The following is a 72,089-nucleotide window of genomic DNA, read 5'->3' on the forward strand; positions in this document are numbered from 1 at the left end:
GGAAGCTCTACTATGTGGAAATTTTGCCAAAATACAAGCAAAAATCAGAGTGCTAAATAGTAATTTCAAAGAGACGCTAAGCAGTAATGAAAATGAGAGGGTGCTAAGCAGCCAAATGACATGAAAATTGTCATCAAATTACTGAAAACAAGTAACAGAACAAATTTCCTTACAGAGAAACTGATATACTAAATACTCAAGTCTGACATTGCTATATTAAAAGTTGCCTCAGAACGAAGATTTATATACAACACATTTTAGCAGGAGATGCTGCTACACAAAAATACTGCACTGCTGGTTTTTAATACCATAAATATGGTACTGAAATAATATAATTCTGTACTTACTTGGAAGTAAAATGCTATGCACTAAGTATTTTTAACCTTCAGTACAACTTCCCACTATTTTTAATTTTAAAATGCAACCAAGTTACATGAGATGAAGGCACAACTGAAAAAAAAAATACTAATGTGGGCTTAAAACTCTAGATGGCACACTCATACAGTCAAAGACTACAACAGAAATACACAGGACCAACTATGATATGTTTCAACTAGGATATGTCCACACAAAGCATAGATAATCTAGCCACATGTACTATTCTGAGGCCAGTTTGTGAATTATTATTATAAAAGGATATGTACTCTTTCCCCAAGTTAGAATTGGATGATTTAATGTAACACTACACAGTATTTGCAGTTTTGTATTTCAACAGCAGTGAATTAAGCTACTTTATGATTCCATATACAATTAATTCTCATGGCATGGCATCCATTCTGTCACACTCCAACCTACTTCATGGATAAGAGTCAGATCCCACTTGTTTCTTGAAGCCCCAGTCTCATGCAAAAATCAGCTCAGTTTCAAGCTCTGAAGGAAGTTTTTGTTGCTGGTTTGTTTTTAAGAAGGAACTCAGCTGTGTTTTATTACATCAAGTCCACAATCATAATAAAGACAGTTTAATATACAGCCTTTAACCTACTCATCTATACAGATTAGGCAGTATAAAATCAGAAAGTCTAACCATCTTGGATGGTTGTAACAGCTATGAAAACAACTATTGCAATATGAAAAAACTATTGCAATATTGGTGTTAGAATTTGCCAAGGGTATGTTGCTGCTGTTACGCAATCTCACTGAAGCCGTAGTAAATGAAATGATAGCTGTGCAACTGAATTGCCACAGAACACATCTGAACAACACCCAGAATGATCAGAGGTGCAAAATGCTTGAATTAGGGTGTTTGACTCATTATCTGAGTAAACGAACAAGTGCCTAAAGACAAACAGAACACAGTTTTACGTCTTGGCCATAAGCCAGAACAACAGCACCTCTGAAGTGAAGCCCAGGAGTAAGTTTTCTCCATTTCTGCAGTACTACATACCAACTCATTAAGAAAATCCTTAACAAACTTTCCTGTCTAATACAGTGTACTCATAATCATTCCTTGATGTATTTTCCAGAAAGGGTACCTTTGTAGTATGTTTTTACTCTTAAATATGCAAATAGGAAAAATATTTAGCATATGTTATTAACACATATATATAAATTTGTGATTTCCATTTGCAAGTTCAATAAGTCGCTGTATTTTTTTAATCATTTAATAAGTTTATTTCTACAAATTATGGCTTAGAAGCAGATACTGTACATACAAAAATCTGAGGAGACTGATGTGCAGCACGTCATTTCTTTACGTTGTTTATGTGGATAAGTTAATTAATTTCAGGGGTATTCATCACATTTCTTATAGCAGCAATAAATAGGCGTTTTACTTTCCATAAAATGTTATTTTATATAGCACATAATCAATACAAAATTAATTTTTAACAGCACTAGAGTGACATAACCCACAGATCATTACAGGTTGAGTGTGGTATTGGAAAATTTTATATTAGATCTCTGTGCCAAGCTAAGACTGAGTGATTTGTAGGGTCTCCAACATGTCTTCCACTGCCTTCAAGGAGTATTTAGTTTCTTTCTTACTGCGACCTGCAAACTAAACAGGAAAGAAAGGATTGTTATAAATATATAAATTCCAACAATTAACTGTATTTACTACAAACTTAAAAACACAAAAGCAAACTTCAGAATTTTTACTAAGATACAAGCTGTATCACCTTCTTCTATGAAGCAAAGAAAAAATACTTTCTGTTAAAGAAAGACAGAAAAAATTCTACTTATCAAAATTTACTATAAAATAATTCAGACAGCATATGATTATATTTTATGGTTCAAAGTAACTATAAGGGAGGATGTTGTACTTGATTGTAGCCTATTACTAAAACAGCTATTTCGGAGAACATTTGAAATAAAGTCTCTCTTGATAAGAAAGAAAAATACAGCTTAATAAATACTAGTAATGGCTTATAGAAAGAAAGGGATAGAAGGATAGGAGATGTTGACCATCCCATGTTGAACTCAACAGCTTTTTTTAAATGTTACTGACAATTCCCATCACTCATCAGCCATATCTAACAGAGGGGATTCATTGAACAGGTTGGTCTTTAGTTAAATGAAACTCTTAACCATTTTTAATATACCTGCACTAAAAAGTTTTGCATTTCAGGTTGGGAGGGGTGGTAAAGAAATTACAGAAACAGTAACTAAAACTTGCTTCTAGTAAAACAGCCTATTCTCTACTTAAATGTTAACATCTAAACACTCAATAAATTTTCAATTTGAAGTTTTTTATTTCAAATACTACTGGTGTCTCGCATAGTTAGTCCTTGATTTATAATGTGTCCTCTCTCTCTTGTAATTAACTTAATTTAGCAAACTCTTCATGACCTGTTAAGAAAGATTAAGTCATCAAACTCAGGTAATATCACACCAGCAACAAGCTGCAGGACCTGTTAACCTGCTTTTGACCCCCAGGCTACAATCTAGCATTGTGATTCCCAATCAGCACTGAGTTTTTTAAAAAGCAGATTTGGCACAGGAAATGATAAGCTATTTCAAATCAAATGGGAAATTTTGTTACTGTGGCAACACTTTACAGCTTAGAGATTTACTGAAAACACGGTATTTTCATGTTTTATATCTCCAGGTGATTAACTGGTGTACCAGGTTTTGATTCTAGTAGTACATATAAACCCATTCTTCAGGTTGTGCAGTTTCCATAGTGACATGCAATAGTCAATTTCAGAGAAAAATTCAAAATATCTTAACACAGTCCAAGGTAAAAGCAGCAACTTCTGCTTATATTTGATTGAATAAAATAGCCTCGCTTTGTTCACATTAAACAGGCACTTGGAAATTCCAAATCCTTTCACAAAAACAAGCAAATTTAAAAAATACAAGTCAAAAGTTTCAAGTGAAAAAATGTTTGAAACTCAAAGCATTCAGAAATGTAAATAAAATGCACAGAAGCCTAAATATACTGTGGTCAAAAAGCACACTTGGCAAGACACACAGAAAGCACACAGAGAAAAGTTTCAAAACAAGAAAAATTTTACTTATTCTCGTCATGGACACTGGAAGCAAAACTGACATATGACATTAGTTTAAAAAAACGCTACTTGCTAATTTCAAGAGTGGTTGCCTTCATGATACTGACATGTAGTTTAAGCTGAACAAATAAAACCAAACTCTGCGTCATAACAACCAGAAGCACACTTGGAAATGCAATCACTTCAAATTTGCCCTGACGAACAATTATTTTGTCTATTCAGCCATTACACAGCAATTTGACTGATTGAGCTGGAATCCATTTCTTAAATCATGATTTAATTTTCTGTTTCCCAAATGGTTAGTAACAAAATCACCTCTCTCCAGCCATAAATAACATGTAGATTGCTAACACAGAAGAGTTGAGCAAAGGACCCAAGAAGCATGTATCTGGAAAATTACTATGAGTAGGATCACATTAAAGATTTTTGTGAGCATTAATCAAACTTGCCTGCCTCTGCTGAAATGCTTCTACCAGAGGACATGCTAAACCAATTACCTAATTGAAGAGCTCCAGGTAGCCTCATTTTGTTTTGGTGTTGAAGTAACTGTGACTCATGTCCTCAGTTAGAACAGACAGAAGTTTTTCTCAGGGTCTGCACATAAGGAATGTTCTAGTTTTCCAGTCACAGGGCAAAAGTAAGTTTATAATAATAATAAAACTAATTCTCTGAATAAGGAGTACTTCACTAACTTCTAAAATAAAAGATTAAAATTAAATTTTATTTCAGTCTTTTTTCCACCCAGTCAATTAAATTTAAGAAGCCTGGAGCATAATGACTTTTTTTTTTTCAGGGGATGTGTTAGCAGCCAGGAATTCCAGCTCCCTACAGCAGCCCTAGCTACAAAACCTTTCTGTCTTGCTGAAGAAGTTTACATTTCTCCTAGATTAGACACAGATGAGAAGTACTAATCAGGACAGATGGTTACATACATAACATCAAAATAAGTATATTAACTAGCTGGAGTGTCAAATATCTGTGCATTTCAGAACTTCTTTAAACTATTCTTTATCACCATGTTTTCCTGTAAAGACAGAGCTGCACAGTCTAAGCAACACTGGTGAAATAAGGTTTTCTGTCTATACCCAAACACTGCTTTCTTTAGATGACAATAAATTAAGAAGTTCCTCTGATTTCACAGAGGAATGCACAGGAAAAGCAAAAATCAAGTGCCAAAGCACCCTGCTTGAATGACAGAATAACTTGAAAGAAGGAGACCAGGAAAAATATTTCAAGTAAATTGCATATAATTTTTTTTTAAAAATCAAATCATTAAAAAGCAACTATAGCAAGTCATTTGAAAAAATAAAGGCAGTTTTCCAAAATGACTGAAAAAACTGCTGGTAATTCAAGTTCAAATCCAAACTGGAAATGGGGAAAGATCTCACTGCAAGGCAATTGCTCAAAAGTAACTTTTTACAGTAATAACTAGGAATTTAAAGTCACAAATTCATATAACTGGTATAGACATTCAAATCAGGATTCTAAATTCATCTTGCTCTCTAGAACATGACCACCAGAAAAATTTCATTTAGCAGTATGAGAATGTCCAACCAATAAAACAAGTCAGTGTCAAACCCAAAAGGTTTTTAAGGCTCTTACTTGCACTTTACAGGTCGATAATGCTTGGAAAGTGGGGAGGATTTATAGAGATCATATAAATATCCAGCTTAAAACCTGTCTAGACATACCCTCCCACTAAGGCAGGAATACTGTAAGGGCCTCCCCTAGCACAAGTGCCCAAGGTTTCATCTTCAGGTCCAAATGGTGACGATTTCCAACTTCTCAGCTCACAGAGGGAGCAACAAATGAAGACTGACTCAGGGAACTGCCACCTCCTGCATCACCCAACGCCACTGGCTGGGTGTTGTGAGTGTCTGACACAGAGACTGGAGCAGCCAAACGCTTCTGCAGCCCTGGAACAAGGACAGCAGGGCTGGGCTGGGGATGTCCTGCCCAGCTGTGCTCACTAGAGCTTCTTGGGGCTCTTCTGGGAAGAGGAATGGGGCTATTCACCCCATTGACTTGCCAGATCCTGCCTTGAGCACTTTCATTTTCTCAAGAGCTGAATTTCGCCTGAGATTCTAATCACACACAGTGTTCTTCACTTTATATCCCAAACAGCTAACAAGAGCAGCTAAAGTAGGCTATATATATATATATGTATGTATATGTATGCACATATGTATGTTAGTTGTGTTAACACGGCCTGTTCTGGTAAGCATCAACCAAAAATGCTTAATGTAGGATCCAAATGAACTCCACAGAAACAGCAACAAAAATTGCAAACTAAAAGAAAAAAAAAACAAACAACAACCTCCCCTAAAACTCCTAAACCCCCTGCACTTAAAAATGCCCCTAGCACCACACCACTTGCAATAAAATTCATGTCTTATTAGAGACATTATGATGTCAACAGAATGCCATGTGGAGAGAAAAGGAAAAAACAAAACAAAACAAACAGGTGTGCTTATCTGGATGTGAATCAGTTAACTAGAAACTGTCATAATTAAACATTCACTATGTTTAGATCCAGGAGATGCCTATTTCCAGGTCTTCTAGGCCATTCCACAGCCAACACTGGTTTTAAATTTCCAATTTCCACCCTGATGCACCCTGAAAGGGGCTGTTTCCCAGAAGTGCTAATAAGTCTCTACCAGTACTTTGAATTCCAGTCACAATATTTACTTAAAATGTGCAAATGCACTCTAATCTAAGCAGTTCACTTTACTAAGATGTAAAACAAGGAATATTGGTTTTCACTAGAAATTCACACATCTTTTAAAAACTCTTATGTTCTGTCAATTATAAATCCATGGTGTATCCCATTCTTTGATGGTTTTTTTAAAGTGTTTGGTTGTTTAGGTAGGATTTGTGTTAGGGGTTTTGGGTTGGTTTTTTTCATTGTTGTTGTTTTTGTGGAGGGGTGGTTGGTTTTTTTGAGTTTGTTTCTTAGTTTGGTTTAAACCCTGCAATATTTGAGTCTTCTATCTGCTCTGTGCTTATAGGAATGTCAGGCGTACTTCAAGTTAAAAGAAGCCCTGGTTATTTACAAAACACCAGACAAAGTAGTTAATTCACACACACCTTACTATCATGAGCAGGTTGGTTTATTAATGAAAAGCAGAGCGACTTAAAGAGCAGAAGAGAAATAAACTTTAGGCACATAAGTATAAAATGCTTCATTATGTCCCCAGCGATACAATATTCTTCACTGTACAGTCAGAAGCTAGAGGGCCAATTAGGAAAAATGGAAAATACCTCTAAGTTGGAATATGTCAAAAACACATCAGCCACTAGAAGCTTCATGCTTGGCAAGGAACTGAAATGCAGTATGTATTAAGAAAACTGCACTGGCTGTAAAAGGAAAATCTAATTTAATTCCGTAATAGATGGTGCTTGTAAAAAGGCCATTTGGTAGTATTAACTTAGAAATAATAGCACAAGAAAAAAAAAATGGGTTCCAATACAGAAATATTGCAGAGAGAAGGAAGTATTACATGTATACAAAGTCTTTGCATTTAATATCAATACTTTTGCTCAAAAAAACCAAAATTGTGGGGAGAATTGGACAGCATGATGTTGATGTCCAAGATTACTTATATATAAACTTTGATTGGCAGATCATTAAGAATAGCTGTAAGGGAGTCAGATATATTTGGGATACACAGACAGCAGAGCCTATGAGCTAAAACATGCTTTCATTCATTGTTATAGAAAGAAAGAGAGGCTTGTATTACAATAGGGAATATAAAAGTTTGCACAATTTTTCAGAAAGTTTGAAAGACCCCCAATGACTTCAGCAAGCTTTGATTACGGCCTACAAAGTCTAAGTTTCACAACTCATTGAGCCTTTTTCTACAAAACTACACAAAACCAATTTCAGTCACAAATACTAAGGCAATTAAATAGGATTTTGAAAGGTTAGAGTAAACTCAAGGAAAACAAAAATTCTAGAACTTTCGTTTGTTTTCTAGTAAAATAAAAGTGGGTTAAAAAGTCATTCTGAGAATTAAGACATACCAAGTTTTACCAAAATAGCTGTAGAACCAAGCCTTGAAGGTCAATATTACAGTAATGTACATTCAGTTAATGTTAGAAGGAAAAATTAGTTTAAAGCTATTAAGCAAATGATAATAATTAATAACAGTAAAATATCAACCTTATATTAATTAAGGTTTCTAGGAAATCAAAGAGAAGCAGAATGTAAAAAATCCAAGCAGATTATGCTGATTTACATGTCATATTTAACCTTTTGAACAGCAGTGGATAAAAGTGCAGAAAAGAACTATAGAACATGTCAAGTATATCATAAAGCAATGAAGTACTAACCTGGTATGCTCTGTTTATTTGGTTTGCTGCCCAGCTGGCATATTTCATATTGTCTTTTTTCATTTTTGCGCTCGCTTTTGGATTGGAAGCAATATGACTGGCAGACTAGGAATACAATAAAATAACAACAAAACCCAGAGTAATTATAACATTTATGTGCATGAAATAAGCTGAGAATTTTCAGCATCCTTACAGCCCAAGTCCCATGTGCAGTGATAGTGAAAAAAGACAAAAAAAAATTTTAGTTACTGGCAAAGAGCATCATCCACATAAGAATTAGCTAGACTTTTTAAACTATTGTTTGTTCTAGTTAAAGCTACATTAGACTTCAGTTCAGTTCTGTACTGAGTTAAGAACCAAACCTGGACATGATCAGCTAATCCAATTTGCTTTTCCTAAAGTGAGAGTTATGAATTAGTTTTCCACAGTTTTCCACATTCCACAATTTGTTCCCATAGACAATACAAAATACATCACTTTTATGTCTGAACTGCCATTAAAAACAAGACATTTTCCCCTGCAGCATCAGAAACACATTTTAAAAGCAGGTAAGATTCTACATAAAATATACCCACTCTCACCTGAAAGCAGAAAAAATATTACTTAGGAGCCAAAGTGAGTTTTTTACTTATATAAATAAATCCACTATGCAAGGAATCGCTGTTACTGTGCTGGTGTTTTTCAGCAGCTCATTATCCTCTAGAAAGGAGCATGTCTTTAGATCCTTTTTCAAGGAGTTACCCTCCTGTGCCAATAACTATAATTCTTTTGAAAATACAGACAAGACTTAATGATTAAGAGCACTTCAGTAAGGAGTAACTAGCACAAAGTTATCCCTACTCCAAATGTATGCAAAATATTCCGTATTTTAAAACAGTGTTAATAATCTGAGCTATTAAGTTAAAAATCAGGGGAAAACAACAAAACAGCAAACGGCAAAGGATAATATACATGCATAAACATATTCAGAATGATAACATGGAAAATCTATAATCAGGCTTACCATGTAAAGTCCAAATAGAGCTCTCATATTTCTGTTGTTAAGCTTTAGTGCTTGTGCAAAATACTTTCTTGACAGCTCAAGGTTTTCAAGCCCCCCCTGAGTGTATTTAACCTGTAAAAATGGTAAACTCCTGAAACTTGCATGTCATTCATACCTCAGGCATTCACTCTGAAGCAATGATACTACAAAAATTCACTCTAAGTTTGTTTCACATGACATTTCAAATCAGGTGATTCCTATCAAAGGCCAAATACCAGCCTGGGAGAAATCCAAGTTCTTCATAATATATACATTTAAGAATACTTAACTATAGAAGAAAAACCTCCAGCACTAATTTAATTAATGCACTGCTACAAGATTAAACAGTGATTATTTTTCATCTATAAATACTTGAAACCTTGGGATTGTCCCTTTTGAAAAGTAGCACAAACTTTTAATCTAAATTCTAAGTACTAGAAATCCATACTGACACCATGTTCCCACAGCATGCATGAGAACAGTTCACAAAACTACAAAATGCCTTTCATTATGTATTCAAAATAGCATACAAAGTTGAGAGGATTACTCCATTGTTTTTCTATTAATTTTTCCATATATTAGATCAACAACAAGAGGGATGAATACCAGAAGATATGCTTTGATGTCTTTCTAGGAGAAAGCTGCTTAGGCTTTCAAGTTTTAATGTCAATTTCATCCATGTTATTTAAACAAATTAAACCCATTCTAAGCAGTTAACAGTAAAATTTAGGAAAAAAAATCTGGAAAAAAAGGATGAACTCAAATGGCTAAAACCTTGAGCTAAAACTTCTAACTTTACCTCTAGTTTTTACCTCTCTTCCATTAGTGCTCTTTCAGGCAGAATTTGGTATGTGGATTCCAAGATCTGACTCCACAGTAACAGGCTATGTATCATAACCTCCTGGGCAGCATTGTTGTAGAAAAGTTTAACTTCTCATGCACTTAATTTGAAAAGTGCATTAAAACTTCAACAAGAGGAGTTCCTTTAAAATTAGATTTTATCTTCAACAATTCCTGCCCTCTTATATTTAGCTTAGTCACACTGTGACTGAGTCACTGAGTAAGAAAACATAGTTTTCAGAACATGTTCAGTTCTATGAGATGTTAGCATCCTCTGTGAACTCTTTTAAATCTCCTAGGGAAAAATTAAAGAAACCATTTTCACCACTTCTGTAACATAAGAACAGAAAATGTAATCAAAATGTAATGTAATTGATTTTTCTGAAATACCTACTTCAGCATATTGTTGACAATATAAGTGGTTGTGAGGGTTAGTCATCATAAGCTCCTCTAAGCAGAAGGCTGCCTTTGCATAGCTGAGGAATACAAAAAACAGTAACAAAATGAAACACGAGTACACAGCTCTTTGCTTCAGTTTCTTTACTGCACAATAAAAGTCTTACTTTCCCCCCCATAAAATCACGATTCAAAATTAATTTTTAAAAAAAAGTTTAATTTTAAGATGATGTTTAGAACCAAGTTACTATTTTTACATCATAGACAGGGAGAAAATACACAAAATCTAATGGTCTAGGTATAAATGGAACAGCTCCTGAAAAGCATTTAATATACTAATTTCTTATTAATAAGAACAAGAGTGATGAGCAGAGATAGGTACGGTAAGTAATGGAACTGAGACTACAAAATAATTTTTTTTCCCCTAAGAAAATTCAGCTACCTGAGGATTCATAAACGCAGCTACTGATCACAGCATTTACACTGCCAATTAACTGTCCCTACCAACAGTCAACCACAGAAGTGATGTTTAAAAAAACAAACATACTAAGAACATTTCTAAAATTCAAACAGTTCAAATCTGTGTATGAAAATAGCATCAGACCTCACCAAATAAGCAAATTCTTATCATTTGAAAAGGCTAGTCCTTGAGTTTTTTTAGTGAAAGCTTTCAGAAAGAAATAAGTCAAGCTCAAAATGCAGGTTTATTGAAAAGAATTTTAGCTTTGTAATCTTTCAAATAATAGAATTGTCTGCAGAATTTGCATTGTCTAGAGATATGTGATAGCACTATTGCACAGTTTACATGATAGGATTCCAAAATTCAGAAATACAAGGCTTATAATGACAGTGTGGGTAGATATTTAATATCACAGTAAAAGCAATTTAGCAATTATGAGACCATATTAAACCCTATTATCTGTAAAATCTTGTATCCTAAAATAAATACATTGTGGTTTTCTCCAGTGCATGTTATGATAGTCATGTATCTATATCATTTATTAATCTGGAGATAAAAGGGCAGCCACCTCACTCTCCAAAAGCAGAAGGCAGCATCCTCATTGCAGAGCAGGGCAGAACTGAGGACTCTGGAAACCTTGCACATGTTTGTGTGTTTATGAACAGTGAGAGCGTGGTGATTTCACAAGCCCTGTGACTTGTGACCCTGATAAAACATATAAGCTGATGAATTGTCTTCTTTTTTAAAACTTTAAGTTGCTTTTAGTCAACTGTTCCCTATTATCAAAATAATAATAATGATGCTCATGGAAGTATAGTAAGGACTGTGAATTCTTTCTATAAACTCAAATTCAACATATTGCTTTTTACTGGAATTAGAGACCAAAACAAATACAAGCAAAAGTAATTTCTTTCTTGAGTTTTATTGCACAATTTCATAATAAAGATTATACCAAAAAAACCCCAACCCTATAATGGAATACGTATGTTTGCACCACCCTATCATTCACTTTTGTACTGACAGATTTGACAGGCTTAAGTATCTCTCTAGCCAATTTTTTTTAGTAGCTATTTTCTTGGACAAGTGACTGGTAGATTTCTCCAAAGAGATGGAAGTCTGGATATCAAAATTTTAAATTTATTCCTAAAGTCATCATTTAAAAGAGGTTAGTAACTATTTTCTTTGAGAAAGATGTGCAAGGAGACATGATTGGGGAACAATTTCTTCCTCACAGTGAGAATGGCTATTTCTTCCTCGACAATTTGATTCTTTTACCACCCTCTGAAAACGAAAGAAGGAAACAATGTGATATAATTCAGGCTGGGCTAAAGAACCAAAGAAAGAGGGAAAAAAGATACGCCTTTGGGCAGAGGTTTGAATTAATGCTGTGATATTAGAAAACTTGCACTAAGGCTTTGAGCTAATCCTCTCCCACTGGGATTTCCTCCTGTCACTACAGCAATAAAAAAAGCTAACAAAAACATTAAATATCCAATAAGCAAGTTACTACAACATTCAGCATTCTTGATCGCTTTGGGTTTTGCACCCAGGCAACCAGATGCCTCCAGCTCTGAATCCATGTTCTGCTTTGTGTGGTTTTTTTTAAAGGTTACTACAAGTTCTGGGAGAGGTAAGCTAAAAGAAAACTGCAATATCAGTTGCTGTGATTAATTGATTTTAGAAGTAAAGAATTTAACATCTCTAACAAGTAAAATACATAACTTGAACAAAAACGATGGGAAGTAAGTGCTGTTCTCTGCTGCACTCCAACCACTTCTTTTAAATATCAGATTTTTAAAAATTACTGAAACATACAGGTAACTCAGTAAACTTTTCTTGTTTGAAAAACAAATGCCTTCTTAAAGTATTTGGCAGCCAAATAAGCTTGGTAATTATTTCCAGTTGAGGCCTAGTATACTGGAAATGAGACAGCAGACTTTGTAATTCTAGTCCTTAAAAAAAAATCACTGAGGTTTTTGACTTACACAGGGTGGGATTCAAATTAACAGTTTTTATGTGGACTTAGTGAACAACTTACTCATGTTCATTGATGTAAAGTTCTGCAAGTTCATGCCAAGCTTCTTGGTCACCAACAAATCTGTACAGAAAATACAAGAGACGGAAAAAGGAAAAAAAAAGAAAGAATGTGCAAAGGATTCTGTAAATGACAAACAACGAAGCAAAAGCGTAAATTAAATGCAAATTCCACTTTAATTAAAAGATTTATCAGAATAGCAAAACACAATCCGTATTCTTGTAAGACACTCACTGTTCCAGATACTCATTCAGCTCTCGGATGGCCTCGAGATTTTTCCCCTGGGCTTTTCGAATGGCAATCTTACGCTTTCTTGCTGCCTATGGGTTGACATTAATAAAGGATTAGGCCTCATAATTCCCTGGGTTTTTGTAAGGAAAGCAATTTGACTGTGCAAATTATTATCTCAATACCAGTGGAATTCCACTGCAGAGACACTGCTAGGTTGAAGTTTATAAACATACCCTATGACATCCCACTGAGAGACTGAAAACCTCTTCTTACAATCACATTATGTATGCTTTTCTTTGGAGGCACAAACTGTATGCATTATTTCATTCAAATAAATGACTGTCCAGATACTGATAATTACAAAACAGCAGGGGATGCTAATCTTCAGCCATTCCAACGACCCCCACCTTGTCATTCACAAGATCCATGACTGTAGAGGAGAAATGGTGACTGAGTCCCAGAGAACCCCACAGATGCAACTTGGCTGTCTCTGTATAAGCAAGGCTTTCAGTCATTATAAAATATTCTTGTTGGAGTGCTGAACAGCACCTTTAACTAATGCTAAATACACACCAATTTCCTAAACAAGTCTCCCATCATTCCTGGAGCACAAAGTAGGCTCTGCAATGTAAAGGGAATACAAAACAGCCATTTCAGTGGCAAAAACTGAGTAGTAGTTTGATATGCGGGTAGAAAATGTATTTCAACTTCAACAATATAGAAATCAGTTATAAGAATTATAATATATTTAAATTTTGGAGTCCATAAAAGTTGACAGAGACCAGAAGGAGGAAAGCTTTATTATTACAGAGGATTGTAATAGCTGATTATTCTGTATTTTAATCCAATATGCCAGCTTCTGAACGATGCTGGTGACAGTTTTCAGGCCTGTAGGTGTTGTCAGTCTTACAGATTATTCTGAGCTGGAAGGGGCCCACAAGGATCTCATTGACTCCAACTTTTAAAAGAATGGTCTGTACAGAGATCGAACGTGTGACCTTGGTGTTCTCAGCACCATGCTCAAACCAGCTGAATATCAACATACACTTGAGGTGTGAGTCAACACAAAGGAACCTTCCCAGATGGGAGCAAACAGCACATCTCAGCCAGCCCTACAGTCATCAGAGCAGAAATCTGACAGAATGGAAGGAAAACACAATTCCAGCATAACAGAACTCAAAAAAGGAATGCAATCAGTCCCCTTCCTTGCCTCTAATCCCTGTGCCCTTGGGTGACCACAACCATTTGTCAGATGTGAGACAACAGACAGTCTGGTGCCCGTGATATCTACAGGTACATGTACTCTCTTGTATGCACTTTCCCCATGAGATGATATTAATGACAAAAATATAAAGCACGCTTCTCTGGTAATTAAGTCCCACTGTTTATCCCCTTCATAGCTCTCATCCTACTTTGTATCTTATACAGTTGGGTTTCACCTTTCAAAAGCCTTGACAGGACAATTCTTCAACAAAATCTTAAACAATTTGAATCTTTTGAGTTTCACATAGCTCTGAAATCAATTTCTTCATGATGTACCCTAAGTTAACAGTCACATATACCTTACAAGAGTTATAGTATATTCACAGCATTTTAAACATAACTACTCTCCTCAGTAATTTTTGATCCTTTAATCCATTTGAACAAATCAACTGCTTCCAAAACAAGAGCAGTAAATTAGTTCAAGCACCAAAACAGAAAAGCTAGAAATGCTTCTGACACTAAATTTATTCTTTCCTTTTAATTCATCCCCTTTATCTTCCTCACAAACACATATTCAATGGAAATTTAGTGAAAACAACTTAAATGAGGAAAAAAAAAAATTTCACCTTTCTGATTAAATGTAAGACACAGAGAGAAGACTCATCAGGGGCCAAATTATAACACAAGCAGTGTGGTTTCCACTGCTTCTTTATCAAATTGCAACCTGTGAAGTTACATACATCATTCTATTTTTACTGAGGAGACATCTGGCTAAAAGCCATAAATGGAGATTTTAACTGCTGACACATTTATCACTGTAACAATAACACTCCTTATTTTATTTTTGCTGCTTTAAAAATAAAGATAACAGCACAATTAAACTTATTTTCTTTAAATTCAAAAAAAATAATCCCACATGCTTATCATGCTGCTATAATAAACAAAACCACAAAATAACAATCAAAAAACCCTCAACCAAACCCACAGTTTGCTGTCACATTTTATGGAGTTCTCAACGTGTTTGTAAACCAGGTCACCCCTCTATGGTGGGAACAGCAGGGCAGTGCTAACCCACCACCCAAAGCTGACATTATCCACAGCCCAGTGAGCTGCCCACTGAGCCTGAAACAGGGAAAGTGGGGACAACAGCGTGCACAGCCACGGGAATGCATCAAGCAGCTACAGAAGGGCTTTTGCAGGTAACAGACTATCCACGTTATACATGTAGCCTTCCAAATGTAGCCCTTGGATTAACAACCAGGGAACTCAGTTATTTTCAATATTTAAAGAAATCAAGAGCCTGATTGAAGTAAACCCTTGAGAACTAGAATAATCTATTAAATATATAAAATCAATCAATACATGTGACAACTTAATTTGCAATGGTAAACAGGAACAGTCTATGTAAGTCACTCTCCTCTCTGTTTCTAATGCAACTCCTTTAACTGCATCCAAGTCAGTCCTCCAAGCATCTGGAAACAGATTTTTTCCTTGGCTGCTTTATTTCTTAACCACAGCACTCTCAAGTAATATAAATCACCGGTGCCTCAAGATATTAATTAATGAAAAGCTACAACTATTTCTAGTCACAAACAGGAGCTTATGTTTACCTACAGCAAGCACATAATCTAATGTAATCAAAAAACAAGGACAAAAGCAATAAACATAATTAACATATTCTGGTGGTAGCACTTAGGAATTACATGAGTTATAAATACATTTGACATAATCTCCCTGCTGCACCAAACCCATGAAATTTCTTCAAAATTATTTTACAACTTTTAGAACTTCCTTTTTTTATCCACCTTCCTCATCACCAAAAATACAGCAGCATCTGGGCTCGGAATCTGCACTCTCTTCACCCTCAAAAATGCTGGGAGTTAAGTTTATTTACAGAGAACTCCCAAGTTTACAAAAGAGAGACTCAGCCACTCAAAATAGTGCTGACATCCTGAGGAAGAACAAAATGTTGTCTAGCAGCACAGAATTTCTGAAAGTCTTTCTAAAAGCACTGGAAAGAATTCAGTGAGGATGCAGAGGGTTTTTTTAAAGCAGATTCTAACTTTTTCCATCACATGAATAAAATCATAAAGCCAAGAGATATGCACAGAGGTGTTCAGTAGATCTGTGATTCATAGGAATGATATGTCAGGTAGAAAAATAAAGACATGAAAACAAACTACTATTGCTTTTAATGGTATTCAAACTACTTTCCTATCTGACTTCCCATTCCTAGTTTTTCCTTGAATCATAAAGTCTATCAGTTTTTAAATAAAAATAAAATCCACTAATTTCGGTAATCAGTACGTTAAGAAAAAAATATATAAAAAGGCCTGCATTACAACCCAAACATGGGCCAGTTTGTGTGCTGTAAACTTCTGATTCTTGCTCTCATTTACATTGCCCCTGAGCTCACTATGTGAGTCATCTTAAGCGCTGCTGTGTGAGCTAGGCTCAGTTTCCTGAGCATCCTGAGAACAGCAGCATAACTAAAAACAATTTATATTCATAGCATCATTTTTTCTTTATTTCATACAAATTAAACAAAATGGTTTACTGCACAGAACCACTGCCAACACTAACAACCATTTTAGCATACAAAACCAGTTACTTGTTAAGCCAGACTCACACCAATTCTATAGAAGCTTTACCTAGCATTTATATTGTATTTCCAATTTACTACCTGCCTTACAATCGGCTGATAAAAGAAAACCAGGCAATTTCATGCTTTATTATTATGTTAAAGGCCTTCTTTACCAAACACCTCACATCTCAAAATACAAACTCATTTTTTGGGAACCTATTACAAGATACTAAAAAACTGCAAAATGCAGAGTACAAATCTGTTCAATTATTAATTTCAAGTCCACCAAGAATATTCTTAAGAATTTATTTTTTAAACACAGGGACTTGAAATTATTTTGAAGTCTAAGAAGCCCACTAAAATAGTCACAAACAATTACATTGATAAATATTTAAAAATACTATTTAAAGGGTACATTTCAGTTCTTTACATCACAACATTCAGACTTTCTAGAACAAGCCTCATACAAAAACTAACCTTCTTTCTCCTTCCACCTTAAATAAAAACGAAAAGGCAAAACCTCCAGTGCTGTAACAAGATCTATAGAATTAGACCACACAGATACTATTACAGAGTTTCCCCTCAATTTCCAGAGTTTAAAGCAAAACATTAGAATGATGATTGGCTACTTCTGTAAATCCATAATTCTTAATGGAAAGATACATGCATCTTAAAGAAATACTTAAAGAATCAGTATCATATGGACAAAGCTACTTCAGTATGTACAAATTCATTAAGGAGTGAACCTTTCTAGGCATTTTTAAAGACTAATAATCCCCAATCTGTCATAAGAACTAATCCTCCAACTGTCGTGATTCTTTTTAATTAACTAGACTCAAAATGAAGTGAGGACTTGAACATTTATCCTGCATTTCATTAGTAAAACATATCAAGAGAGAGTCTAACGCTGTAAATTTTATAGCCATAAAAGAAGTATTAGTAGGAGAATTTTCAAGGAGGTTTAAAAATCTCTAGGAAAGGAAGAATTTCTTATCCGTATAACTACTACAGCATTAAACACATGATACTTTTAATCTTAAAAAGAAATTTTTCTTTCTTTTTAACATATTAGAAAACGTATTTGGTCTAAAAGTTTGATACACAGAAACATTTTCCTTCAAATTGCAATATATAAATCAAAACAGAAGTTTAAATAGCTACAACTAAGATACATGGAAAAAATTACACAGATGTCAAAAACAGCACACAATCAAAAACAACCACAAAAATGAATTTATTCTTACCATAATTCAGACTCTTTTCAAAGTTAGTCATGCAAGACAGTTAAATTTTGCAAACCTATGCAGGCACAGAGCTACTGGATTGAAGATTTAAGGATAACATCAAAGCAAAACATAACTTTTTGTATCCAATAAACAATCTACAAAGCGTAACACCAGCATAGAGCAAATTGGTAGAAGCTGTACAGGCTGAAAAGCTAAAGCCTGGAATTTTACCAACAAAAAGTAAGAGCAGTTTACACAGAGGAAAGGAAGGCTTCCCTTATCTAGTGGAGTTCTTCAAGGAGTCTCTAAAAGATCCATGTAAAAGTCATCTTTGACTTAAAAAATAATTTTAACAAGATGCCTCTAACCATGAAGCTGAAAGCTCTGAAGGAAACTAAAGTTACCACAGACCAATAGGGGCAGGTCTTCACATGGATAAATAAATAAGTCAAGAGATACAAAATAGAGAAAAGAGTTCTCAGCACTGGGAATCCCAGAATCACCTCCATTAAAAAACTACTGCTCAGCACTCTTGATAAGAGATCTAACAGGGAATTAATAGTGATGTAAAGTTAAATGTTGACAAAGACTTATTTAAGTATAAAGAATGAACGACAACAGCAAAGAATAGTATTCACAATAATGAATCATAATGAACACTTTTACCAGCACAATAAAACAATTCATGAAATTTAATCTACGTAAATGGCTGCATATAGGGTCAAACAATACTAATTTAATGTACACAAAAAACCTGTCTGAATCTGTCTGGTTAAGAGGGAGATACTAGACTTGCAATGAACAGTTCTACAAAACATCAATTCAGTGCTCAAAAACTACCTTTAAAAAATCCAAAAAACCCTGCCCCAAAGCCCCAAACTGTGATACAGAAAATACTGTGATACAGGACTTATCAGAAAAGAATACGGAAGAGACACATCTGTGCCATCACTTTGTTATTTTTAAGTCCATAATGCTCTCACATTTTTAATACTGACTGCTGTTCAGTTCTCCCATCTCTCATCCAAATATAGAAAAAAGTACAGAATTTACACAGAGAACAACAGCAGAGTTTTAAGGCACAGAATGGCAACATGAACAGCTTCACAGTAGGACCTCTTAGCTTAGAGAGAAGTAAAAAAGATCCCTAAAGTCGTAAGTATTAATAACGTGAAAACAACTGCTGACAGTGACAGACTAATTCAGAGGCCTTAAATAAAATTGTTAGACTGAAGGTGCGGGAAAAGAAAAAAAAATCACAAATGGGAGATTTTCCCAATTCATTAAAAATTACAACATTTAATGTCTCATTCATGTTGTAGATGTAGGCATGGGAAACTTAAGCAAGTTTAAAAATAAATCTATGCAGAAATTTCATGAAGAGTCATTAAAAACAGAGTTATCACTTCTGGCACAGAAAAACTGCAACATGAAAATGAACAAAAACTGACCACAGCACCCTGTCACTGCCCTGCTCTTACACACTTCTGGTATCTGCAGTAAGTCAAAGCCAGACGCAGGACAAGTAAAATGGACTTTTGCCACAACTGCAGCACAGCTGCTCTTCTGTTCTCCAATACTTAATTTCAAAAGACAAAATCTCCATCAACATTTAGAAGTGCTACATGCACAAAACAGGGAAAAATGGTGGAATGCACTCTGCTCTGTCACTTCACCAGTCATGACTGAACAAGAAGCAAAAAAACCCTGCAATGGTAAATTATGCTCTGTTAAAAGCAAAAACCCCATCTTTTAGGGCCACATAGTGCCCTTCAGTTCTAACTGAAGTGGCAGCTGTCGTTCTTCACAGCTCTCACCAACTCTATCCTGTGTCAGACAGTGCCAAGTTATCTTTTTTGATTCCCTTTAAAACTATCACTGTACACACCTATGTTTAGGTCTAGCTCTGTCTTTCCTGGCAGCATGGCCAATATATTTAAGGAAAAATACATGTCACCTCATTAGTAGATACTTTATCTGGTGAGCAGTTTTCCCTTTTGCAACTCAGAGCATCCTGCAGATAAATGTATAAAGCTGCAAGATCTTCACAGGAGGTCTCTGTTAAAAATTAATTCACAGCTACTGCAGAAGTTTTAAGGAATTATCACAGCTCAGATGATAAACAGATATCCAGTGCTCAAATTCAGTGCTCATTATTCTCATCTTATTTAGTGGAGACAAGGAGGTAGAGAAAGAAAGGTTACCTATACAGTCAAGATGGCAGTAATGCACAGAAAGAGACGAACTCAGCTGTTCATGGTATATAACAGCTGCCTGTTTACATGACACTAAGATTTTGCTCTGATTCCTTCTAGCATTCTGGATTCCCAGGGTTCTTCAACCACCTCCTGTGCCTCTTCTGAAATATGTCCAGCTCATCTACAAAAACAATCTCAAAATAGTAAGAGAAAGGGTAACTTCATGTGACCACATGTATACACTTGTTCCTGCCCACTCCTATAAACAATAGAGTCGATGGGAACCCTGTCTTACTATGAAAATTTTAAATTTTTCATTCACACAATTATATTACTAAACCCATGATGGCAATGAGACTATCCACATGTCCTAAGCTAAGGAAGCATACAGAGTGTCCTGCATGAAAAGCTTGGATGAAAAAGTGTCAAGAAAAACAGCTGAAGAAATATCCTAATGAAGATTCCAGATTTTCTATGGATTAGAATTAAGGCAGAACTTTGTGCCTTATCTCACTTTCCCCTGGTGCTGATCCAAGTGCTCTGCAATCTTCTTGATAGTTATGCCAAATAATCAGGAGAAGCTGCAGGTGCACTAGGATAACAGGGGAGTGGGTTAGACACCAATCTAAGTCTTGAATACATGAACTCAATTTCCTTTCTCATCAACAAGCCTCTCTGCTATGCTGAACAGATTACCTCAAGAAGAGCCTGACTGACGAAAAATATTTAGCTGTCTAACTAAAAGGTTTTCCTCCAAGGCAGAGCAGGATAAGGATTTCTCAATGAAATACATAAAGAGCAAAAACAAACAAAAAAGCCCTTTTTACCAACACTCTCTTTTATTCTGTTTTGAGAATAAGGATTTTATCTGAAGATCTACAAACAAATCAGTCACTGTTCAGCATCACTAAAAACATTATCAATTGGACATTACACAATTTTTTAATTAATAAAAAGAGCCCATTGATAGAAAATACTGTGCAGTCTTAGTAAGAGGAATCTGTCAGCTTGACTTCTAATATGTCATCATTACAACCAAAATAGACAGGAGTGGAAAAGGTTTTAATTCTTACCCTATTAAAATGTATGCAAGTTATGCATTTCGCAAGAGCGACATTTCACTCATTCAAGTATTTAGAAAAAAGACTATGCTTTGAAAAATGAAACAAAATCTCTGAAGTGACATTAACACTGTTCCATTGTCAAATGAGTCATCTTTTTCAGCAAGTAAGTGCAGAGTGAGATAAAACCTAGAGATGATCCTATTTTAAAAATAGACTATTTTGAATTCTATCCCAAGAAATTAAGTAATTACTGTTATCTTAATTTCAGCAACAAAATCTTACACGAAAATATAAATGTCCATTACATAATTTGAGTTCAAACTCTACTTTTTATAATGGAAAATTCTGCTGTGTCTAAAAGAAGTGATTATTGGAAAAAATCTTTTTCCATGCTACTTTTTGATCAGCCAATGCAAGGTATGATTTTTACATGATTTGTGTGAACAAATGTCTACGTTTCACTTAAAGCACTTGCCAAGACATTTAATGTATATAAGCAACTCCATGTGTCAGCAGACCAGAAAAAAATTCTGTAAAGTTAGGTGAATGCCAAGACAAACTCGGCAACAGTTGCTTTTCTAAAATCTTGAAATATTTATTTTCCTACAGCAGCCACATGTGTGCATGGAAATAATTAACAGGTAAATGACAGAAAGAAATCTACACATGACAATTTATCAAAGCTTTTTACTTAACTTTCACTCTTGACATGCAAGCCTTACCCAACCAATTCTAGTGACATAGCAAGGAACTTCCCTTTGCATTTAACATTCTCCAATGCTATTATCAGAATGTAAGAAATCCAACCACACAGCTTTTCTAACATTTACAACTTATGCTTCTAAATATAACAAGTTTATGGATCTTTATGATTCCATTACACAGGAAATCAGAATAAAGAAATGATCATGCATTTTACTTATTTAAATATGTAATTTTTTTTGTAAAGCCATCCAACAAAGGACTCAGATGATGTTAGCTATGCTGAGTTAGCTGAAAGGTAAAACTGCCAAAAATACATACTTGGAAGATCTGTGGTCCATAGAAGTCACTGCAATATGGTGCTCCATTTTCCACTGCTGTCAGCAGAAGGTCATAAAGCATGCATATGGGTCATAAAGGTGACCCATTCTGTGATTTCACTGCAAATGGGTTCCATATTGATTCAACATGACTCTGAAGACTTAGTGTCTCTGAAACTCTTTGGGCCATGCACTGATAAAATCCACAATTTACTGTGGACACCTATGCATCTTGCGCTCAAAACTGCTTGAGCTCAAGCTTCTACTACTCTAGGGAGAGTAAAAAAGAAGAGTGAAGAACTGAAATAGTTCCTTTTACCCTTGCACAAAGTCTGTGAGTTCTATCACTGCTAACAGACAGACTTTAACACTGTTGTCCAAGTACTTAACTTGGTATTGTTCCCAGATGTGTTGCCTCAAAAATAACTTTCTGGTGGCTTGGGGTGTTTCTTACTGTTGTTGCTTTTTAATTTGTTTTGTGGTGTTTTTTTAATGGTTTACTTAGTTTAAAGGATGGCACATAATCTATATCCAGCTCTGGCATACCCTAACCCAGTTATTTGTGTTTCCATGGGTTTTCCCCTCCTGAATAGCAGACCACATCAAATAAGCTGCCGAAGGACAGGCAGATGTTCAACACACACCTAGGAAGATTTATGTGAGATTGCCAAAACATCTGCAATAGCCCAAGTATTACATTTACACAGAAGTTTACCCAATAGACAGTTCCTCAAAACCAAGTAACACTTATACCCTCAATGATTAATAATAGTTTTTTGACTTTCCAATAAATATCTATGTCATACAAAAATCTGAAACTCCATAGTTTCTTCATATTTCAAGTTTTATCCTTGTGGGAAAAAATACCAGTGAAAATATATTGCTACAAGTTTCTCTAGACTTTTATTTTGGCAGCTAATAGCTCACAGTGGCTTCTACAAACAGTATTCAAAAAATGCTTAGAAGAACAGTACAGTCTGTCTCGGACTTTGTCTTATACTACTGGCATGCTTCATGCATTTTGATTCAAGAGCTAGTAGTAAAGTGTCCCAGACATAAATCAAAATAATTGCTATTCAAGCACTACCTTAATGTATTAACAGTTAATCCTTAAGTAAGAATACACATTAGGAACACAGAAGACATATATATTAGTATATATATTTTAAATACTGAATATTCTGGGAAATGAAAGAATTGACAGGCCCAACTCTAAATACTAAGACTTCTGGCAAGATTGCCAGTTATAATCTCTCTCCTAAAATCAGTGTTTAAGCAGGTATCACATCACACCTTCCCATCATGAAATGAAGGTAACATTGGTTATCATAGCAGAAGACTGAAGGAAACAAATACAGTAATATAGGCACATATTTTTCCACATTGAAATAGGAAATATAGTCACTATTTCAAATAATACATCACTGCAGTTTAGAATTATCTTTTAAACTCACCGTATTAGTTGAATCTTCTTGTAAAATTCTGTCATACAGCTGGATAGCATCCTCATACCTGTGCAAAGAAATCATTCACATTTATTTCTGCTAAGACAGAATTTCTGACTTTTTGACTCTCTTTGCAATATTTAATAACCCTCCTGCATTTTTTATATTGAAATATACATATACTAAGCAAACTATATTTATCCAAAACTCTTTTGAGAGAGTGCTAAATATCAACAGCAGTATTTTTTGTCATGAATTTAGAAAAATACATGGGAATTGCTTCATGAAATACTGTTTCAGCAGCAACTCGGATATTTTATACCCCACATCTCACTCTCCTGCCTGTTCTCTAGCTCTACCCAATAGGTTCATCCATCACATCCCTACTCCCCCTTTCACATCTCCCAAGAAACAGAAACTCCAAAATTTGAAAAGCCATCCAAAATAATGACATTCCACTTCATTGTTGTAACTTAAAACTTCATGTGAAGTTCCTTCTGTTGTGACTTTAAAAAGTGTAAGCAGCAGCCTACAGCAAACTGGAAAGATCCATAGAGGAGTCTACCACAGATTATAACATAAATCTTTACAGAAAATGTTTTCCACCATTTCCCACTTTTTTTATTTATCAATTAATTCTGCTATCTGAAGTGTGCTTGAAACCGGTTACTTCAAGTGCTAAGAGCACTTCCAACCTTCTGGGAACCAGCTCTGTGTGTTCAGTCAGCTGTGTACATGGCCCCAACAAATGAGGTAATTCAATTCAAACCACATCTCACTACACAGCTGTGGTACGACTGCCACAGACTAGGGCATGCATTGTGTCCTCATGTGTCCTTTGACAAGCAGTTTGTCACACACTGCTGATTGGTTTCTGATGCTCTGCACTCCTCAGACATCACCTTAGACACTCACTCACACACTTGCACCCTTCGCTAAGCACTGCTGACATTACCACAGCTCAACTGTCCACTCCAGCTACTGTGAGATATAGAAACCGGTGTGAAAGGAAGCACAAAAGCAAAAATGAGCAGAAGGTGACTGCTACAGACTTGAGCAGATGTGCTGGAAAATGCTGTATTAGTGTTCTCTGTTAGTTGCTGCTTTGTCAAATGCATTTTACAAGGCTGAATCTTCTGGCCACAATCCCAGCTTTACATGCTGAAGTTTCAGAACATTATTCTTTTTACCAACAAGTGTCTACAGGGACATCTCAGTCTGTGGGGATGCTCTTCACTGTTTCCTCTTCCTGTTGGGGAAAGCAGGATCCTCCTTAGATCCTACAAGTCACTTAGAATTTATTTAGAAGTTCGCTTCAATTGAAGTGAAACATAATTCCTGCAGCCTAAATCTTGCTAGACTTCTTTTATGGTCAGGGGAGAGAGACAGACTCCTCTAGAGCAAGGCTTAGGGCACCTGCAAATGGGTTCCTGTTCAAAACAACCCCAAGCTGAAGCCTCTTTCTGCTCTGACTTCTAGAGAAGTGGACATGAAACTTCAGGTTTTGTTAATGTCTCTGCTTCCTGATAGTCTAATCTCAAGGATCTGGTCTGACAGACATTTTGTTAAGAGCTTTGCTGATCACTTTCAGAAAACTATGGCTTAATAGTGCTTCACTGCTGAAACCACACATGACGTTTGTAGAGCAGTCATCTCCCACAGAGATTAGTTCCCATGGAATAACATCTTTAATGCAGTCACATAAGAATTATGACCTATTGTATTTCTGAAGAGGTTTCAGGAAGGCATAAAAACTGCTGTCATTCTCTGTCTTCCTACCCTATATAAAATGAAGAAATAAGAGCTAAGTTTAATGGAAACTCCTCATAAATACACATTTTATATAGTGAGTGTGAAACACAGAGCATCTGGTTGCCCTGAGACAGCTCCTGTGAATGGAGTCCATTTATTCATCTTCGTTGATCCAAGCAATGGACATTTATCAATGTTTTATAACAAATACCATTTTCAAAGCTAATTTTTCAAGGACATAATGGATGAAGAACATATGCTAAGTAAGTATCTTTTGAAAAAGCATTTAGGGTGTACTTCCAATTCCTTTTTATCAAGATGGCCCAAAGGCTCCAAATTCACCAACTCTGTATGCAAAATGTGGCATAGGACACACTTCCTATCATTCAAAGGCACGGGCAGTCATTTTTAACATCAAGATAACTGCTATGGAACAGAATGTTGACAACAAAGATGTATCCAAGGAGAAATGTGTACAATAAAGTTCATCCTCAAGTCCTGAGGTCATTCATTTGGAAAGTTGCCAAGTTTTAATCTGTTCATTAGTTTAGTAATTCCTGTTGAACTTAGTATGTTATAATCCTTCTACAAGGTATTTCAAAAAGGTCAGTCTGATTTTTATGTTCTGCCATTCTATTCCATACATTTTTGATTTGTTTCTGTAACAAACTCTATAGATTTAATCCTTTTTAAGTTCATTTACCTACACTCAGGAAGCAAGGGTAAGTAAAGAGCTGCACCCTGAAGTAATCAGGAGTACAGAAGAACAATAAGCAAAAAAACCCACTGGCACTGATTTTCATATGCTGCCCTAGCTCCCTGAGATGAAACTTACACCTCACAGAATTTGTCAAAAAACTGTGCAGTGTTCTACTGCATAATGACTTAAGCTGTGAAGAAAGAGATCCTTCTGATCTATGATATCTGATGGGAAGATAGCAAAAATGAAACACTGCATAGTACCTGCAAAAATGCAATACAGGTATCTAAAAATCTTAAATATGATCATGCACATTGTTATTTCCTATAAAGAAACTGTCCAGCATTATTTTGTCATTTTGTAATGGCTGAATGCTTCTTTACAAAGAGCAACTTTTTTTTCAGACAGAAGGTACATTTTTTAACATTCAGGTTTTACCTTTCCATAGCTTCAAATCGCATTCCAGTTAATCGTTTAACTCTGTGGCTCCCAGGAAACTGCCGCCTCAGTTCCTGAAGACAAAACTATACAAAGAACCAAAAATACCATTGTGAACATAATTATCTTCCCAGAAGCTAGACGAAGACAAAATAGAAAAATAAAAGGTCTTGGCTCATAATTCAACTACCTGCCATGCCAGTTCTGAGTAAAATATCACATTTTGAAACAAGTAATAAAATGCATTGATAAAGAGAAGGTCAGAAACTGAAATTCTGTCTGTTAGATGACTCATTTTAAGAAGTATCTTCCATACAGGACACTAGATTGTCAGACCCCTTTGGAAATAGTTATTTGCCTAGAAAATTACACACACCTACTAAAACAGCTCTAACACTAGTAAAACTTGAATTTTATTTAGTTACCCCACAGTGGCACAAGAGAGTAAAAAAACAAAGACAGTAAGAGCTTAAGGGATACTTCTTTAATAAATGGATATTTCACAATGGAACAAACTATGCTAATATAATGCTCTGTGTTTATTTTTAAAATAAAACTTTGAAATCCAAAGAAAATGTTTGCCACTGGCTTGGGTACAGCCTGCTGGCAGGAGAGGAATAATTTTTAACTCCTGAAATCAATGAGACACCTGGGCTGGATCAAAAGAATTCATCACAGGCAGATTTTGCTGGATTAGCAGAGGATGTTTGGTATAGGGACTGAGTCACAACTTCCCCACAGCAAACTAACTCATAACTGTATCATGAATGTGGCTAAACAGCATTGCAAAGTTTGTAGCTGACTCATGACAGTGCGAGGCAGGGCAGTCCATAGGCTATCAGAATAGACCAGTGGTGTGCATAATGTTAAAAGCTTCACTGAATCCTTCTCTTCCAGGCACTTATTTATGCAACTCAACTTAGAAACTTGTGCTTCAGACCTAAGGTTCTAGCAGAGGCCTAGCTACATAATCTGTTCCATCTCATCAAATCCACTTGTCAAAGGAAAAAGTACAAATCAGTAACAATTAGTAGGATCTGTCTTTGTTTGTGTACATAAACAGGTTGCTACAGCACATCCAAGAGGAATATTCTCATCTCTCCCAGACGCTAAGAAATAGAACAGAGAAAAGGAACAGTGACCAAAGTTGTGACGCTTAGCCTCAAGCAAGAACTGACTATTTTCATCACAATTAACTTAATTTGCAATGAACCAAGATCTTTACAACACAATTTCACATAGAAAGGCTCAGGTTTAGTACAGAAATTGTTTACTGGCACTTACATGACAGAGTGATGTCTAGGTGAACTGCTGTTGCTCTAGTCATAAAAAGCTACATGCACTTAGCAGCATGCTACACATGTCTGAACTAATCTCTGACCATTCTTAAGAGGCAGGAAAATTTACATAACACTCCAGAAAAGTAGATTCACTCCAGCTTTTAAAACTCAGACAACCTTGCAGACTTTAAAAAGAACTTCTGCATACAATAAATCTATCCTGCAGTCCAGTGATCAGTGAACCCTGAAGAACAGTGATTTTCATAAACACAGATACTATTTCTCTCTCAAAAAATGTACAAATAACAAAAACTGTAACATTTACCATACTGAAGTGCAAAATCTGTAGATGGATTTTTACATCTAAAAAATTCTCATTGACAATATGAAAGTAGTGCTTAAGTGCAGGAGCAATTCAAGACCAGAATTGTTCACATTAGATCTCACTACACAGCCATTACTCAACTGAACTCAACATTACTCAACTGCAGTCCAGGGGCCAAAATAAACTCCTGTAGATTAAGCTATCAGACACAATAAAGTGACAAGAAAAGTTGTAAGGAAGTCATGAATAACTCACTATAATGCTGATAAAACCAAAAACACATGAATAAACGACACCAGTCATATCTTCAAAATGTTCTGGACTCAGCAGCACTGGAAGTCCTCTCCCAAATAATTTATTTTATTGACGACTGGTTTTGCACCATGTCAATAATCTACTTGTGAGGAGATTCTTTCAGAATTCCCGTAGTTATAACGGCAAACATAATTTGCATGTGAAACTTCAACTTGCAGTTAATATGCTTTCTGGCTTTTTAAACATCAGACAAAGGCAGAGGAATATAAACCTGGACTTCAGCAGGCAAAACACTGGTAATGCAAGTGCTGCCAACAACAGGTGACTGCGCTAAACCACCTGCATGAACCAACTGGCTGCAGCAGGGGCATGCACTACACATGGGGGTTTTGTGCAGGGCATAAAGGACAAAGTAATAAATAGAGGAAAGAAAAATTTAAAAAAAATCCCCAAAGTCAGAGAAATTACTCTGAAAACTACCTCAGCTTCTCATTTGGAGTAGATGATACTTATCCCCCTAAGCAAAATGCATCCCAGCTGTCAAAGGCTCACTGCTAAAAAAACAGAAGTGTCAAAGCTGTTTGTCTACTTTGGAGCTACAGCTGCAGTAAAATGGCACAGATGATGTTGACTTGCTTGAATTAATGACTTATTTATTATAAATCAATCAAATTAAAAAATAAAAAACCCTCTAAGTTTCCACCTATGCTTTTAATCTGATTTCTGAGCAGCATATACAATGTTGCATTCCCTCATCTCTAGTAATATTACTTAAAGGGCACAGACACTGAAATTTAAACTCCCTGCTAGGGTTAGTAAAAACAAAGAGTGTTTCACAACTGATCTTTCAACACTGGCTCCGTCAACAATTTTGTGAAAGTCTTCTTTAAAAGACTCTGAAAATAAAGATCAAATCTCTTTTACGTATAAATCAGGATACAGAAATGTATTTATTTAAACAGTAAGTCTATTTGTTTTTGTTTAAACGACCAGCTATACTACAACAGTATTTTCTTCTGAGGGACAAAAGACAGGGAAGTGCAGTGGGTTCACAAGTTCAAAGTCTTGGACTATATATTCCAGCATATTCCATTTCACCATATATATATATGGGATGCCAGATAACCCTCTCTAGTTCCGCCTACTTGCAAACTGCCTTTCTCCCAACTTCATCCTCTAGTCTGACCCTTTGCTTTAAGATTTACCCAAATGACATCACATGAACCACAAGGATTTTATGAGGTATTTTGTCATCTGACAGAGAACAAGGCACTGGAAGAGTAATTGCCATGAAAAGACCTGGAGCCCTGAAAATGACTTTCTACTTAGAATAGGCTCAAGCTTGATGACTTTCAGGGCACAAGGTAAGCCTCTGTTTTCTTCTGACTGTTTTGTGAAGGAGGGGTGAAAAGATTATTAAAATTTTCCTGTAAGACAAACTTTTGCCTTTTCCTGTTTTTGCCTTTAAAGGATTAGCTAAGCTGACTGGGTTGTTTGTTTATTTGTTTCAGTGGATTTGTTTCTAATCTAACAAACAGGCTATAGTTCAAAATAATCTAATTCTATCTCAGTTGTTATTTATATCGTTCAAATAAATTTGCATACAAATTGACAAAACTCAAATATCCATTAACAAAATTTTTATCAACAATCACCAAATAACTTGGATTGCAAGGGACTTTTGGAGGTCACCAGCTCCATACAAATCCACACTCAAAACCCAGCCAGTTTCCAAGGGAGTGCACAGCCATACCACAATCTATTTTTAAACATTTCCAAAGGAGATTCCACAGCTTCAATGTGTCATTTGTCATAAAGCATTTACTAAGTTTGTCCCAATGTGTAAGTGGAATTTCCTTTGTTGCAGCTTACGTCCCACACTTGTCCTTTGTTGCACACCTGTGAAAATATGTGCCCACCTTCTTTGTACTTTCCTTCCCATCAGTACACATCCAAAAATCCCTTGGCTTTCCTAAGACTTAACACAGATCTCCCAGCCTTTCCTTAGACATTATGCAGTCCAGCTCCTTATTCATCTTATAGACCTGCTCCAGTATGTCAGTGAGTTTCTTTGATGGTAGCCAACATGACATATAATGTGATATGCAAGATGGGTCATTCTACCTAGCATTCAGAAAACCAACATAATTTGAGAGGTTTTCAATAAACAAACACTCTCTGTACAATATGGAAACTTCAATATTATTCTTGACCTTTAGCCCATACCAGAATAACTGTAAATATTTTCACGGCTAGATTGGAAGAGATGTGATCTGTCTAAACAAAAGTCATGCCTTAGGTGGTGGCAGTTTCTTCATAGCTGTGTATTTCCTGACAGATATTCGTTCTACCAGTCCAAGCTATGGAGTTCAGAATATCCTGTAACTTCCAAAAAACTATCTGGAAGACACATCCACGATGAATACATACAGTGTGAAAGAAAAGTCAGCTTGAAAACTTACCAATGCCAAATCATCTCGACTGCAGTCCAGGGCAGCAATCATCACCTGCTCATAAATTATCCAAACTGGACACAAAGAGACAATAAATGCAGATAATTGGTTTGGGGTTTGCTTAAGATAATAGGAAGCACCTATCATGTAAACAGGATTAATTAATTCGGTCCGTACATTTTTCCCCTTCTACTCCCATGAATCACTGCTGAAACACAAACAAATTAAGAAACTGCTGGAATTAATCAAAAACTTATTTAAGCAATTTAGCGCTTTTAGTGCCAAAGTACTTTCTGACATCTTGAAAGGCAAAAAAGCTCTAATTCTCTATTTTTCCCAACATGTTCTAGACAGATCCCCGTGAGGACTTGCTTCGATTTCTGTCACAGTGTTGAAGAACAGGAAATCAGGCAAATAATATCTCAGTAACAGTTTCTAATGAAGTTTTCACATTGTAGTCTAAATACTATTATAATGAGCTAATAGTTCTATAAGGTAATTTCTATGGCTGTTTTCACTGCAGCCCATATTTCGGAAAGAATTCTGGAATTCTTTCTGAAGAACTCTAGGAATTCTGGAAGTCTATTAGACTAAGAAAGTAATACACACTTCAACATCAGCACGTACTGAAACACAATATAAAGGCTGTTAAATAAAACAGAGACTGAGAAAAGAAAACCAAATCAGACAAGGAAAGTTTTAAAATAATGACTGTTTACTTACTGTCGTCTCCAAGTTTGGATGCATATTCATTAATTAACTCTTCTCCAACATCCACTATCTGTTCACTGTTTCGGTAGTTTTCTTCCCTCCATTTCCTCATTTTATCACGCATATCTGTGGGCAAAGGGGAGAAAAAACATTGAGATTTTCATATAGAAATGAAATTTGAATGTGCACATGATAGATAACATACCCATCTGAAGAATGGGATTAAAGGGCAAGAGAGATAAGAAAGTGACTTCTATCTACTAATACTAAAAACCTACTGGAGAACAGATGTCTGAAACCTTATTACCCAAACTACATTCATGCTCTAACATAATCAACTCAACTTCTAAGTTTGTGTTTGCAGTCTCTCAGGACAATAACATATGCAGTAAAAAAATGTATATCCAGTTATCCAAAAAATAATAAAATTTATCTGTTGCTAGGTAAAATAGTCTATAAGCGATTTCTCCTGAGTAGTTTCACACATTTACAAACAACACTAAAATTGCATTTCTGCTACAGGTGGATAAATTTTCACTTGAAATTTTAGAAAAACCATTAGAACTTTCACTCTGAAAGGAATCTACACACTCCTAGAGAAAGGAGCTTCAGTAAAGGTAGACATGGATGTGAAGGCTTTCTGCACCAGGGAAGTATAAAAAGTATCACTGTTTACCCAGGCAAGATAGAAACAACAGTTTCGTTTAATATTAGGATTTTTGTTTCAAGAGTACCCTTAAGATCTCCAAGAAAGCAGGCATATTCATCAAGTCAGCTGGAGAATTGCTACCTTGCCTGAGCTTTTTTTATCCTCTAGATCAGGAAATTGCTAAGAATGTGATTTTATATAACATATACATTTATATATGTCTAGGTGTTCCACGACACACAAGAACAAATTTTGAGTTAACTTAAGGAGAATAGTTTTTATCACTAGATACTGGCTTTACTATTAAAAAGGTATCAGGATAACTGTTGCTAATATTTTTTTAGAACTTTACAACAGCTGGAAAAACAAATACAGTGATAGATCTAAACACTGTCAGTTTTTCTTGCACTTCAAAACACAGAGTTAATGTAAATGACAGTTAAAAATAAAGCACTGAAGGCTGTTCCATCTACCTGAAGTGATCTCGGATCGCTCATAAGACTGTTATTGTGCTACATTCTGTGTTTTGAAATTCAACCAAAACCACCACAGGGTTACATTTCATATGCATGGGCAAAGTTAAATGGCTCTAGACATATGATGGTCCCTGGAAATTCAACGTTAGACGGCAAGAATGTGAGTGAACACAAACATTCACAAAAGCTGACAAGCTAAACGCCTAAAAATAAATAAGCTGTCTGATTTCCACCCACTCATTTACTTGGAAATTATCAATGCCTTCATTCCAGTCTGATTCCAAATGGAATAGTGTCTGAATTATGTATTAACAGAAGGTACATCTACCATTCATCACACAAGTACAACATTCACAGCAATGGAAAAAACCCCGTAGGACAGAGAGTAGAACATCATCTGATGAATGAAAGATTTATTAATTTTAGAAATACTGAATTTTATGTAAAAGGTAGAAGAAAGAAAACACTAAAAATTGCAGTAAAATTAAACAAGACTTTTCACAATGTTGTCAAACAATGAATTTTTTACTAAGAAATCTATTGAAAGAGTCAGACAATAATAAGTTTTGGAGACATAATACAAGGCTGGGCAGAAGCAATCAGAGATTTTAGAAGAAAAAAATATGTAAGGTAAATATATGCCTTAAGTTTAATTTCAAGTTCTCCTGTGACCTATAGGCTGGTAGTGAGCAATTGATACATTTGTTTTAGTCTTGGGTTTTTCTAAATTGGCAGGCACAGCACATGCAAATCAAAACCTTACAGGTTCTAAGGAACAGAGAGACAATGTTTGCTTTCGCCTAAAACCATGCAAGAAGTCTACCACAAGCCAAGAGACACAACCTGTGTTTCATTTTGGTGTCCAGCAAGGTGTCAGTTCATTTGGCCTGAGCAACCAGATATGAAATAATCCTCCTAAAATCACCTACACTTCCACTGATTAACTGGAACATAATTTTCCAGTCCTTGACATCTGAAAGCACCTGATGAAATGAAGGAAACCAGCACTTTGGGACAGACAGAAATTACAGACTCCAAAATGTCACCTTGGCATATAGCTGCTACCATGGCAGTCACTCAGGGACCCCGCAGCCATTTTATTTCCAGAGCTCATTTGTACATTGATTCTCTGTTACAGACCCCAGCTCTTCACCCACAGCCCACCTCTGAGCACCCCCTCTGGCAGGAGCAGGCACAGGCACAGGTGTCACAGCTGGGTGCTGCAGATGCTGCCTCTGACCCTGGGAACTCTGCTGTCAAAAGGGCTTCAATTAAAAAAAACCCAGCATCTCACCCTTGCCTGCTGTAATCCCATAAATCCATATATAAAACCCAGAGTAAACTAATCTGACCCTTTGATTACAACTGAAAATTAAGAATAGCCAGAAGAAAGCAACGACAGCACAGAACATAACAAAACCACATAAATAACAGTTACTTGCACATAGATTTATTACAGAGATAAAATGTTAGTCTGTTTCCCATTTCCTAGAGACTTTCCATACAAATTAAATATTAATTCAGTTTCTAAGTCACAGAAAGGGAGTTTGTCACCTGAAGTTGACTCTAATGACTAGAGACATTAAAAATAGAAGTCCTCAGTTTTTAAATTGATTTGGAATTTTCTTTTTGTATATAACGTGTTCCCAGATACATACATTTGCAAGAAATATACACACTGGTAAACTTCATCTCATAAAGCATTTTATGGTATTTTCAAAAATAACGAAGGGTTCCTTGAAAAAAGTCTCACATGAACATGGCAATGAAAACTTTTCAAGTGCCACTATTGAAACAGTGCAATTTTTAATACAGAAAATAGCAATACTAATTTAATGTTACAGAGAACTTAAGGAAGAGGCATTTAGAGCTAATAAAAATCTTAAAAAATACTTTTTTCATGTTTTCAATTTATACCAAAAGAAAGCTAATTTAAAGAATATACCATTTCTTTTTCTTTTTTATTTTGATACCCACTGAAGAGAATTATTGACTGAAACAAGATTTGCTGTGATAGCACTCAAAGATCCCCAAAAAGCTCGGTCGTGACAGCCAAAAGTCACTGCTTCCCTTTAGCAGGATGTGATGTGTTTAACAACATTATACTGCTGTGCAAAGTCAAGAAAAGAAAGCCTGGCTTATTCTGTCCAATTCTGACAATATGTCAGATGCATTTTCTGTGAAAATCAATTATTTTAATAGTTCTTGAACTGCTGCCTGTTTGCAGATCGTGCTAATTTTATACATGTGTACTCCAAAACCTCTTCCTAAAATTATGTTACACGGGTATTTGTTTTTTTTTAGTATTTCCATTCATGGGACAAATTCATCTTTAAAGTATCACTGAAAATATGATATTTATTCTGTTAAGTTCTACATGGCTTAAGAGAGTCCTAGTAAGAGGCTGGACATCACCAGGTACCAAGTGATGTGCAAGTCTACTACATCACGCTCCTTGGCTACATCCAGTTTTTGGCTTCCTGTCACTCCACATAGTTTCTAATTCTTGTATTTATGAAGGAAGCAGGAAACATAATTTTCTCTAAAAAAAGAAGCATCATATCACCTTTGTCTCAAGTAAATAAAATATAAAATATAAAATATATTGTATAAAATATTTGTAAAATATATGCCGCATAACAACATATAAGCTTCTCTTTCAATGTCACAGCACTCTGTAGTACGGGATCATCTAAGTCCATTGATCAAGACCATGAAGTTAAACAAGATGTTTTCCTGCTACATAGATTTCCAAATATACTTTAAAGCTTGAGATACAGCAAAAAATAAAGAAAGAACAAATAAAAACAACACCCCCCACACTGGAAAACACAGATGTTTTCAGTTATCTTTCCTAACCACCTGTACCACAAATGTACCTAAAAATTTTAAGCATGGTTAAAATCCTACCTCTGTCTCAAATAATCTGAGTGAAAAGCAAAGCAAGGTACAAACTATTTCATTTGTTACATGTTATTCTTCTTTCCTAATCTTGAACCACAGATTCATCTTTAAGCAATACATAAATATAAATTGTCTTATTTAGAAAGGCCTGGGTATATAAAGGACATATCAAGCATACACCTGGTTTCACATAAATTAGGCATTTTAGAGAGATTAAAAATGAGCTACATAAAATTCCTAAAACTGCGTTCAAGTTGTTTGCTAGGAACTAGGTCACAACACTGCTTGGATCACCTCACCCATGATAAGTTTTGTTGCACCAGGATCTGTTCAAGCTCACACAGAGAAAAGTCATCTTTTTTAAGAGGAGTCCTTGCACGGTCTGTTGCAGGACTCTTTTTCACTTTACTTTTCATCTCTCGCAATAGAGGAAAAAAACCACAGAATTTTTCAAATGTGTGCTTCTGAAGTGGAGACAGTCCCTTGTACCAACACACACCAGCCTTTCATTTTATTGTACACTTGAAGAGACTGAGAACTTGATATTATAAAACTCAACAGCTGCTCCTCCAAAATTTCTCATTCAACCCCACCCACAGCAAAACTCTACACACCTAGCACAATGCCACTACTGTCAATCAGAACTCTCGGAAACAAAATGTGGAGGTTATTTCTAAGAGTAGGAAGCTCACCTCAGTATGAACTGATCAAGTCCAGAAGCAGTAAGCTTGAACATCCCACACCTGGCCTCTACACTAGAGCATAAACATCACTCTGCAATACCCTGGGCCAAAACAATCTAGGACTAAATGTACAGAGACACGTCCACAGTGCGTGTTACCCATCCTGTGAAAAAGCTCATTTCCCTTTTCATCACCGATACCCAAGAACAACAGAAAAAAAACCCCCACAATCCAAACCAAACAACCAAATCCCTGCATTTTCTAACAACATCTGCTCAGGAAAAATAAAAACTGGAAAATTTTTCAACACAAGGTGGTTTAGGGAAACTTCTTTAAAGATCTATCAATAACACCAGTTACTGATCCAGATGATCTCCATCCAAGCTGAGCTTCACAAGTACTATAGCTTCATTCACGAGATAAAAAAAAATGGTCAATCAAGGTTTTCCCAATTAGTCTAATGACATCATGGTGATGACAGCCAAATATGAAAGCAAAATTAACTTTAGACTGATCTCCAGACACACTAACAAGCCAGCTCACTTCTTCATCCTTTTAAATTCAATTACAGCACTATTTTTTTCAATACCAGCTAAAACTTTTTCTGAGATTAATGGAATTTGAGCCAAAGCCTGAATGTTTAAAATTCCATTTTGTTTTGCTTCAATCCTACAGCAAAAGGTGCAGGAAAGACAGCATGGGCACTATTTCAGTGCTAATTCAAGTTACTAGCTAAAATCTGCTAAAATACATCCCATACAGTGTTCCTTCTGTTAGCTACAAAACCAAACTAAGCATTAATTCATGACTATGGAATGATTCTACTGCTCAATTATTTCTTCACAGTTTGGCAGTAAATAAATCAAAACCCAAGATCACACAGCTTCTCTCTGCATTATCTTCTCTACAGTATCATGTTTGCAATGCATGGTACACAACTAAAGGTTCCCCCTTTATGGCCAAAATTATTATAAACCATTCATTTATTCTTGATGGGAGGCTGCAAAAGGCTTGAGTAGTCACATGTGTCTTGAACTCACATGTGAATACCAGTTATGAAAAAGAACCACTGAGAACGTTGAGGAAAGGTCAGACGGTATTGCTATATGAAAAATATATCACCATCATGATCAAATAGACGTGAAAGGCAGAAACACCCGGAGGACGGGAATCTCAATAACTTTTGTCACTTCAGACCTTCTTGGAGTTTTCCCACAAACGCTTATGATAGAGTTTTACGAGAATATCAGGTAATTTTCAGTTCACCAAGAGATGAACTATGACACAACCTGCTGACCCTGCCAAGAGCCCATTTTTGCTGGTAAGCGCTGTACCCAGGGGAGAAGGCCGGTAAGCAGGCCCCGCGGAGCGGAGGCTTGGGGAGGCTTGGGGAGGCTGGCCCGCCGCTCGCCGGGTAGCGCGGGCCGCTCCGGGCCAGGGGCACGGCCCCGGCCGGGGACCTGCGGGCACCGAGGGGACAGCGCAGGGCGCTGCTTTTGCGGCCCTGCCGCCTACAGCCCAAGGAGCCGGGCGGCCGCCAGAGCCTCCGCCCCTCACTGCTGTTCCCCGGGCCTGGGTACGGCCGCCCGGCGCCGGCCCGGGCCCGCCGCGCTCCGGGGCTCCGGGAGCGCCGCCCCTCCCCGCGGCCGGGGGCCGGGCACGGCCCCTGCCCCGGCGGGGCCCGCCGGCTGCGCGGCGTTACCTTCCCAAGTCACGTCGTACATCTCCGACACCTTCGCCATCTTGGCGGCCGCCCCGTGACGCAGCGCCGTGACGGTCCCTGCCGTCATTGGCGGAGGGCGGGAGCGGGGCCGGCCCGGCGGGGCAGAGCCCGCGGATGTTGCGGGCCCGCCTGGTGCCCGCAGCGCCCGCGCAGCGCGGGTGTCCTGCCGTCCCCTCCGTCACGGTCGCGGTGGCCTGAGAGCGCCTCGCCCCGCTGAAGGGGAGCCCCCGAAGGGCCGGAGCGTCAGGCAGCCGGCGCCTCTCCCGCCGGGCCTTAGGACTCTCTCACTCCTTGCTCGCGTCTGGAGCGCAGGGACGGGGACACGCGTGATCCCCAGTCCGCGGCGCTCCGTTCCTGTCCCGCCCGCGGGCACCGCGGTTAAAACCTCAGAGCCCAAACTGCAGGTGGCACTAAGGGCTGCAGGTTAATTTCCTGTGTTACAGTCCGCATAAACTGTCCAGGACCAGTTCGCCTGGCATGAGGTTGTACGCTTCGAACACACACCGGGCGCAGAGGTGCCCCGTGTGGTTTGGGTTCAGCATGAGAATTGCCAGTGTTTTTCCTGGCCTGACATCCTGGAGAGGGGCATGGACCGTCAAGGGTGAACCATCGGTTTCTTCGTATCGTGGTTTGACATTGGCCCATCACCAGGCACCCGCAAGGGTCGCTCGCTCACCCTCCCCTGCCACAGCTGGGCAGCGGAGAGGGGAAAAAGAATTAACGAGCGCTTCATGAGTGACATAAGGACCGGGAGAAACACTTCAGGGGCAAAACAGGCTCAAACTTTAAGGTTGCAAAGTGAGTTTATTACTAGCAGAATTAGAGGAGGATAATAAGAAAACACCCTAAAAAACACCTTTTCCCCCCCAGCCCCTCCCTTCTTCCCACCGACAGTGGAGAGAGACAGGGCGTGGGGGTTTTCGTCAATTTATCACCGAGATTTTCTTCGCCTGCTCCGGGAGAGGAATCCTTCCTCTGTGAGACCGTGGGGTGTCTCCCACAGGAGACACTTCTCCGTGAACTTCTCGCGCGTGGTCCACTCTCAGGGCAGCAACCAAACCACACCTGCTGCAGTGTGAGTCTCCCACAGGCACACAGCCCTCCCCAAACTGCTGCGACGTGCGTCACTCTTCACTTTGGGTGCAGTGCTCCAAGGACAGGCTGCTCCAGCCGGGCACCAGGGCCCTCTCTCACCACCCTACGGGTCTCCTACGGGATCACAGCCTCCTCCAGGCATCCACCCGCTGCAGCACGGGCACCTCCCCACGGGCTGGGGGTGGATCTCTGCATCCCTCATGGATCCCCAGGGGCTGTGGGTGGATCTCTGCATTCCCCATAGATATCCACGGGCTGTGGGTGGATCTCTGCACCCCTCATGGATCCCTGTGGGCTGTGGGTGGATCTCTGCATCCCTCATGGATCCCTGTGGGCTGTGGGTGGATCTCTGCATCCCTCATGGATCCCTGTGGGCTGCAGGGGCACAGCTGCTGTGCCACGGTCTCACCATGGCCTGCAGAGCAATCTCAGCTCCAGTGCCTGGAGCACCTCCTGCCCTCCTTCACCACTGACCTTGGTGTCTCCAGGTTGTTTCCCTCACATGTTCTTACCTCCTCCTCTTCTCTGACCAGGGGAAAAACCTGACTTTGTTTTGATTTTCTTCTTACATGTCACCACAGAGCCGTTACCAGCCTCTCTCACTGGCCCGATTTTGGCCAGCACTGTGTCCACCTTCAGAGCCATCAGGGCCTGGCTCTGCTGGACATGGGGGAAGCTTCCAGCAGCTCCCCACAGGAGCCACCTCTGTGGTGCCCCTGCTACCAAAAACAGACCGTGCAAAACCAGTACACTCTTTTATGTGCCCCCAACACCCCATGGGCAGTGAACCACCACAGTGATAAATTTCTGACCACGGGTCGCAGAAGCCCAGAGGGGCTCTACAGACAGGAGTGGGGCCAGCCGTGCCCACCTCTGCGTCCTCTCCACTGTTTACCTTCGGGCATCACAGCTTCTGCTGTGGAGATGAAGTGTTTCTTAGTAAATAAAGCTCCATATTTCAATACTTTATAGTTGGTAAGAAATAGATGTAGCTCTGCTGAGGACATTGAAAAAAAAAAAAAAGGTGATGGATTTTTAACTTCATGTATACTAAAGAAACTGGATTTTAGAAAATATCACCAGAAACATATTTGTCTGACATTTAATTCTGACAAGATCTTTTATGGGAAATCCCTCAGACTCCATACTCAAAATTAATTCCCTAGCTCCATCAACAAATTCTTAGTATCAGGAATGCTTTCTGAATTTATATTCCTCCTCTGACTAGAATAAACTACTAATTCTTAACACTTTTTACATAGTAATTACAGTGTAATTACATATCACAATTTTGACAGCTAAAAGGCCTCGACTGGAATTCAAATGGTGGTCTAGAAAGATGGAGGGTGCCTGATTTTTCTTCCCTCTAAAGTGGTTTTTGATCTGCTAAGTGACTATATTGTTTAGACCTTGTATAGCATAGTTGTACTTCCATCTAATTTTAAAATGCCAGTGTCTGTATTATCTGAACACTTTACAAAAATATTTATATATTTGTTCTCATAGCATATGAATAGGGAACTGATATTCGTGCTCTACATGTAAAGGAATGAATACAGAATGATTATGATCCAGATGCAAAAAGAATTTAGCACACATGTGCTCCACACATTACGGGTAACACTGAAATAGCTGAGGTAAAAAGAAAAATTAACTTGGAGAGTTCAGTGCTGCTGGAATGCCTAACATGGGACAGACAGAACTTTTAGACAAATAAATCCCAAATTTTGATCCTTTTAAAAACCCTGTCAGCTATCATCTAATGCTGAAGGAGTTGAAAGATCAGAAATGCGTTTGGGAAGCGTTTGCACTTTTGGTTCCCTGCACATCTAGCTCTGTGCTCGTGCACCTGCCCACACGTTTGTCTTGGCAAGAGGCAGGCGATGGTTCACCGCAGGCACGCAGTCCAGTTACTGTTCACACTGATCTCTCTTCTAGCTAGATTTAGACAATTCCCCAGTTGTGCAGTGCTTCACCTGAACTGTAAGAGGAGACCAGGCCCTAAAGTTATGTGCTGTAAGTGTTGCCTGCTGCCTTTCTTGGACGTGGTCTCGAACGACTTGCCTAAAATCACACATGCTGTGTTCTGCCAAGCTCAAAGCTGACCCTTTCACTGCATACCTCTGCTCTTACTGTGGAGCAGAAAGCCATCCACACTCATCAAGAGATGGGAATTACTGTTACAATATCACATTATGCCAAATATTGTTATAATTGGAAACAGAAATGTTTTTGGTATTAAGCTTTTTCTTCTTGGAAACTAAAACAGTGGCTTTCAAAGCTGTTTTCTAATGCCAAGGAGCTTCATCACTTAATTCAAAGTTTAAAGTGTTTAGTTAATAAAGCTTAAAATGCTCTAAAAAGAGAACAGTCATGTGAAATCTCTTTTCTGGATCTGTCATTTTCTGCCACTTCTACAGGAACCAAGTAGGAAGGTAGGGATCCCAATTTCATAAAGTAAGTTGTAAATGCACAGGTTCTTTGAGTGCATTATTTTAAAGTGCAGCAAACTCACCACCTACTTTTTGTAGGTACTACAGCTAGTTGTACATTTAACCAAATGGAAATTTTATAAAAGTAATTTTTTTTTTTTTTACTCAGTATGCTACTAAAAAACCTTTCTTTTTATTGTAAACTAATTTGTCAGTTCAATAATCCAGTCAGAATTGCTGTTCAGATGTGATGCTTGTTAAGGAAGAAAAACATAATAGTTTAATTTGCAGCTTACTAATATAGCAAAGTATGGAAGTCTGTATCCTGTGCCTGAGATATGGGGCATATAGAGACATTTTGGCTCATCAGCTAACAAAGAACCCATCTAGGACCATTTTAGTTTAGTAATGTTGGGGGATTAGTTTAGTAATGTAACAATGGTGGCATCCTTCAAGTAAGTAAGACATAGATGAAAATAACTCAGGACAGGACAGCCATGATGCAAGGAAGAATGCACACATGTAGGATCCGTGTCTGTTAAGAATGAATAAAGTGAGAATTTATCCTCTGTATGAATAAATAAAGTGAGAATTTATCCTCTGTATGTATCAATGACTCATTTGCTTGTTAAGATGCAAGAGATGGACAAACTTCATTTTATGTGAGGAACATTTAAAGATGTTGTCATTCATAGTTGGCATTCATTTATTAATGTTAGAGCTTCAGATATTTTCCTACATCAAATTTAAAACTTACCAAAGTGAAAAAAAATAGGTTAAAAAAAAATTTGCTTTAAGAGAATTATTTTGATGGGTAATATCTGCAGAACATTTTAGCGTACTTTTAGGTCTTATCACAGCATCACCATGGTAAGAAGTGGCAAGTAAAATTTCTCAGTCATTTTGAAAAATCTGAGGCTTTTTCATATAATTTTCATATCATACCAACACAAAATATTATATATTGAAACATACATATCAAAGTGGTATAATTTTGAATTTTTAATCCAACATTAATGTTCACAGTCAATTTAAAATTAATTCCCTGTTTCTGACTCCTAAGCGAAAGAACAAGAAGAGAGCATAGCCAGAGGAATTTTTTAGTCTTAGGCTATAAATCTTCCTGTCTATTGACAATCATAAATGGAAAACATGTCAGAATCACATCATTCAGTGTGCCATGAGAAAAGGCAAAGAGGAGACAATTTTGGAAGGCTGGGGAAAAGAAATATAAATCAACTTGATGAATTGACAATGTTAGTGATTCTTAAGCAAGTCAAACAACACTTCCTCTATGGCTTGATACTCTAAACCTGAGTACCCTGAGAGCCTTCTGAGATGGATTCTAAAATGGCAGTGAGGTGAACAAACACTGCAGATCCAAGTTTCTGATTCCACAGAGTAAAGCAGTGTAAGCTCGCCTTTACTAGCTTAGTGTACGAAAGCTTGAAATTGCTCTCCTAAAGACACCTCTCTGCACAGTTAATTAAGAATTTTTGTGGAGTCTTAACTGTGCCTATGGGCATAAAAGAAGTGTAAGAATTCTTGAATTGTAATATATTGCCGAGGCTTAAATTTGTGCTGGAAGCGGTTTTTTCTTATATCTAAAGTGAGCCGCTTTGTATTTAGGAGAAGGCTTTACCGGGGTCAGGCGGGAGCTGAGGAGGGGGCACCAGGCCAGGGCAGCCCCTTTCCCTGCCGGTGGATGCCGGAGCGGGGCCGGTCCCGCCGGGACGCGGCCGGGGCGCTGACCCGGGGCACGGCGCTGGCCCGGGGCACGGCGCTGGCCCGGGGCACGGCTCTGGCCCGGAGCACGGCGCTGGCCCGGGGCACGGCTCTGGCCCGGGGCACGGCGCTGGCCCGGGGCACGGCGCTGGCCCGGGGCACGGCTCTGGCCCGGGGCACGGCGCTGGCCCGGGGCACGGCGCTGGCCCGGGACACGGCTCTGGCCCGGGGGCACTGCCCGCGGCCGTGCCACGGACCGGTCCGGGCACGCTGCTCGGCCCTGCGGCCGCCGCCCTCCGCCCGCTCCTTGCCACCGCCCGGGCCCTGCCCCGCGCTCCTCACAAGGGCTCGGCAGTCCGTGCCTGCAAGCGGCAGTGCCCCTCTGAGACAGGGCAGAAGAAAGAAATGTGCATGTGTGGCGGCGCGGACGAGTGCTTCTCTCCTCCTCAAGAAAAGAGGACGAGCAGCGGTGGGAGCTGAGAAAGCCCCGCTCCAGGGTCGGCAGACGTGCCAGCTCCCGAGCCGCCAGCGGGGAAAAACAGAGGAGGGGCTCGGATTTGGGGTCTGCAGCTCAGCACGTCCCCTGGATTTCCTTCAGGGAGGGGACACAGCAGGCAGCTGTCAAGGAGGGTCAGATGTTCCGTCTTGCATTCACCTCTACAGCTCCCAGCCCAGTCACTCATCTCCTCATAGCTGCAGTAGTGTGTCATATACATTTGGGATCTTTTTTGACTGACTTGAAATAAATTGTACTGAAGTTAAGGGAATTACAGTACTCTCTCTGGGCTGAAGTCTGCTCTCGGAATGTTTCTTAAACGCCCTCCTGACATCCTGACCATTTAAAAATCTTCTCATTTCTTAACCACCTATCTGTCTCACAAAGAATTCTCCTGTGCTTTCCCCCGTCCTTATTTATTAACTTTGTTCCCTTTCTTAAGTCCTCTCCTTGTGTTCAGCTACATCTCATAATTTTTGTGGTGTTTCTGAGATGATTTTCTCTGGGCAACCACTGGATTTGGAGAGGAAATGATCTCTTTGTAGGGCAGCATGTTTTATTCATGGATAAAGTGATTTGTGTTTTTATCCTTAAAAAGAAAGAGGAATCAGTTATTCTACCTGCCAAGGCAAAATGATGGTGACAGTTTGTCATTGTTAGATAATCAATTCTTGCTTCAGCAGAGGCAGAAATTACTTCCATTCTGTTCCTTGAGCAAGGCATCACCTTATACTGAGGAAAATAACCAGATTCGGTATACATGTCTCTCATCTCAGTATTAGAGCTGAGAAAATAAAAATACGGGGAGCTCATGTGACTTATTTAAACACCTAAAGCAAAACAAAGGACTTACTCCCCATTTATGCATAATGGGGAGTAAGTCCAAACTGAAAGTCCTTAGTCCTGGTTTCAAGCATATTGCTATTTAGTATTCACACACGTTTCTTTTACGTGCTGTTCCCATTGTGACTACCAGGTCATGCTGCAGTTTGGGTAAGTTTGGGAGGTATCAAATTTCAACACTGTTTTGTTTTTTGGGTTTTTTTCCCCCTTGGTATTCCAGCCTTTCTTCTGCTTTGACTTCTTAGAAACTTAGTGACAATCTATACCTCATTATTTGTCATTTAATACCTCATTTTCCGTACAAACTGTTCGAGGCTGCTTGACCAACCTTTGTGAGCTTCCACGCTGCCAGCTAGCTGCTGTTTTACCAGTCCAACCAGTTGCTCTCATACTCAAGTCACAGGTTGGAAAAGTAGTCTGTGTCCTAAGAGTGTGGCATGGCTGGAGGAGCTGCAGTGAGCACAATCATTGCAGTAGTAAAGCCCATCAGTATTAATAGCAGCCGCCTCAGCTGTGTTTTTATTTTACCAGAGCCACAAGCACAACACACATATGAAACAGCTCAGCTGGGAATCAAATGAAATTCATTAAAGGGCCAAGAATGTCTTCACTACTTACCCTGTTACAAAATCCTGAATTTAGACTTTCTGAACTTTCTGGATCTCTCAATGCTCATCTACTCTTTGCTTCGTTCAGTTCTTCAGCTTGGGGCTTCTTTGTGGAGGAAGAAACAGACTAGGAGAGCAGTAGTAGAACACGAACACTGCAATACCAAATATCCCTCAGCAAGTGCAAACCTCTGTGCTCCGAGCCTGCTCCATGAGAGGGTCTGGGAAGTTTCTCCATAGATGCTTTTTGTAGTGCAGCCTAAGTTGCACCCTCTGCTACCAGGAAGTCTCAAATTTGCTCTCTTTACTTGATCTTGGAAGAAAAATTTTGGAGGCGAGGAAGTTTTCTCATGGACTGATAGTGAAAACAGAGGATTTTTACTCTTCTGGGGTGTTACTAGCTTTGATTTGGGATATAAACTTAGTAAATTGTTTACACATCTCCCCCACCTTGCTATGTTCTTGGCTGTGTAGCTGCCAAATGACAGAAATTACATTTAGAAGCTCAAGACGAGCAGAAAATGCCTCATAATAGTCAAAACTGTGATTCTAATGATTGGGACATTGTTACACACTAGAGTTGTTATATAAGATTTAAAAAGAATATACAATATATCATTACAATTTGCGTGAGTGAGTGTTAATGGACTGTAGCTCCAGAAAAACATTAATCAAAACAAGGCTGTGATTTTGCCTGCAAATGAAATGACTGAAAACTGTTCCCTTAGTTTATGTGTACCTTCTTTAGTCACCAGATTTGTAAAAGAATGTCCTTGAATAAAGTTTTTCACAAAAGAGACACCAAGCTTTTCCTGTCAGGGACCTCTGAAATATATATGTCCTGAACAAGATGATCAGCTTAAAAGAAAGCTATGGAGCCCTGACTAGTGAAAGAGATCTTTTGTATCAGTCATAACCATTTTCCATTTGCAGAAAAATTGCAACCCACCAAGTTAAAAAAAGATGATGAAGGTAATTAAGTGTTACAAGAGACTACTTGGGCAAATTATGGAGTCTTTGGCAGTGAAGGGTATTAAGAACAGACGAAATAGGAGTGATTGCATCAGCGGATGGATTTCATGTTTCTATGACTGCCTATATTACTTGGTTGAAAAGACAATAACTTACCTTCTAATATGACAACAGTTGCTTTGCTTTTCACTGTTCACCTCTGCATTAACCATCTTGGATATTTGTAGTCTTGATAAAACCATAAAATGCAAACTGTAGCTTTATAATATTCAAGACAGGATACAAGAGAAAACGAGGAGAAATTATATGTAGTCAATTGAAAACAAAACACTGAATTATTTTTATTTCACACTGAAAGCACATGGGGGCTTGTGGGATGAGCTGCCTGCTGCTCAATACAGATGTGGTAGTGCTGCTCCAGATGGCTGGAACATGAACACTGAGGGTCATTCTGTGGGTGCTGAAGAACCAGCACCTGCAAGGCCATGGCTTCCTCCTCTTCTTACACACTCGTTCATGGGAGAAAAGATGGAAGGGAAAGTAGAAAGCAAAGGGAAAAGATTGCAGAGGGCATCATTTCTAGGGGGACCATACTTATGCCACTTGTAAGATTGGGCAGCAAGGATGGTGTGAAGAGTTGCCTGTCTTGTCTAGCTGTCATCCTGAGAGCACAGTGTATCCTCAGTTGTGCTGGTACAACCAGTCAATATAGACAGGTGAAAATTAACCATTAAAAAAGTTTAACAAAGGACGATCATTTGCTCCAGCTCAGGGATCGTGCCGCAGTTTCTCAGTTATGTTGAAGGAGCAATTCACTGTGGCCATGGATAGGAGAAAATAGCTAAGGATTTCCTTACAGATGGAATGATGAATACCTGCTGTAGTGGAACTGCAGCTGGATAGTGGGACTAGTCTCTTGAACTTTAATTTTATACACACTTCAGTTTTGAAATTTTTCTGCATTTTCGTTTTGTTGAACCTCATTTGTACATTATTTTAACATTTAAAAGAAAGCATTTGTTTATTTTTGGCGCAGCTGACTGTGGGCTTGTTTAGCTTTCTTTATCACATATTTTGCCAGTTTAATAAAGCTCAGTGTTTGTTGAACAGTTTATTGCTGTAAATGCAATTGCAACAAAACAGAAAGCCTCAAGGCATTACTGAAATATTGCAAACCACCAAGCAATATGTACAAGCCTTAGAAATAGTGTTCCATGATCTCAAAATTGGAGGCAGAAGAAGCTCCAATTAAATCAATACTTAATTCAGCAGAAAAATCAATGTTTTATACACTACCAGATTTAGAATTTTTCCAGGGATAACATCTGTCCTACAGATCAGCATCTTCTTCAGTGCAGTATTGTAGCAGTAGGAGCACTTCCAGTTTGCAGAATAGCACAAGTTAGCAGGTGACTTCTTGAAAGGATAACTATGTGTGGCATGAATGTGAGCACATACATACTCAGAGTGCCATATGGGCTATATTTATTTGGTGTATATATGCAGAAGAGAAAGAAGTATATGTGTTACATTTCATATAATAAAACAGGTGGTGTTGCTTTTTGTAAAACACTTTTTGTCCTTCTCGTGCTTTTCTGTGAAGGCAGAAAAAGTAAGCAAAAAGAAAAAAAAAGTAAGGAAAAAAAATGTGAAGAATTTCAATAACAAAAGGTGCTATAAAAATGCTATTGATCATAAAGTGGCCAAAAAAACTTTGTAATTTTTTTACGCTAGAGTTCCAGTGTGACTTTTCTAATTTCCCTGGTCTCTTGAACTGGGACCTCCACTGCCTTTGGGAGTCTTTTCCAGATTTTCAGATCAGCTAATGAGTTTATCAGTATTCAGATATTATTCTGATAATAAACAAAATTACCTCCAGTTTCTCATATGTTGTAAATAGGCAAAGCAGATCATCATCATCAGTATAGTACTGGCATTTGAGTGACTCTGGAAACCATACCTTCTTGCCTCCAGCTTTCCTAGTGAATTATCCACCACCATTCTGCAACTGTTACAAGATGTAATAGTGTGCACTGGGTGGATGCACTTTGTGCATATTTGGCTTCTTAAGTCCTGGCAGTGGAAGCTAGATGGAATTCCTCAAAATAACAGGAGGCACCTGCACCCTATTGAGAATGTTATTAGTGGGAGAGAATAAAGATCTCAGCTTGTCCAAGGGTCTGTGTGTCTTACCTGCTCCAAACACAGATGTTGCATATCTTGCCAATGCCTCCCAGGCTGATGCTCATAAGCTTTTTCCATGGTCCTCAGGGCTCTTAAGGAACCTCTTATGCCTCACTTGCACACTGAATTCTTTGGTGAAAGGACAAATAATGAATACATTTGTGGCATCTATTGCCTTGCTGCCATTTATAAGCCCCATTCTCTGAAAGCCAGACTCTAGTACTTACCACACAGAGGATGAAAACTTTTATACAAGCATCACAAATCTGTACTAAAACATGAAAGGGGTTTTCAAGAACACGATAGTCTTGATTTGAGATCATGATCTTTCATTGGCATAAGCTCTCTAATTTGTGTGATGGGTGGACTTTTCAGGTTGACTAAGGGATAGGAGATCATCTTGGACAATGGATTTTCCAAATGTGTTCCATTTTGTCACTGTGCTGCAGATCTTCTGGCCTGAACATTTTGAAAAAGTCACCAAAGTTATCCAGCTCTCTGATCGTCTGTCTGCCTAACAAACATTTGGTCCACATTCTAAGAAATTATTCTGATGTATCTGTGGTGGTTGCTTCATGCCACATGACTATGTTTATTTATTTTATTTTATTTACAGCATTTCTGTAAATATTTTCTTTAAGTTTATACAATCATTTCACATCCATTGTAACAGGAACATTGTCATGGTGCTCCTAAAGTGATGAATGTGTTGGGGACATTTTGTGGTACCACAGCGATCCTTTTCCCTGCTGGCCTACTCTTCTGAGGCTTGAAACTCACACTTAGTTCCAGTTCTAACTCTTCCAGTTCTATCCTGCTGCCATCTGCCATTGCACATCTCTTCATCTTTAACAAGGACTCCTCTGTAGGGCAGACCTGCTTTCTCCTAGCCTGGATCTGAAGTTCCACTTTTTCCTTTTCTCCCACCTTTCTGAGTATCACTGTACCTTTTGTTCTTTCTGATGATCTCCTAAATATCCTGATAATTTCTACTCAAGATGTGACCATTGACTACACCCACTATATTTCTTCTCTACTTCTACAGAATCTCCTTTTTCTTCCACCTTTTGTTTCATTTGGTCATGTGAGGGTTTACTGTTACTAGTCACAGATCTGGTAATAGTAAATCACAGTCTTTTGGGTCTTCTCTTATCTCTTCACAGCTCTTATCTGTGAACCTGATTTTTTCTCTCCTCTTCCACTGCATGCCTCTCTTGACTTTATGGACTCCAGAAATATTTCTGGGTATTCTTCCTTGGGGCCTATCAGATGACTGGATATGGCATAAACTTCTGTTGAATGCTCAGTGGTTACCTTCAACCCATGACTGTATTGTGCAGATAATCCTTTTTCTCTGCAATATTCTAGATCTCTTCCACTTCTCTAGCAGCTACTGTGTTCTCTGTCTTACCAGTAAAAAGTCCACCACAGCAACCACAAAAACTAGACCCACTGCAACCTTTCCCTCTTTCTTTTGTCTACCTACTGTTGTCCTTAATTAAAGAACTCAAGTATTGACAATTTTGAAGTTTCTGTGCTTCAAATAAATGTTTCACTATGTAAATAAAATATTTGACAATGCAAATCTAAAAGTTGCAGAGCTTTGCTTCCACAAAATCATTAATAGTGATAACCACACTTGTTGAGAATGAAATTGGACCACTGGTAACCTGAATTTCATGCCTGTTCTATGATAAGACCCTGTTACTAAAAGGAAAATACTTTCATCTATCTAGGTCCACTGAAGTTTCTGACAGAGGGTTTCCTGCCTTAAACGTGAAGGCAGTTAGTGAATCCCCTATGCCCCTATGGAGGTGATCCTGTAAGCATCCCAAATGTGTCCTGATTATCTTCTTCATTGCTGACCATGTGTGCACAGCTAGAAATCAAATCTGCCTTCTTTATGCTTCAGACTACACTTTAAGTAGCCCCACTTTATAACAGGCAAGTTTCAATAATAGTAAATTGTACAAGGTGCTGATATAATGCATTTTAGTATATACTTCTTTGGAAGCTACTTTTATAAGAGCGTGTATTACTACATTTTCTATAGAAGCTGGTAAGCATGAGAAAGTTTTCCCTAAATTCTATAACAAGCTACTTTCTATGCTGAAATATATCTGCAAGCATTCTTTAGTCTTTTTTCACATCTCACTAGTTTTTTGGTAAACGCCAATAGCACACTGTTAAAGTTAATATTATACCTTTCCAAAACCATGTAAGCATACATCCAACTTCCTTGGAAATTCAAGGGCATAGTCTAACCAGATATTTTCACACACCCACTACTTTTGTTTTGTGTCCTATGTAATAAAAATTAATTACATTAATATCATTGTGAGAAGATCAAGCAAATATATGACCAAGACCTAACTAGGTTCTAATGGGATTGTGCTGAAAGTATGAGTTTAAGATGCATTATTTTTCCTGTAAAGCCAAAGACTAATTCTATTATCTGTTTTTAACTGAGTATTTTCTCTGCATTTCTTTTTTTATTAGTCATTTGCAATTCTGTGGAATCCCTATTTTTCGAAAAGGCAGCAGTGAATATAAAATGCATAATGTGCCCTTCAAGGTCAGTAAGTAGAACACTGGTGTAGGTTCTGTAATAATTAACACCTTTGAGGGCCACAAAAAGAAATTTATATGGTAATTTTCTAAATTTCTGCTTCAGTTATTTCTAGGTCTTAAATTTTAATCTCTTCAGATGATGTGAGTGGCTATGCATCCAGACTTATCAGGGAATCCAAAAACTTCTCTAAAATAATTGACTGCCATTTATCTAACAGTAACTTTTCTAAAAAGGACCAAAGAATAAGGGAAGTTACAATCTCAAGATGCACTCCAGACCTCCCTCAAACACACCTTGACATCATCAGCCCTTTCTTGCAGGAACTTCTGTCTTAGAGTTTCTGAAAGCAATTTACAGATGCAAGCTTTGACCAGGAAGGAAGACAGCTTACATGCTGAAATTGCCTTGTGTGGAAACCCAAAGAAACTGTGCATATGTCTTTAGGCTAGTTCTGCAGACAAGAGGGGAATATTGTGAATATATTCATTTTAACAGCCCCTCTCCTGTGTAAGAAATCATACTTTTTCATACTGATAACATCTCTTGAAGAACTAGCATCATAGAAATGGAAGTGAGAACTAATGGCTAGATCACCTTTGACTATTAATAACAGCCATCTGGATCTTATGAGATAAATCTCCATGATACTCCTACACTGGAGCTGCCTCTAGTGAATCAATCTCTGGATCCAGATGACAGAGTGCAGGAGCTTTCTGGTAAAAGACCTTTTGGACTGAGAATTAAGAGAGTTATTGAAACTTGATGTACTTCTCTAGTAATGCAAAAAAGCCAATGGTTGTAGGTGATTCTATTCAGACTGTCATATGCTGTATCCTGACATTCTTAGTGAGTGAAAGAACTGCATTTATCCTGGGTCAGGTCTCAGAAGCTGTGGTCTGGTGGGGTCAGACATGGTGGCCACATCCAGTGAGCAATGGTCTTTGGTCTATGTCTCTTCCTGAATTACACCCAGGAATTACTTGGCAGCTTGCTAGCTAGCCTTGGCACAGCCTTCCCAGGGACTATCCTGGCAATTTAGCAGTGGAGGCAGTTACTTTCCTGGGAAATATTTGATTTACTAACCTAGATGCAGTTACTGAATATTCTTTAGAAGAGTGAATGAGACTACTAGCAAATGTGAATTGAAGGATTTGGCAGAGATCAAAGGAATGGAACTCAGATAGTGACCTGTGAATGGCAGAGAATTTATGTTGCTATGGTTTTCGGACGGCACAGAAATAACAACATGACTCTCCATGATGGTAAAGATGAGAGCAAACTTTATTCTTCTACATTCTACTTTTATAGAGTAGTTCGGTACAAAGAACATGATTGGTTATTCAGCGTCTACACTCTTTAGTAAACATTTCTTTCCAGTAAACACGTTGGAAAAACACCACCTGCAGATAGTTTCTCACTTCCCAAGGTTTGTTTGAATTCCTCCTTTAGATTTCTCAGGCTAACATGAGAAAGTTGCTCGTCTGCCTTTCACACAGACACTAGCAGAGCCTGAAGCCTAAATTCAGACCAATGTCAGGCCCACATCTCCCCCTTTTAGTTTTTGCTGAGGGCGGCGTCTGTGTCTGTGTCCTCTCCTGCAGGGCCCTTGCAAGAGAAAAAAAGACAAACATGACACCAGAAGTCCCATTAGTAATCAACCAATTACTAAACAGAACTTTCATTGGGCACCAACTTAAATGGTCAGGGAAGTTCTGTGGCATTTGGTGTTGACCCTTCATAACCATGTCCATGCACCAGCGTCAAGCTTAGCTATTTACTAATTCTAATACAGAAAAAAACAAAACATCATTAGCCTGCTCAAAAATGGCAGTCTAATTTGTCAAGATTCATCACTCTAGGAATCATCCTTTCAGATAACAAGGGCTTTTTCTGCCTTTTAGCAAAGGACAGTGGTCCTTGCATTACACCTGCAACCGCAAACTGATTTAATTTTCCAATTATTTGGACAACCTGAGTTGACCCTTTTTTTTTTTTTTTTTTTTTTTTTTTTTTTTTTTTTTTTTTTTTAAATGCAAAAATGCATGCGATGTTTGAAAGGGCAAAGACCCATTGCAGGATGTGCAGGACTGGACCACTGGTCACTCAATTGGCCCATGATACCTGTAGGATGTCACCTAGAAAGAAAAAATAAGAATAATAAAATTAATAAAAATATCAATAAAAGATATCTGACTCCAAAAAAAATCTACATGATCCCAAAGACCAGAAAGGCAAAAACCACAAAGTGAAATAACAGCCCTTAATAACTACAAAACATACACCGAAGGCACGTGAAATATTACCTAAAATACAACTACATCTATGTAGGAAACTTAAATGAAACAACATCTACTATAAAATTAAAACACATGAAAAGAAAAAGTCCATTGAGACAAGATGTTGATCCTTAGCATCACTGGATGTCTTCTTGAAGTCTGAAGCAGGGAGTGACTCGAGGAAGATCGATGAAAACAGGACCATGCTGCTGACACAGGACTTCTGTTGTCTCCATAACTTCCAACCACATGGTCATCTTTGCAGTCTATGTGACAGCCACTAAGGCTATGCAATGTCCCTTTTCAATCCTCAGAGGTGATGGGTAAAACGACTGCTGAACCTGCTAATGATAAAACACAGGCACATCTTCTCCTTAAGTTAACAAACTTGTCAGGCTCCATTGTCTAAATTCAACATCCAGGTTTCATATTTACTCTTTCTTCAGGTTCATAACATAAATGTTACATTGTTGCAAGTTATCTTTTTAATAATAATTTTGATCAGCCCAGGAACTGCAAAAGCTGAAGTGCTTCTTTACCAGTGAGATCCTGTTCATCCTTCCCGGGCAGGAATTCCAGGTTCACCTCAAAGATCAATTCAGCTATTATATTTAAAGGTCAAATTGTTGAGTCAAATAACTCATATGTAATTTTTTGCTAAAACATCTGGGCAAACAGGCAATTCCCATTCAGAGAGAGCCAAGGCATGGCCAGTGCCCAGCTCTAACTGCAGAGGAATCCCTTACACCAATTTTAAAAACAAACTTCTTAAAAATCTTATAATAAGAAACTAATATGGTAATTGACACCTCCTAAATTTGTCAGGGTAGAGATGCTCTGAGCTCAGCAGGCTCTTGAGATGGTCTGTGACCAGGATTGGAACTGCATCCCAAACCATCAGGACAGAGGAGGCATTCTTACAAACTCAGATAACCTTGTCTGGAAATCTGAAAATATTTAGACAATCATGAATGCAAAGCTAGCATAGACAGCTAGAAAACAAGGAAAAATTTTTGGCTGACACGTGTCTTACAGGCAATTATAGACAAATAGCAAAGTACATGAGAAGAAGAAGCAGAAGCAGCAGCAGTAACAGTAGCAGCAGCCGGCTGTAGAACTGTGATAACTTTATCATATCAGTGAATTCACATCAAATATCTTAAAAACTGAGATAACACTTAAAACATAACTGATGGTTATACTGTAGAATTATTAATAATACTTGTGTTATCTGCAAAAGGCAACAAAGGTTGCTTATTTGTTTTTTGTATTTCTTGTCATATTTCTTCTATTATGAACAGGCATTTAAGGCTCCAATTCTGTTCACAGAGACGCCTCGAGAAGAAATGTTTTGAGGGAGGGGGGGAGGGAAAAAACCCAAACAAAAATCAACTGTCCCTCTAAAGGGAAAAGCTTCTGCTCACCTCAAAGGCAACGAAGCTATTTGGCCCTCCCTCAGTGGGGCTTTGGGGGCTCAAGGGCCCCAGGGCCGCCCCGCGGAGCTGGGGGAAATCCAGACAAACGTGGCCCCCATTTTTCTGTAAAGGAAAAAGCTTCTGCTCACCTCAAAGGCGACGAAGCTATTTGGCCCTGCCCTGAGTGGGGCTTTGGGGGCTCAATGGCCCCAGGGCCGCTCCGCAGAGCTGGGGGAAATCCAACAAACGTGGCCCCCATTTCTATGTAAAAAAAAATCAAGCGAAGCAACTCCCACAGCATTATCCGCTGTCTAGAGGAACGGCAAGTTCCTCGTGCCCTATTCGCAGTCAGCCGCTTGGCCCGCAGGGAAGGAGTGGGGGAGCGAACCCCACCGCTCATGGCGGGGGGAAGGGGGAAAAGGAGCGAGGAGACCGCTCCTCGGTTCCTATGACGACTTGCTGTGCAAATTCACGCGGGAAGGAAATGGAGGGAAAACGGAGAGGGGACAACGGAGCGGTGCTCGGCGGAGCTCAGCCCGCCGCCGCCCTGCCGCCGCCTGTCTCAAGCGGAGAGCCGGTGGCCCCCCTCACCGCCCTGGGGGGAAGGGGGGGGGACGAACCGAGTACGGAAAAACGAGAGAGAGAGATCTTGCAGCCGCTGCAGCGCCCTGGAGCAGGGCGGGAGAAAAACCGAGCGAGAGAGAGAGAAGGCAGAGAGATCGCATCCGTGCTGCCATGCCTCTGTCTCACCGCACCCCCCACCCCCGTACAAGGGAAAGAACAAAGTTAAAACACAGAGACACAAAGAAAGACAAGCCCTAAACTCACACAGGCAATCATAACAACAAGCACAGGTAACGTTAAAAGCATAAAACACTCATAAAGTGAACTTTTCGCCCTGAACACACAGAAGGATACAGAGGGATCAAAGGTTTTCGATCCCGGTCCCGTCCGCAGGCCAGATGCTGGGCCACGCCGAGGAGGAAAGGATCGTTGTGTCACATTCCGGGTCGGAATCTGACCAGCTGTATCTTGGACGGGCTAGCATCTTTTAAAGTCACGGTACAGACTAGTCGCAGTGGATGATAGCGCAGGAACCACTGCCAGCCATCCGTGGTATGAAGAAAGGAGAAGGAAAAGCCAAGGAAGCGCCGTCTCTGCCGGCCGGGAGAGGCTTACAGACGCTCGCTTTGTTCTCGGCCAGACAGAACCGAAAGAGGTCGGGGGAGTGCTGGGCAAGCTGTCGGCAGCGAAGAATTCCAGCTGCTCTTGTCAGAAAAGGCACAAGCTGTCCTCTCTCAGGAGAGGGGTTCCCCAGGTTTTTCTGGAACCTCTGCCCGGCTGTCTTTTCTAGAAATTAAAGTCCAGCTGTGCTGGGTGCCGTCCGACCTGCTGTCTTTTGGCAGGATTGATCTTTTTCCATGGTCAGCAGGACCAGCATTCTTTAGAAAAAACGTGAAGATATTTCGCTTACCTCTCTGAGGAGGCAGGTAGAATTTTCAAGCTTTGCTGCATGAATCAGTCCCGGCTGCGCTGAACTTCTTCGAAACGTCAGGTCACCAGATGTTGCTATGGTTTTCGGACGGCACAGAAATAACAACATGACTCTCCATGATGGTAAAGATGAGAGCAAACTTTATTCTTCTACATTCTACTTTTATAGAGTAGTTCGGTACAAAGAACATGATTGGTTATTCAGCGTCTACACTCTTTAGTAAACATTTCTTTCCAGTAAACACGTTGGAAAAACACCACCTGCAGATAGTTTCTCACTTCCCAAGGTTTGTTTGAATTCCTCCTTTAGATTTCTCAGGCTAACATGAGAAAGTTGCTCGTCTGCCTTTCACACAGACACTAGCAGAGCCTGAAGCCTAAATTCAGACCAATGTCAGGCCCACAGAATTTATGGCATCCTTGCTTTTAGATTATAATGTGGATTTTAATTGCATTGTTTTTTTGAGTTTTCATTATTTTTTCTGCCTGCATGAGCCTGTTATAAATCTAAAGGAAAATTTTTCACTTTCATGAAATGTTTTTTCACTACATGGCTGATCCTACAACTATTATTTCCAGGGTATGCTCATGCTGAATGGCAAGAAAAGTAGAAAAATGTGTACTTAAATGTTTAGGGGAGGGAATTGGCTATGCTTGCACTCTCAGTTTTCCTAGATGCATCAAGTAGAGCTTTGATTGCAAAAGACAAACAGAATCTGGACCACTGCATGTGTAACAATTCATTCAGTCATCAGCACTTTTCTTGTCAAATAGATGGCTGCTAAAAATAATAGTTGTTACTGTCTTCCCCTCAACTACACAGTAGTTCTACAGTGAGTAACAGAGATGCATTAGTAGAGCAATCGAAAGTTTCAGCCACAACGTTCTTCTCAAAGGTATCACTACTTGAAACCTCGAGACATTAAGTGGAAGGAACAAGGACTTATTCCCCTACATGAACTATAAGCTATTTCTGAGCTGAAAATGCACAAATTTTGACAAAAACATAGCTACTGCGAATCTCACCATATATTGTGTTGTCACTGGATCATTTCTGAGACAAATAGTTCAAGTTATTGCTCAAAATATATTTTACTTTTGAAAATCAGTGAAATAAAAAGTCCTAATTAAAGGGAATTTTATCATTAGTTTCAGTATCATCCATTTTATTCCGTATTTACCTACATTTACATTTAACCACAGTTTAGGTAAAATGCTTTGCAATCTCATGACAAACTGGTAAGTAAGATCTCAGAAAGTAGTTGATGTTTACCAGTATATTGAAGAGATCCAAAGGTAATGTATGGGATTGTCCTGTTTAGGGAAAATTTGGGAAGAAACCTCCAAATGGGGTCCCTTTAGAAAGCCAATTGAAGCTGCCTCATCCCCAGCTGGTTCAGGAAAAGATTTCCTTGGAGAAAAGTGGAAAAAACTGTTTATTTAACAAGCAAAGTATTCACAAGCACGAATACTATTAAACAATGAAACCTCTCGCTGTGCTGAAGAGATGGCAAATTCAGAAAGTCCTTTCCTTAGCTCAGCCAGCTCAGTCTCTTTTCAGTCTCTCCTGTATTGGAAAATGCTGCATCCCGGCCCTGTGGGCCACAGGTGTGAGCTCCCGATGCTCTTCTGGGTTTTCAGTTCAGAGCAGGTTTAGACAGTTCCAAGAAAAAGAAAAGCCACAGTCTGAGGAACTTCTCTTCCTCAACCAGCTAAAAACTAAAAGCAAAGGAAAGCTCTCTCCCACTGTCCGTGCTGCAGACAGCACAGTCCAGGAGCAGAATGCAGAGAAGTGAGTGCAATTTCTGAAAACAAACTGTGCACTTCTTCTTCCCTCTTTGTTCTCAGAACCAGTCTTAAAGTGCAGAACTTAATATCCAGCATAAACAGGGCAGAAGACTGGGGATACAAGCATCATAAAGTCACCCTAAGACAGGGATTTATTTGGTCCTGCATTTATTGGACTTGATCCTACTCAATACAATTTAATTTGTATGTCTCTAAATTGCAAGAGTTTGCAACACACTGCAGTATATTTTTCCTGTAAATCAGAAGCAATATGCAATATGCTAATACTGCCCAAATGTTACATTAAGTCATGTGGGTCTATACAGTGTACACTTTTTATGTCTCACAAAATTTTCATTCCATACTTTTGTAATGAAGAGAGAACATGGTCTATTACCAACACAAATAGTTTCCTAGGTGATCGTGTGGGTCACACTGTGTTCTGCTGTGATTATTACGCATAGAACACAGTTTATGTACTGATAAAATGATGGAATATTATATTTAGGCATTTGCAGGAAGTTCAAGTGAAGTGGTTAAACCTATTTTAAAGTGGGCAATGATAAGATAGAATGCATGCTTTAGTACCTCGATTCTTCCTGCTACCAAACAAGACAATTAACATTTTCATAATCGTAAAAATGAAGGAATGCCTGAGTTCCTTAGAAATTACAGTATAGGGTACTAGAGGTGGTTTGTAACTCCTGGTTTGTAATTTGTATGGATTTCCTACTTGTAGTTTTACATATAGTTAATGATATGAGTTCTTAGCAAACATAACTGAAATTTATAATCTAGGTCAAACCTAATATGTGTAGATATATTACAAGTGCCTTACTGTTCTCATTTTCCATCTTCATTCAATAACACAAATGCTTTTTGTTTCTGCAGGAAAGGATCAGCCCCAAATCCTGATGTCCCATGGATGCCAAAAGAAGTTGTACCTCAACGTCTGTAAGAATTCTAATCAAAGTTCTTAGGATTTGTGCCATACATACTTTCATTTTACTTTTCTCTCTTCAGATGATCAAAATATCCTCATTTTTTTTCCCTCTCTGGTTGAGAGGCATCACATTTTACTTTTCTGTAGGTGAAAAAATATTGTGTTCAAGTAATTTTAAGCAGAGGAAAAGAGCTCTTTTGTTCTGTTAGGAAGCTCTAACTGAACCTCTTTAGTCACAGCTATGTGAAAACTTGGCTGAAGTTTGAAAACTGAGATGCCACTGCTAAATTGACTAGATGGCTATAATGGTTACATTTGACTGAAAAAACACTTCTGAAAATACTCACTGGACATCTCTCAAGAAGCAGCTCCTCACTCATGATCTCACATAGGAAATGGGAAGGACATACATTATTTATCTGCCGAGTTTGATAAAGCCAAGTGAGTTTGAAAAAGTGATTGTATAAAGGAGACTGCCAGTGCCTTGTTGCTATGTTCAGAACAAAGTTCTCCCCAAAACTGTTGCCTTATCCCGAGGGCGTGAGGCGAAACTCCTGTATGAGCTAAGTGCAGTCAGTCAGATATTAGACTACTCAGTGTGCATTTAAAAGGTCAGCATGCAGAAGAAGCAGTCTGGTTAGAATGAGGCCTTGGCCTCATTCTGCCTGTGCACTCTGGGAAAGCAGTGTACACAGGACACAAGGAAACAAACACATCCCACAAAATCTACACTGCAGAGAGAGGGAAATGGGCATGCCTTGTTGCAGGTGCAGTTGCTCCATATTTGCAATGCACTTTTGCAATATTTCACTCGAAGGAAACAAATTTACTTGATTTTGTGTGTGTGTGTGACAGTTCATTTACAGGCCACTAACTCACCACAGAAATTCAGTATCACAATTACTCTGTGGATTTAGTAGTTTCAGTTCCCTAAATTAACTAGCCAGTGATGCAACCAGTAGGTCCCAGCCAAAGAAGACACTGTTACTGGTACAACACAGGTGGAAGATTTTACCCAGAGCTTTGAAAAACTTGAAGAGCTATACCAATCTATTTTACAATGAAGAGTTTTTACAAACCTTTGGCCCAGAAAAGCAAAGGTTTCATACGTTATTTTCACTGTTATTTTTTGTTATTTTCATTGGAAATTACCATAAACTTGTGATTGCCCTGTGCTTGATGCATATGTCTTAGCTGAACACAGCAGCCGATCAAAGGAAAAAAGACCACTGTAGTTAGAGCAGCATTCACCATCTTCTAGATGGAGGCAAAGCTCAATTGCTGGCAAACCACAAAGGTAAATCCTCCATGCGTTCCACAGCTGTTGTTCTGCAGGAAATGAGTACATCTCGTGGGTACTACGAATTAGAAAGATAAACTTGGACAGCCACAAAAAAGCATTAATAATGAAAGGCAGCCTGACTCCTGTTTCATTTTCCCTTTTGAAGGTACACAGCTCACTGTCTGTGTCAGTGTTATGTAACCACAAATTGCCTTCTCATCTTCTGCAGGCTGCATTGCTGTCAAACGATGGTGATGACCCAGCCACACTGTCTAAAGATGTCAAGGGAAGAGAAAAACCAGACTACTACAAATGACACAGTGAATACTCCTTTCCTGTTACAAATTCCACATTAAATCTAAGTAATTATTTGGCTGCAGTGATACTTTGTCCACAGGACAATGCATTTACAGGCATTTAGGAACAGCAGTTTACAATAATGCTTGCATATGGGTTTGATATCTTGTGTTGTTAAAACAAATCAGCAAGTCTAGACTGTAATTTGCTGGAGCAATTTATGGTTATTTCATGGGTTTTTTTCTCTAAGTAGAGGTGAATACATTTGACTATCTTAAGAGGAAGGATGGTAGTACACATTCTTTTGATTTTAGCTGTAAGACTGATCTGAAACAGAAGTATTAACATCCTGATTTTCATACCACATTAAAAACTGATCTAAACTATTAATGCTTTCTTCAACTATGATATTCAAATATTTTGGGAACTGCTGATTAATCATGAAAAAACACTACTGCAGCCATTTCTTCACAAATTAGTTAATTGAGACTGTCAACACAGCAAGTCAGTAGCAGAGCAGGGAGCAAGGACCCATGTGAGAAACCCTAAGCTGCCTTAAATTGTTACTGAAGTCATCAAAGTCTAGCAGCTGCCAGCAGTTGAGGGTTCCCCTTAGCTTTTTCACTCCTGAGCTCCTGCTCCACTAGCAAAGTTAAACAAATGGTTTTTGTATTTCTGGGAACATTGCAACATTGCTTTATGCCAGACTTGACAGTACTTTTCTTCTAGGTGAGCAAGTACTTGCAGGTAATTTTCTCACACTGTTTTCCGATCTTATTACAAATTTCACACAGCTTCAAAATCTGTATAACACGAGAAGACACTGTGCTCATTCTGCTTAGATGTGATTGCATTTCTGAAAAATGTAACATAATATACAGATACATTAAAAAAACCAAAAGCAAACCAATAACAAAAAAACACCGAACTCCCCTTAAAAACACCAAAAATTTCCAGGCTCTTGAGAGCTAAGCAATAATTTTGCAGTGAGAGTTTGATTTCCTTGTGCCTTTGAGCCAGAAAAGTGAGTCCCCAGTCCCACATGGCTGGTGCCAGGCTCTCTGCTGTGGTGCACCCAGATACCAAGTTTCCAGACAAAACTGTTCCCAGATAAAAGACTCAAAAGGACTCTGGAATTTGCAGTGAACCTTACAGAGCTGTCTCCCACCTGTTTGTCTTCCAAAAAGAGCCTCCTTAAATGCTGTGGATTATGGCTTCAGGGCTCTCACCAGCAAATGAGCACACTTAGCACTGACAGAACAGAAAATGGATTTATATGGACTAGTCATTAGATGACTATTAAACTGAGAAAAATTTAGGTCTTATCTTTTTTGTAAAGTTTTGTAAAAGAAACCTCCAGGAATTTAGCCAACAGAGACTTTTTCCTTTGCATGCGTGCTTTCCAAAGCTAATGTTAAGAAGCTAGAATGTCCATCAATTGCTGTGAGTACAAAATGGCATAACTCCATTGAAGGAGGTGATTTGCTACAGTACCCTGTTTTCATTAAAAGTAGAGGTATGTTATGAAAGAAACAACTGTATAATGTACTCATTACTTGTTGACTTTAACCAATACCCAAGATCTTACATGTCCCTCTCACCTTTTCCAGTGGTTCCTCATTTCTGTGCTCCAGACAAGCATGATTTTGTGGCAGAGGATGAAAGAGTTGCTGTTTTACAGAGCACTACATGAGGATTTCTCAGCGTTGTGCTGAGCATAACTAATTGAGCCTTGAACCTTCCAGGACTTGGGAGAAAGAAGTCGGACCGGACTTCTGTTCCAAATAGACTGCAGTTTGTAACAAGCCACCTCATTCGGATTATTTCTTTTCTGACATTATTGCACTTTGGGCTATGTTTGGTTTTATTTCGTGTTGCCCATATGGAGTGCAGTTTCTTTGTAACTTAATCCTTAAAACATTGGTTCTAAGAAAGGATCCTCCTTTGTGTAAGAGATGTGCATGTTTCTCAAGGTTATCAAGAAGCAGACTTGAGATTCTACAGGTTGACATTTAAAATCCTCTAAATGGGTAAAAAAACTTGTTTGGATGATCTAAATAGGGTGTAGAAAGAGGCATAAAACTATGTGGTTGTATTGGGGCAACCTACAAGTATTAACTGAATATCTAACCCCTAATTGTTCAGAGACATGTGTCAGGTTATTAAATTGACAATCATAAGTGAAAAATGTCCTGGGGCTCACTCTGGTGGTGTGGTGTTGTGGGCCTCTGCCCATGTAAGATGTTTTTGAAATTTCCATGCACCATTCCAGGATGTGTGTCATGGCCTCTTCTGAGAAGAGTGAAGTCACTTGGCCTTTGGCCTCATGACTTCCAGCACACTCCAGGAAAGAAATCTCACCAGGAGCCATAGCCTGATGTCTTCTTTTGCAGTTACCTTCCTCGCTGTGCCAGGCTGTGTTAATCCTTCCTACGCACAGATACTGCCATGCTCCCTGGGAAGCCTGTGCTAGGGAAATCTTTGGAAGGGCTTATTGCAGTATCAGTGTCAGTATCTACTGTAACAGGGAACCCCAGCAGGAGTGATTTCAGTTTCTCCACTAAATAGCTCATGCACAGAATCTGATTTACTCGTTTGCCTTTCAACATCTTTTCTCTAACACACAGAGCTTTAGAGTGGTATAAAAATCAACAAAATATAAAGTCCCTGCAGTCAAATCATGATGAGATATAATCCTCTCATACTCCTTTTCTCCTATGACTTCTGTCAACAGTTTGCTCTTCAGTGCAGGATGACAGTGTTGGAATGTGACTGTGACACCACAACCACTGACAGTCTGATCGGGCCGAAGCTGTTACTGTCACGGACTGGGTAGGTCTGGGCTCAGCAGGGCTGTGCATTTAACCCCCTTGAGCCCTGGGCCAGATGGGAAAGTTAAATGAGTCTTTTAGATCACCCTAGTGTCCTCTCAGAAAGCACTCACATTGCTGTGTAATTGACGATCACTGTATCTGGCAAGGAGAAATGTATTTAACCAAATATTTCTAACTATACCCCTGACTCTTAGCATTATATTAAAGGGCTAAAGGTATTAGATTTATGAATGTGTTCAGAGAAATATTCTACCTTGCATTTTTTTCCATAATTCTAAACTTTTCTGACAGTATCTTTCATGACCTCCTGTTCAAAGGTTTTTCCAAATTCTTAACATCAAGAAAGTAGGAGAGGTCCCAGGTGTCATCTTTTGCCATTCTCTCTGCTAAACCATGTAGGAGATGAAAAAGAATTTATTTTCTAAGAATTTGAAAAACTAGCTGATACAAACCCAGAAATACAGATGAAAGAGCATCCCCATGTTACACAGGACTTTTTTATTATTTCACTTTTGCTTTTCAGTGTGCAAAATTACTACTGTAAAACAGTGCATTTGTATTTACCTTTACATTCTGCTTTAAGTGTCACTGATGTCAGTGTAGAGCAATGATATTGAATTGAATTTCCTCCTGATTTTCACCAGTGTGAGAACATGATTGGCCTGTCCTTTTTATCCGTCCCCACTTTTCACCTGGATGTTCAGCCATTCCTCCAGATGAAATGACATTTGACTAATGACAGGAAACCAGTGTCAGAAAGCCAGCATATAATGTACCCCATACAATACACATAGTAATCAGTCAAGACTAAGGGATTATGGCAACTCTAGTATTTATTACTGCTTAAAACCCATGTAAAGCTTTTGTCAGGGGAGAAAAAGGTGAAAGAAGTCTACATTTTTCACAGTAGGCCTAACTGAGAAAATAATTCATTGCAAGAAGAAGTTTTAAAGCACTTTTCTGAGTGTATGCTAATTTCATGTGCTGCTGTTGTTCATCCCTGTCCTGAATTTTTGGGATAAGGAGTTTTCTGGCCATGGATCTTGGCTGAGAACAGCCTTCTCTCTCTTATCCCAAATGGCATCATAAGACCATCAACTGCAGCACAACTATCTTAGACACTTTTTTTTCAAAGTAAATGCAACCAGCAATCATAAAGTAACAACTCCCATTTGCAGCTATAACTGAACATTGGATCCTGGAACCAAGTATTTGGTGGGAAAGAACCAGACCTTCCTGGGCACTGCAGCCACATCAGGCTGTACTGAGCCATACACCAGCCTGCCCACTCCAAAGTTCATATCAAGCAATATTGGAAACGGGTCAGTGAGTTATTCTGAACCTGCTGCCGTGGCAGTCACTAGAATATTGCTGGAGAAAAGAACATCTAGCAGAAGAGCTGGAACCCATGATATGACATCTTCATTCCTCCTCTAGGAATATGCTTTTTCATCTGCTCTTAGACTCGATATGAACTGCCTGGTAAGTCAATGGTTGTTTTTTCTGTTGAGAGTCGCATTTTTCTTGTACCTATGAGTTTCATTAGGAAACCTTCACTCGACCCACTGCTGCCCACTGGAGCCACGGTGAGCTGTGCTGGTCCATGGGCAGCTTGTGCACCTCCATCGTAAGGTCTGGCTCCACAAATGGTGTTTCCAGAGCTTGCTTTGACAAATCTTCATTCCTGTCCTCAATTCCTGCCTTATGGAGCATTGGGATTAGCTCAAGTGCATTAAGATGTATTGTGCAATCTTCCCACTGCATGGTGTGCACACAGCAAAGAGACAACAGGGGAAAGAAAAGGAGAGATGGCTGTGCCATGTCTTGCAGACTTTGTACATAAAAACTATCAACAGATCAACTCTGGCATTTGTATTTCATTCTGTGGTTGTCAAACAAGATATGATTTGGATTCTTTGGCAGGTCCTACATGCCTGAAGGGAGAAAGGCAGACACTGGGCCTCTTGGAGGGAGTTCTGTGTTATTCTGGTACTCACCAAAGTAACTTTGAGTTCAAGAAGCGTGGACCAGCCAGCTGGCTTCTGGTTGAAACCAGAAGAGCAGTGAGGGAGAGAGGGACAACAGACTGAAGGCAGACTACACGCAACACATAAGAAAGATGAGGCAGAAGGATAAGAGAGAGCTGTGTGACTGCCTGCTCTCTGGAGGACTTTAAATACTGGTATGATCACCATCAGATTTTTGGTTCATGTTTCCATGACCTCAAAACTAACAAGCAATTTTTAATTTACATAGTACAAGATTTGCAGAGTATTCAGCAGGACTCATCCTACAGAATCTGTCTAAAGATGACAAAAGTGCAGCTCTCCAGCAGTCCCTTTTACCCAGCCAGTGCTGGTAAACTGGCTAATCAGCTTGGCATTGGAGGAGCTAGGCCATACCCAGATGCCAAATAGAAATAAACTCCTCCACAGAGATTGATTTTGCTCCTGTATATGTAGAAGTAACACTGAAATATAACAAACACCCTTCAAATAACCGTCCTGACTCTTTGTCATGGAAGTAACTCCAGCTTAGTAGCAAAAGTGAAATTGGAGTAGATTCCCTTGTTTGCTTCCACTTCTGCTGAGAGGCTGTTTCAGAACTTCACATGGTTAATGATAAATGTTTTCCTTCATATATGCAACAAACAAGCTAGGCTATCACAATGTTCACGTTTTGATCAATGTGGTAAGTTTCTGGGAAGGCAGGAAGAAGCTGATTGCAGTAGATGACTGAAGAAATAATCCTACCTAGGATATAATTTTTGAAATAGGAATTGAAGAAATAAACATAATCTGATACCAGAACCAAGAGAAAAGGAGTATTCTACAATGCCAAAATTATAAGAGGGGGAAGATATTTTTCAGAAAGACGGTCCTTGATGTGAATACTTTAGCTGAACTGGTAAACAGAGAAGAGTTCCACTGATCTGGTTTACTCTTCCACCAATCCATTGGATGTTTCTGCAGTACTGTTTGTTCCTTTAATTTGGTATTGCCAGTTGTATGTCTTGTGAAATACCATTTGAATGCCAAGGCAGCTGAGACTTTGGCACACATTGTTGACAGCTGTTTTGAAACTACAAATATGGTGTATGCTACATCTGGTGAGGTTGGAGTGGAAAAATACCATGGAAAGGCACAAGTCCTCTTTTAGAGCTGCTGGGAAGGGTTTACAATATCTAAGTCCTTTATTCAGTAAAGCAACTCCTTAATGACCTACCCACAAGGATAGTCTTTTATAATCAGAACCAAATTTGAATATTTCTGCTGATTTGTTCATTCTAACTAGGAAAACTGGCACAGAACATGAAAGATGAGAGATGCTTAAATGAGTAAGTTATATCAGTGAACCAATAAATGATCTAAAAATATATTTTTTATTAATTTTCATAACATGGCTATGATTATGCCAAGCAAGGCATCATGTGTACTCAAGTGTAATGAAGTCTCATACCTATGACTCAGTGGCAGAAGTAGCAGCTGGCCTCCTGGAAGCTGCAATGAATAATCAAGGGATTTGCTGGTGTCACTTTAATGTTTTAGATGCTGTGAATTGTCTTCTTTCAAGAGAAGTGGAGATGACTAAGTAGCTTCAATATTTTCTCAATTTTCTTTTCCTAACAGTAGCTTTCACTTTATGTAAAATCACTTTGTGGCTGATATTCAAATTCTTTGAATAGGTAAATTCCACAACTAAAGTCAAGTTTGTTTTGCCATTTCTGTAATACAGATTGATTAGACTGAGTGTAAAGCTCAGTTAAGACCAGCTCATGATGGAGCTTGCTTGGGGAAAATGAGCATTTCAACAGAACACTAATATTTTATTTCAGAGGGAGAAAGTCTTTCTATCAAGGTTGCACATTTCTGTGTACTGCATTGATTTGGGTAGGATTTCACCCCCATAACCTGAACACTTACATTTTGTACTACTATGTGCTACAGGACCTTCAAAATGAGTTGTAGTGCTCTCAGGCTGTCCTAGGTTCTCCTGATTTTTTTAAAATATGACATGAGTGAAAGCTTATTTTGACGACCACTTGTTCTTAGTTGGCTGATTCTGGCAAGGATTTCTGCATTTCTAGGATACAATCCCACTGTCTTCAAATGAAAATACAGCCTTGAAACTGGAAATAAAGCATGAGCAGGATGCTGTGCTTGAACAAGAATATGCTCTGGTGCAGCCACAGAATGAAGCATTCAATAGGAATCACTACTTTAATTACAGTCATGAAGACAAGTCAGGATTTTCTGTAAAAACCACCAGCAAAGGTTCTAAGCACATCCCTAGTGCATCCCTAACTGCCTTTATCGATTGTTCTGTTCTTCCTTCCGGACCTGGTGAAGTCTCACTCTCCTGGGCACTGATGCCCCAGTGCTGCAGAAGAAAGGGCCCTCTCAATGCCTTGCCAGCTCCTCTGCTGAAAGAGGATTTGTGGAACTGGGCAGAGTTGGGGAACATCTGGGCCTTGAGTAATGTAGTACAGTGAGGTCAAACTGTTGTGGTGTGGCACAACACAGCCTTGCAGAAGGACATTAGAGTGGACATGATCCTCAGCTCCCCACTGGCCCCACTTCTGCTCCAGAGACATATCCAGTATTCAAAACTGGCACTCAGTTAATTGGAAGCACTGTCTCTCCAAAAGCCAGAAGGATGAAAGCATTTTGGAAAAAATCAAGCAAACGCCAATAACCAGAGCAGCACCTCCAGAGCTGATCCTTATGCATTATAAAACATACAGATTACTTTCATTTGAGGAGGAACATTCTGGATTAATAAATAGAAGCCAGAAATATTTGGAAAGTGTTACTCCCAGGATTAAGTGTTGCAGGTGGAAGACCTGCGTTTACCAAAATGCATCACTCCTTGAATACTACTTGTGTAGAAGAACTTGGGCCCCTTTAGTTTTTAAATATGTAAATGTACAAAGTGAATTCCTACTTTGCTCTGGAATTAAGCAATATTGATTGTGGTTTTATAATGTCATTAAAATCTGAAGATTTCCTGTAAACATAAGAATATACTGGCTTTATGTGACACAAATGTGTGAATTAAGAGGTTTTGACTGGACAGGACATTAAATCTTTCATAAAGGATCATCCTTTTCCCAAAAAAAAATGGCAACAGATCAAGTTTAGAAAAACAGCTCTCCAAGCCACTTACATGCCACTCCACTTCTTTAAGACACACTGCAACTTAATTAATTAGTCTTGAATTTCTTGAGATTGATAGTATTACCATTTTAGCAATTCTCCAGTCATCCATAAAGTTTCTTATGAAGTCCAGATTCAACTTTACAAATAAAAGTAAACAAAAGCATATCTTAAAAACTAGAGGAAAATGAGACAGAAAACCTATACCTTTTGGCTGCAATTTCAGGATAGTATAGGCAATGCCATGAGTTCCCTGACTCAATATTTAATTTGGTTTTATTTAGCTTATTTTGTAGGATCACAAAATATGCCATAGTGTCTTTGGCTTTGATTTTGCAGCAGAAACTGCCTGAGTAGATCCTTATGGAGTCCCCTTCCTGAATGAGAGCTTAAATATTGTAAATCTATCCCAGTCATCCCTAAAGAGAAATTGGACTTTTTCACTGTCTGCAGTCAAACCTCAGCACCTCCAGATGTAGCACGCATTGCAGCCTGCACTTCAAAACAGCTGTCACGAGTGTGTGCCAGACTTTCAACTGTCCTGCCATACAGTCAGGATCCCACACGACATACAAATGGCAAAGTAGAATTAAATAATGTACATAATATGAGAAGAAAAATGCAAGTTACAAAATGGTCACTGGCTTTGAAAAGTTCAAAATTTCTCTGCTGGAGTGAATTTACTACCAGACAGTTCTGAAAATCATGAGGTCAAGATGTGGCTACATTTGTTGAGAGAAGAAGAGTAACTCTACTTGCTAAAAGTATTTTTAAGAAAGGTGTCTCAAAATTTATCTGGACAAAATAACCCCTTCCATTTAATTTAGCTGTTATTTACTGTGCACATAAAGCTCTTCTGTTCAGGAGTGATGAAATATAGTGTGTAACTTGCAACCTCCACATTGTTGTGTGGAAAACCCTCTGAAACTGCCTTTATATAGAATTTGGAACAATTTCATCAATCGCTAGCACTCTTCCTCAGATAAGTAGATTTTTGTTAGTAGTGTATTTGACAAGGCAGATCAAGCTGACGACTTCCATTAGTCAGACATACAACCATTGTAAACATCTTCCAAACCAGAAGGTTAGGCTTAAGAAACAAGACACTGGTGTTGGCAGGTTCAAAGATAGTTTTTCAACTTCATACAAGTTCATATGTGCCATTATAAATGACTGAGAAGGTAATACACTGAAATACATATTGATGGCCTGAAAGAGGCCAAAGAATAAGGACAATTTACATGATCCTGATAAAGCAGTTTTATTTCCCGAATGCTGTGTCACCAAAAGCAAATCTATTGAACTGAAATTCAGGTAAATACTTCTGCACTGGATTTTGAAATAAACTTCATCATAAAAATGGGTATGCAAGAGATAAGTTGTGAGAATTATTTAATTGAATATCTATATGGAAAAGCATTTCCTTTTGGGTAAAGGCACTATATGTTATTATTTATAGAGTATTAAATGAAGAAAAGCCCTCTCAGAGGACTCTCTAGACATTACTTTTATGTAAGTTCAAGTCAGGCAAGATGATCTAATAATCCATTGTGACAATAACATTTATAAATCTAGGAAAATTTTAAAATAAAATACACATACAAAGATGGTATGTGGTATTTCTAAGATTTCAAGTTTTAACACCCCCTCACACACCACTTTTGTGTTTATCTCAAAGCAATCAAGGTTTTGATTTCAGATCTTCTTGTATATTTAAGCACACTGTGGCACTGGTTGTCTACTATGGCAGTGGTCTAAGTATTTAGGCTTCTCATATACTCTTAGCAAAACTAAATACAATGTTTAAAATAAAGCATCAGACAATCAAAGTCCTCGAGTTTATATTTCATATGAATACTATATAGATTTTTCTCTACCCCCTCATTATAGAACATAACATGCATGTTATCTTAAAAATTTGTCCCATGTCCTCATAGCGCCTTCCAGTACCAGACGAGAGGGTACAAGACAGCCAGAGAGGGACTTTTTACAAGGACATGTGGTGACAAGACAAGAGGGAATGGCTTTAAGCTGGAAAGGAGATTTCGGTTTGACTCTGAAAGTAGATTTTGATTATGTAGTAAGAAGAAATTCCTTACTGTGAGGCACTGGAACAGGTCACCCAGAGAAGTTTTGGTTGCCCCATCCCTGGAATCACTCAAGATCAGACTAGATGGGGCTTTGAGCAACCAGGTCAAAGTTGTCTGCGCCTATGGAAAGGGGGTGGAATTAGATGATTTTTAATATCCCTTCCAACCCAAACCATCCTGTAACTCTATCTTTCTATGAAATAAAATCCCAATTAATTCCTGATGGATATAATGCCCTGCCAGGTTATTTCTAAGCAATGAGATAATTTGATTATTGCAGTATTTTAGGTGTGTCCTACTTACAGAAAATTTAGACACTACCACTCATTATATTAATTGTTCCATGTTAATGTAGCCTTTACTTTTATTCCTGCCAAATAACACTCATCGACTTGATCTAAATGAGGATCTTACATGTCTCAATTAACTACTATTTCTTGCCATCACTTCAGTAATGTTTCACTCTTTCAATATTTAAAGTTTTATTGAGCACTACTCATATTGGTCAAGGAATTATGAATAGGTCTTCCTAACAAAAAGCAACCTTTTTATTATAGGTCACCTAAAACTACCAGTGTAGATGCAGGCTAGGTTTGCCTTTTTTTCTGTTTTTGAAAGATTGTGGTGACTCTGCAGAGCTAATACAAAGTTTGGGCATTTGTGGTTTTTTAATTAATTCAGTGAATATTCTGCAGTATAAGAAAATGTGTGTGTTCAGATGCTACCAATGAATACCTGCTTAAGTATCTACATAAAGAGATGGACTAAACTACTTTTCTTTTGCTTTGTCTCCTCTTAACAGCAGCAGGAAACAGTCAAAGACTATTGTATTTACTTGGGTGTTGTATACCGGTTTCCCAGACCCAAAGAATTATGTCTAAGTGAGCTGCCAAACCTGGTTTGATGCCAGCCTGAGCACTCCCAGTTTATCACCAGCTGACCTGCTGCTGCAATCCTAATACCCACTTTCTTGCTCTACACTCATATTTCCTTATGAATAAGATTCTGCAGTCATTTCAACATGCTCCTCTTTTCCAGGGGTTAAGACTTGACTGGAAAAGTCTGTAGCCTACAAAGCTACAGCTAATATTCACCTGAGTGTCTACCTGCGCTTATAATCTCCATAAGGCATTGGAATCACTACATTTTATGGGTATCTGTATCTAAACTTACAACATTCACTGTAGCCTGACACTATTCCAATTGGTTTCCAGCAGAATTCATGCCAGTGGGCACAGTCTGGATCTGATTTGGAGGACAGCAATGAAAATAGGGATCGTTAAAAACACCCCATTATCATACGGTCTGGTAGTTGGCTACACTGCAGTCCTACAAACATGATTTAGTACAGATGTTTCATTTAAACTCTAGGTTTATAAAGGTACACATTTTTTTGGTTTACTCTGATTATAACCACAGTCTACTCCTCCCCAGTAATCAACTGCTAGAATTTGTCAAATGTTGTCATTTAATATGTGGGTCACTTCCAGTGCTGTGTTTGTTGCATGGAATGCTCCACTTCCATAGAAACAGATGTTTTAACTTAACAGCAAAAAGAGCTAAACAAGTGCATGTGAAGGCACAGTGCAAATAATGTGTTTCATTTCTGTTATTTATAGCTGTCCACAGCTATCATAATTTTTTTATTTCAAAATTATTAAACCAATTACAAGAAGTTTATTTGCAGATACTGCCAAGAATGATGCATGCTAGACAACAGCTTCTGGGAAAA

General features: G+C 38.5%; 1 protein-coding gene across 1 annotated transcript; it reads right to left on the reverse strand.

Annotated features, from left to right (window-relative positions):
- Positions 1-1,587: 1,587 nt before the first annotated feature.
- On the reverse strand, positions 1,588-37,994 carry EMC2 (ER membrane protein complex subunit 2). The gene is made up of 11 exons (XM_063424748.1): positions 37,835-37,994; positions 31,433-31,546; positions 30,719-30,783; positions 26,397-26,482; positions 23,516-23,573; positions 12,768-12,853; positions 12,537-12,596; positions 10,037-10,118; positions 8,785-8,895; positions 7,782-7,886; positions 1,588-1,996 (listed from the first exon to the last, which is right to left on the reverse strand). The coding sequence occupies exons 1-11, from the start codon at positions 37,920-37,922 to the stop codon at positions 1,910-1,912; spliced, it is 942 nt and encodes a 313-aa protein (XP_063280818.1). The 5' UTR covers positions 37,923-37,994; the 3' UTR covers positions 1,588-1,909.
- Positions 37,995-72,089: the final 34,095 nt, after the last annotated feature.

The sequence above is a fragment of the Prinia subflava genome, chromosome 1 (genome assembly GCF_021018805.1).
Source record: "Prinia subflava isolate CZ2003 ecotype Zambia chromosome 1, Cam_Psub_1.2, whole genome shotgun sequence".
NCBI lineage: Eukaryota > Metazoa > Chordata > Aves > Passeriformes > Cisticolidae > Prinia > Prinia subflava.

What these genes read in the sequence shown, in the direction of transcription:
- EMC2 (XM_063424748.1), bottom strand. Translation starts at nt 37,922, where the DNA reads ATGACGGCAGGGACCGTCACGGCGCTGCGTCACGGGGCGGCCGCCAAG. An exon ending in ATCCAAACTTGGAGACGACA is followed by an intron (nt 30,784 to 31,432) that starts GTAAGTAAACAG and finishes CTTTGTGTCCAG; the next exon opens with TTTGGATAATTTATGAGCAG. An exon ending in CTTTACATCAATGAACATGA is followed by an intron (nt 10,119 to 12,536) that starts GTAAGTTGTTCA and finishes TGTATTCCTCAG; the next exon opens with CTATGCAAAGGCAGCCTTCT.